The sequence below is a fragment of the Crassostrea angulata genome, chromosome 8 (genome assembly GCF_025612915.1).
Source record: "Crassostrea angulata isolate pt1a10 chromosome 8, ASM2561291v2, whole genome shotgun sequence".
Lineage (NCBI taxonomy): Eukaryota > Metazoa > Mollusca > Bivalvia > Ostreida > Ostreidae > Magallana > Magallana angulata.
The window spans coordinates 15,253,599-15,314,546 of NC_069118.1; the positions used below are offsets into that span (position 1 = coordinate 15,253,599).

Consider the following 60,948-nt stretch of genomic DNA (forward strand, 5'->3'; position numbering starts at 1 on the left):
TTCTCAATCTCTCTAAACGGTCGTTTGTGAGCTGTATATTTAAGCTCATTGTACGTGTCTTTTTGTATTTTAAGAGAATTCGATGTTAATCTTTTTTCAATGCAACGTTTCGGATAAAGCAATGAATATTTGTATGTTGAAACTTAATATCTATATCATCAATTTTAGTAGAGTTCTAATTAAATGAATTGTTAAATGATAACACTGAATATGTGACCGATTTCTTACTTTTTAGGGAAAACCTCATTTGATGTAAAAATCCGCCTCTTTGAAACAAAAATAAATTAACATGACCAATTAGAGCTAGACAATTTCTCGCTGCAAAAAAATTGGATGGACGACTGGAACCCAGATCGTCCAACCGCCTTTCTTTAATATTGCCTTTTCTTTCTAACGCGTACGTCAGGTTGCTCGCATACTATAAGAGACTAACTGGTTCGTAATTAAACTTTTAGCGCTGCATGAAAAAGCATTCCGATATTTTTGAAAATGACTTATTTAAATCATAATTTTTAAAGTCGCTCAATCGAAAACAGACTTCGGTCCTCCCCCCACCCGAAAAACAAAACTATTCCTCAGAACCCACTGTGAGAGCTTTCATGATCTCCGTATTACCTGTATTTTTTAAAAAGATTCAGTGTCTTTTGTAAATAAAGTCGTCATTCATGTAATTCTGTTTATATTTAGACAATTATGATGGTTGAAAAAAAAACTTCCCCACATGTAAAAAACAACATGCCAAGAATCAAACTATAGCCAACTTTTAAAGATCTCTACTTGCTCATATAGTATGGTATACATGTATATGTATGGCCGGCGGAAAAGGTTAATAAAAGGCGTTTATACAAAACGAACACTTTTTTTAAAACATGGTAAAATACGAAACAGACCAGTTAAAACAAACGATCATCGATGCAAAATCAACAGTCATGCACCGAATTAACGCTAGATTACGTGCAAAGAGGTATAAGGAGAAAAATCGTACCCTGAAGAAAATGTAACCTAAAGAAAATGTTCCCATGAATTACAGGGGCCGTATTCATGGGAATCCAGAATTTTTTTTTCAGGAAGAAAGGGGGGAGTGCGAGGGATATTTGAGTTTACCAGGTGTAGGGTTATGGTAGTAAGGTTGGGGTGATGGGGTTTTCAGGATAAGACTCGGTAATTTTAAGATACATGTACATGTATAAATTTAAAGGAATTTGATCTTGAGTGTTGGAGAAAAGGGGGTCCGGACATTAGCTTATCTACATAAGAAAGGCCGGTGTAATGAAGAATAATGACCCCCGTAGAATAATGACCGGGGGTCATTTTTCTACGTAGAATAATGACCCCCCCCCCCCCTAGCTGAAGAATTACTGGATTTTTCTGAAGAAAAAAAGACCCAGGGGTTATTTTTCTTCATGTTAAACATGACGAAAAATGACCCCCATAAAAAAATGACCCCCCCCCCCCTCACCTGTAAACATGAATAGAAATTGGTTACCCCGTCTCCAAGATTTGACTTTGAAATTGCTTAATTTTTCACTCTGTTCAACTTATTTTTAAGTTATAAACACCGAACTTGTAAATAAATCGCTGTATATAGTTTTTCATATCCGTAGCAAGCACACGCAAAACACTCTGACATTGCCACAAATTGATTGTTAACAGTTACGTTACTTCTCTCGTCGACATACGGTGGAAAATGACGCAAATAAAGACAAATTCATATTCAATGAGGATATTGTGTGATAATTAACGAACAATAATCATGAAAGAATAATTGTTGTAATGATATGATATTCATTGATGAATGATTTGTCAATCGAATAATGATACATGTATATATCTTTATGGAAAAAGACTAAGGGGGCAGGTAACGCAGGAATATGAATACTTCGTATTTACATTTCTTGGGGAAAGTGATTTTTAAAAAAAGTCATTCTGCGTTAGTTTTGTTTTCTTCTACGTAATACAAGAACATCAATATTCTAAACATTTGTTGTAATGTTGTTTTGTGATTATGAATAGACTTTATTCTTTTAGAGCAAATTTGTGAAGAGTACCTGACTATAGTAAATCTTAATAGATAATAAATACTGATCGATTATGATAAGAAAAGATTTTTTGACAACCAATTTTTTCCAGTAAAGGAAATCCACCATACACCAGAAAAACCTGTACATTATCATAATCCAATGAGTCCAAGTTTATTTGCAAAGAAAATAAAACAAGTTATTGCATTAAAGGTCGTTTATTCAATGAATTACATTTGTATTGTTTTAAAATGAAAACAACAGAGTAAATAATAAAAAAATCATTGAATAAATGACAATAATTTTGCAAAGGTGGGGTTAAAAACCGCCACCTCACAAATAAACAGTGTTCATATGAAAATATGGGGGGAAAATCTTACATACTATATCGTATGTTTAAAGGAATGTGGTTGGGTGGGTTAAACAAAGTTCATGAAAATTTCTTGCGTCCAGCAGCCAGAACAGAAAAAAAAATAATGAGATAATATTCACATCTGACATGATATATTACGACAATAATTAAATAAAGATATTCGAATGCTAGACGTGTTAATTGAACTATGGTGAAAACATACGTGACACCTAACACTCGGTGACCCTGTTGTGCGCAAATGCAAATTACAGACTTTCAAACAACCTGGGTAACTTGACAATGGGGTGTTAATGGATATACCCCCCTGCATGCGTACATCTGCTTATTATGCATTTATGATGCCAGCTTGATTTACAAGGAGATATAAAGTTGACACATACGTCCCATGAATAATTACAAAATTTGTCCCCAAAAATGTTTTTATTTACAATAAAAGTAGTTGTTTCTAAAATCGTCGATAACAGGTTAAGGCCCATGTTAGGGGTTTATATCCCGCTTGATTTTGATCACACGATTTTTATTGTATCCAAAGTTACCAATGCTCATACAAACTATTGATGCATCAATCATCTTGATATTAACTAAACTTACTAAAGTATGCCGAGGATAAAGTAAAATATACTTTCTGTACGAGTACTCTCAGTACGTTGACGATTTTCCTTATTGGCCGTTAACCTCTACTGGCGTAATGGCTGCTGTCAGTGCCTACTAACTACAGCTTGGTTATAATGCCTAACAGTGAAGTAAACTTTTCATAATTTTGGTTTCATCATTAATTCTGGGTGATGAACTTGTAAACCCAGCAGTTTGTATTGTGGAAATCATCAATGCAAGTATAATTCATGAACAATATGAAGAATATAGAAGATGCAACGGCGAAGCGCGAACATGCGAAGACGAAAGTGCTAAGTTGCGAAGGCGAAGAAGTGATACTACTATCGTTTCTTCGCCTTTGCAACTTCGAGCGCACTCTCGCCTTCGAATCTTCGCGCTTTCGCCTTTTAGCTCACCGAGACGAAGTCAATGGGAGCATATGCTATACCCCCGGCGTCGGCGTCCGGTGTCGTATAATTTAAGGTCTGGTCCGTAAAATGGTCCGGGCGGACCTTTAATGTTAGCATTTAAGGTCCGGCTTTTCCCTATAAGAAAAGGTCCTACCCGTAGTCACTTATTGCAATTTATCTCAGAGTTTTATTCTTTTTGCTCATGTGCATTTACATGTATCTAAAATATGTCTTTGTTTATATAAACCACTCGGCCATTAGCGTATGGTACATCACAGTATAGCCGTATCACTAAATTATGTTGTGGAATATTAAATATTGATAGCGGATTAGATTTTGACAAATTGTTTGCGAATCAGAGTAAAAAAATAAAAACATGAGTATTTTTACAATAATTTGAACACACTATTTACACGTAGTCCCGTTGTTTTTAAATCTCTTTCGGTGTATACGGATAAGCAGAGGATTTCACGACACGTACACACTGGTAAATGAAGCCCTGCAGGCATTCACACCTTACCTAATCAGAATAAACCCCCAATCTGAGAGAGAAAAAAGGCTCCACTGTGTTGTTCTGCACAAACAATATTGTCTTTTTTTTCTCGTGCTTTGTTTAATTTTCAATAAATCAGGAACGTTTGATAATATACTAACAATTCATACGTCTTTAGGTAGAGTCCATCATTATTTTAGGTAATTACTAAAAGGTCGCACATGTGCATTACCTGGACAGAGGGTATACATTCACAATATACTTAGTAGTGTATACGTAACTGTGGTAACTATAAGGGCGTGAAAAGAAATTAATTAGATGATACATGTACAATGTACTTATCATTAAAAAGCATCTTTTGACTGACTGAAGGTAAGGTGTTTAAAAAAGGATTAAAAGTCTGATAATTTGTTAAGTTATAATCTCTCTCTCTATCTCTCTCTCTCTCTCTCTTAAGGTTTAAAAAAAAAAGATAGAAAGTATATTATTTGTAATAGAATTGCTATGATACAAAGCATTTTGATGCAGAAATATATTTGTAAACTGTCTAGCAATTATCTTCAGATTGCTGTCTGAGCGCCATTAAGGCACCATTTTAATTTGTTTTACTACTTCACATTTCAAAGCCTCACAAAATTAGATGCATTTCTTTACATGAGACATTAAAGATTGATTTAGTTTAAAGGGAAAGGTGGAGAAAAATTATGACATTCTTTGATCGGAGCTAGTGATCAAAGAAAAAAAAATTATCAGTCAAATAATCTCTACATCATTCGAGCTTAACGTTAAATGAGACATTAATTTAAATTCGGAGACATTTACACTGAAATGACATTCTTTGATGAATTGAATTGAACATATTTTATTGAATAAATCAAAAGGATAAGACACAAGTTCTAAAACTTAGATATTCCTCTCCTAGTAATGAAATTTTATGAATATTGCCATACATTGAATATATTGAAATATTGAATATATTGAATACACATAAATATACATGAATAAACAATCTACTGCATATATAATATCACCTTATCAATTCAAACATTTTTCGAAAAACGACCACATTCACTCAAAAAAATTTGTACCGTCTTGAAAATTTCAGTGTTTTGTATATTTGTCAACGAATCATCCCCCATAATAATCAATGTGCATCTTTTATGTGTACGTAACGTAATGTCAATAGCTCATTCTTTGATCGAAGCTACTGATCACAGAAAAACATTTTTTATCAGTCAAATAATCTCTACATCATTCGAGCTTAACGTTAAATGAGACATGAATAACATTCGGAGACATTTACACTTTTCAGATCATCAAATACACAACACAGTGGGATTGATACGAGGGTTGCTCCAAAAGTAGTGTCACAGTTGCAATAAAATCATGAAAACTCGCTGTAATGACAAAATTTCGAAGTGTATTATATTTACATATATGTCTTTAGATTTGAAAATTTTAGTGCAAAACTATATTTGTTTGCGAAGACAACGTATATAGAGCGTTAAGTAAGGACAGTCGCCGCACGCCTGCGACGTTGTTTATGCATTTTTATCTGTAAAATCCAGTCGTCCCGGGTACTAAACACAATTCTATGTTCTATCATTGTAATTTTCAATAGAATTTTCCAGATTGTTTTCAAAATATTACACAGTGTTGAAATGGCAAATACTTTAAAAGTGCATTTCTTCTGTTGAGATATTTCAGATCTTATTGTGATCTTAATTTTCTGAGTTTGTTCGCGCGAGATCTCAATAAAGTCTAGTGACTGAACAACCAATCATTGCTATAAAAATAGACCTTAACATGTAAATGTGCAGAATAGATACATTGTATCAGTTATTGTTATACTTTCATGTTAAATACTGAAATCTGATTGGTTAAGACGCAGTTCATAATCCGTTGTATTACCCTCAGCGCTAGCAACGCACTTAGCAACGGGTAACATTATAAATTGTTACATGCGCAAAAATTATGCGCGCACGGTTCGCTGTAGAATTCACGTTATTTCTATCTATAAAAGCAGTAAAATTTTCTTAAAAATTAGACATTTAGTATAACAAAATAAATAGTGCCTGTTTGGGAAGATAACAGTTGAAACTGACACCCCTCGAAAACCATTGTCAACCTCCGCTTCGCGTCGGTTGACAATGGTTTTCTCGGGTGTCAATTTCAACTGTTACCCTCCCAAACAGGCACTATTTATATATTAGTCCATCACTTCAGTAGTCGCCGAAGGTGACACCAAAAATCGGCTTTTTTAATGAAAAATTCTATCTATTTTAGATCCTTTCAAATGAAATATACGTTATCCTCATTTGAGATATTTCAGAAATCTATTTGATATGTTTCTTTTCTGATTTTGTACGCGCGATATATCAAAAACAGTAAGTGATTGAGCAACCAATATTTGCTTTATGATAGACCTTTTCAGTAATATGTGCAGAATACGTATCAATAACCTGTCTGTCAGTTCTGGTCGTAACCAGAAGCAAGCAAAATTGTACTTTTTGCTTTTATAATTTTCGAAAGAATTTTCCAGACTTTTTTTTCAGCGCATTATTGTAATGGTAAATACATGAGTATTGCTTTTTTCTACTGAGGTATCTCAGATATTTTAAGAATCTTTTCTGATTTTGACTGTGCAAGACTCAATAACGGAAAGTGATTGAGTAACCAAGATTTGCTATATGATAGACCTAAACATGTAGATGTGCAGCAAAGGTATCAATGATTTATACGGCATGTCCAGTCGTCACCGGAGCCAAACAAAATTGTATTTTTAAAACTTTCTAATTAATGATAGTATATATTTAAAATTTTTTTCAAAAATTCTACCCAGGATTAAAATCTCATGGCAAATCATCGAGATGATTATTGCGTTTCTTATGTTGAGATATCTCGGATATATCATTGAGATGTCTCTTTTTTTTGTTATTTTCATGTATGTTCATTTATGGTTTTCCGCTTTGCAATTGCAAATGCAACGAAGTGTTTAATGACAACTTTTGTAGTTTAGAGTTTAGGATTTTAAAATTCGTCTGGAAGACCTATTCGTTGCTCGCAACAAGATCGCATCTAGTTATATTTACTTTTCAGTTATAGAAGTGGGGCCCATTGCATGTACATGCATTGTATCCCCAAAAATACAGAAAAATTAGTGTTATTTAATTTTTTTTTAAAAAGAAGTAAAACATATTTGTAACTAAGTTTCATCCGACGTTTTTTTTTTTAAATTGTGACAAACCCCTGGATTTAATTTTCAAACGATTGTCTGTCTCCTTGAAATAATCTTAAAATAAGGTAAATTTGTGTGACGGTTTTGATTTTCATCTAATGACCTTCTTATCTTTTTTATTATGGAGGGGCCGGAAAGAAATGCATGTTATGATATTTGTGAAAACAAAATTAATGATACACGTATATGTGAGTGTAGAAGATTAGACAATAGATAATTAAGGGGTCCTCTAAGGGGCACAGGTATAGGGTATACCTATGTTCACCTGAAAAGTACAAGAGTTGATTATTCATTATTACTTTCGTCATATGTTGAATTCATTTTATTTCATTGTAAAAAGTTAAAAGGAATGAGCACGATTTCTTAAACTAAGATGTCACTCTCCTTGTTGAGGTAGAATAACACACCTGGAAAAAGTCACTCAAATTAAAAGGAATTTTTTTGATAATGAAAGATATAATGATAAATAAACTGTATAAATGTCAAATAAGCGAAAAAATTGCAGTTTGGGGATAAAAAATGAATATATAAAATAATTATTCCAGTAAGTAACAAAAAAAACCTCTGCGGGATGCGAACTCGGGATATACGGATCACAAGTCCGACACTTTATCCACTCGGCCATTGATTAAGTTACATGTTTCAGTCCATAAAATCGTTTTGATAAAACGAAATGTCGTTTCGATCAGCGGTCAGCCATTTTGTGATGATGTGTTATTCAACCTTAAAAGCATTATATGTTAAATTAAGTTATTGACTTATTAATCATATAGTTAATGCTACATACAAAAAAATAGATACTTACTCCAAAATTTCCTTAATGTTTGTATTAGAAGCAAACACATTTTTATAAGAAAGATTAGATAAAAATATGAAATTACTTAATTGTAAAACTTTGAATATTTTCAAAATTAGGGATATCGTTTTTATTTTGCTCATATTAATGAAATGTAATCTATCCTTAATTAAGGATAGATTACATTTTATCTTTGTTTTTGTTTTGACAATTTTATCATGATAAAATTATCCAAACAAAAACAAAGATAAAATTTAAAACAAACGACAAGCAAAACAAATGGTTTGGCTCAAATCCTAATGTAAGAGATAGAAATGCATGGAATTCCCTTGAGAAGATATTTCTTTTAACAACAATAATTTGTAAGATCTCTTTATGGTTTTTTATCTATACCTGTAATTCTTAACTTCCCTCTCAATTTTCTTTGACAATATTAAATGGTTAAATATTAGAAACTTTTTTTTGTTAAAATGAATATTAAGAAGATAGAATAAGCCATACTTATCCCGTAAAGTTGCTTTTTAGTGCTGACATTAATCAAATATTACACATGAATATTTAGTTAAGAAGAGAGACACATCATCTGATGGAAATACCAGGAGAGAGAGAGAGAGAGAGAGAGAGAGAGAGAGAGAGAGAGAGAGAGAGAGAGAAAGAGAGCATATAATGTAATGGTTCAGGCTGGGTGGTTGGGTTGATTATGGGTGTTGATTCTAATGTGTTACATGTAATATGTTAATCAAAGTAACAGAAATTATAAAAATACATGTATACATGGATAATTAAAAAGATAATTGATTAATATCCTTCACTTTGGGACTTAAAATTGAATTAAAATTAAAACTCTCGAAATTAAAAAGATAGAAATGAAATGTATACCCCGGACCTTTTATGTTAGGCGGACCTCTTCTTATACGGGCCGGACCCTTTTATAGCAAAGGCGGACCTTAAATATTAAATTTAAAATTGAAAGTCCGGCCGGACCCTTTTACGGGACGGACCTTTAATTATACGACACCGGAGCTGGTTAAAGTTTTAGTTGCAGCTCCTTCACTAAGCTATTACTTGTCCTCTCTTCACCAAAATTACATGGATGATGCATCTGGACCTACTGAATCTGGTTCCTAACTTTCAGATGCTGGAGTAGGTTAAGGTTTTCGTAACAGATTAAAGTTTTTGTTGCAGGTGCCCTTTAATAGCAATATCTAAATTACTGCTGGTCTGTATTTCACCAAACTTGCATGGATGGTGTGTCTTATGATACTAATGCACCAGACACGCTGAATCTGGGGTATAGGTTTCGGATCCTGGAGGAGGTTAATGTTTTATGAGCTGGATAAAGTTTTTGAAACAGGCGCCCTCTGATGATGATATCTTAGTTATTACTTGTCCTAACTTCACCAGACTTCCATGGATGGTGCGTCTTGTGATACTGATGCACCTGACAGGCTTGAATGCTGAATCTGGGCCATAGGTTTCGGATGCTGGATAATGTTAAGGTTTTTTGGAACAGGTAACATGTTTAATAGATAATAGTACTATTTCAAACTTGCATAGCTGATTAAACTGTAATATGAATGAATCGCATAGGTAACTTCGGATGCAGAGCTTGATCTCGATTATAAAGGCTGCTCAAAATATATATCTTAGTTATTGCATGTCCTAACTTCACCTAACCTGAATGGATGGTGCGTCTTATGATACAGATGCACCTGGCAGGCTTGAATGCTGAATCAGAGCCGTATGTTGGAGATACTGAGGGAGGTAAACGTTTTAATTGCTTGTGTCCTCTGATGATGATATCCTAGTTATAACTGGCCCTAACTTCACCAGTCGTGCATGGATGGTGCGTCTTATGATACTGATGCACCTGACAGGCTTGAATGCTGAATCAGAGCCATAGGTTTATGATTCTTGATGAGGTTTAGTTTTTTGAAACAGGTCACATGTTTTATAGATGATAGCTTGCATAGTTGATTTAACTATATTATAAATAAAACGTAGAGGTTGCTTTGGGAGCAGAGCCTGATCTACAATATCAAGGATGCCAAAGAAATCTCCTACCTCACTCAGACGTGCTTGATAGATAGATGTGGTTGTTTTTAAATGATGTAACATGATTCCTATGATAAAGTATTGTATGATTTGAAACACTATTGTTTAATAGGATACAATATATTACTATATGTTATATTGTAAAGCGTTATATGATACGATAAAATATTGTATCAATTTTTTGAGATTTTATGATATGATATTGTATCATAATATTGTTGTGTATAGTATTGATTATTATAATACAGTATTGTATAATATTAAATTGTATTATTCATTATTTAATCACATGATACTATTACATATGATATTGCAATATATTATATTGCATCCTATGATATTAAATTGTTTATTCTATGATATTGTATCATACACTATAGTATAATATGATATTGGTTTATATGATATAATATCATAACGCATGAAAATGTATTTTAAAATATTTTAAAATATATTATTGTATCATATGATACAATGTATATACTGTAAATTCCTTATATTACGCGAGTACTTAATTCCGCGATCCCGCGGTTTTGTATCAAATGGCGAAAATATAAAATCGCGAACGCGGAACATTTATCCATATTTCTTATAGTTATCAACTCTCAGAAAATAATTGCGAGGTTTTAAAATCCGCTCGGGATGCTTCTCGCGATTTTACACAGATATAAATTCCTCGCTTTTAATTAGGAATTTACAGTAATATGCTTGTATTTTATAATATTTTACTTTATCCCATGATATTGTATCATTTGATATGATACAATGTTGTATCAAATTATATTCTATCATAGAGTACAATATCATGCTATAATATTTACATTCACTTTCTTTCCCTCTATTAAATTGCATTGGTTGATTTGAGTGATATTTACGCACAAAACAGAAGACCCAATCACCAAATCTGGTGCGTATGAATACAGTTAGTATTCCTTCAGTATTTCTCAAAGAACAAGAACTGACTGTTCTCGCGACTTCAAATAGGATAACTACCTGATATTATACTTACGCTGATAAATATTTCATTGATGTAAATATATTTTGACAGTTAAATGAATTCAATTGATTAATTTCTTAGTTTACCAAGAGTAAATTCATTAAATTACAGAAAGAAAAATAAAATTGTGTTATTAGAATTTAAAAAGCTGTGCACTATTTTTGTCAGTATATTTCGGCTGTTCCAGTTGCCATTTCGTTAATTACGCACTACTCGTTGAATAAGGCAGAGCTTTTTAAAAAAATCACATTTGCGGGAAGGAAATACATGTTTAAAAAACGTAAATACAAGCATTGATTCATTATTTGAAACGATGAGTGCAAACAAATTTTCATAACGCGCTAGAGCGCGTTATAGAATTTGTATCCACATACCGTTGCAGTTATGAGACCACATCTTTCAAAAAATAATGATTCAATGCTTAATATATCTCACAATTTGTTAAGGTATTTTATGGTATTATATTATATATATTGTAAGTATGATAGGATGCAATTTTAATTTTGTATTATTGTATTGATTAACATATGAACATATGATTATCATACAATTTTTTAACAGATGATATACGATATTGTGTCAAAACAGAATCCATGAATATCCATGATCATAAAGGATGGTTTTCATATAATATGATACAGGTGGTCTCATAAAAGTGATGCCTCATAAAGGTGATGCCTCGTCTCGGTGAGCTTTGTAATCTGTTATTACCTATGTTTTATAATTGCGGAGCTCTCCATCGTTTAAAGGGTTCCGAGGCATATTTTGGATTTTTTTTATAAAATAAATAAAATTAAATTATCCAGCGGGATAGGGTCCGGACTCCTATCCCCTTTTACTGCGTAAATTTATTAATATTGAATTTTCCGGGAGCGGACCCCCTCTCCCCCTCTAGATCCATGCATGAGCAAAAAGTGTCGCATAATGAAATTAGAATGTTACTGTGATTGGTCCACGGTAAACAGACGGCTGGTAAGTGACAGGAGTCTAGAAGTGCAAATGTACACATTATGGCGGACATTAAATTGTGTGTGGAGTAGATAATGATTAGGCATAGCCAGCACTGGTAAACATATATGTTACATGTACACATTCAAATATTTATAAACATTCGTACCTGTATTAAATTCTATGTAATCGACCGAGACTGAATGCAATCAAAAAATTAAAGGCGAAGGCGAAAGTGCGAAGATGCGAAGGCCAGAGTGCAAAGTTGGGAAGGAGCGATAGTAGAATCGCTCCTTCGCCTTCGCACCTTCGCACTTTAGGCATCACATCTTCGCGCTTCGTCGTCGCATCTTCGCACTTTTGCTCATTCGCCTTCGCACTATCGCCTTTGCAACTTAGGTCGAAGTGGCCCTATCGGAACAACATAGATATATGTAAGTGTACTTGTTAAGATGACAACCATATCCCGATGCAATACGTCAATATCTTGTTAATAAACGGAAGGATTTTTATTTTCTAAGACATACCCCTTCTTTCACTTTAAGTTTATTTGAATATGAATTATAATTTCTGTTACTTTCTGTAAACTGCAGCAGTAAAAATAACAATAGTGTAAAGACTATTTCACAAAAAATAAAAAAATATACTGAAAAACTTTAATCTACAAGGGGGTCATTATTCTACAGGGGTCACTTTTCTTCATGTGGAGTGTGTTCATTTTTATGAAAATGACACTTATTCTTCAGGCAAAGGGGTCATTTTTCTACGTAAAATAATGACTGGGGGGTCATAATTCTACGTAGAAAAATGACCCCCGGTCATTATTCTACGGGGGTCATTATTCTTCATTACACCGGCTTTTAAAACCTTAGATAATAATATTTCAAGTTTTGGGCTCAAATCGTGTACAATTTTAAGTCACTTTAAGAAATTGATTCTGAATATATATTTGCAACGAAATTATTTTCCTGCATGCTGTCATATTCAAAGGTGTTTTTAATATTTATGGTAAATTCTTGAGACATTGGAATACTAGCACCAATGAAAAAAACCCAAAACGCATCATCCTCTTCTTATTGTAACGGGACTGTCTAGGGGTAAGTCCCGCAGATAATGCAAGTTCGGAAGGCTAAGAAGAATACCAAATGTAAAAGATATGAGACAATGCCATATAAAATCCAAGAATGTGATAATTACGATTATTGTGAATAGAAAAGGCCCCAACCACTACCCTCGTAATACATCTAGTAGATAATCAATAATATTTCCAACTACTGTTAATTGAAAAAAAATGTACATAGTATATAATAAAACTAAATGCCACTATAGTGAAATTAACAGTAAAATTGTACCTATAGGTAAACGCATTCTCCTTTCCCACAACAAATTAGGATTTTCATGAATTGTCCGATGCATTTTATTGCAGGGGTGGGGATGGTGGTTTGGGGTTTGGGGTTGGGCTTAGTTTGTCAAGGTTTTTTTCAGGTGAGTCTGTATCATCCCCTCTCTACATGAAAACCGATACTTCGTGTCTGTATTGTGTAATTATTTAAATAACAATGGTATAAGCAAAAATGAACAAATATTTATTGAATTCTAGACAATCCCCAAGCAATAAACAAAAATGACTAACAAAGCCCTAAGACTCTTATGCCCAAGCCATTATTTTCATCCAATCTAAGACTAAATCTACATGTATTAGCCTAATTAGGCCTTATGCATCATTAGAAATAAAAAAAATATTATGGTATATCAATTAAATTTTAATGTACATGTATATGGCTCCAGAGCAATTGTATTTCACAAACAAATCATCATGAAACAAAATCTCATGTTTATCGAAAGCATTTGTCTATTTTACTAAGGATTTATACATCTAGCATTGTACAGTAAAATATATTCATAACGAAGTGCCAGGGACATTTCAAACGTAATTCGTTAAATTCGTCAAGTTTTCAACATGTTCTAAAGTCACAGGGAATAAAAATCACTTCGCTGTAAGAGCCACCTCATTATAAACCTGTTCGCTCTAACCATGTTTTATTTTTTAAGTTTAAATGCTATCACATCTTGGCCAGTTACCAATTTTGTATTCTGTCACACGAATGACGCAGCAGCGACGGAAGACTTATTCGTTTGCTTTGAAACGAGCTTGTTTCTACATTACGGTGTTAAACATTTGACACCCCCCCCCCCATTTAGGCCCCACCCTACCCCCGGGAATCATGCTTTGAGCAAATGTTTTCACACAAGTTTCAGGTTTTCTAGCTAAATGGTTTTTGAAAAGATTTTTTAAAATAGCTTATTATCTTTCCTTGAAAGAGGGTGTAACCCTTCATTTTAACAAACTTAAATGATGCTTTGTGCCACGTTTGTTTGAAATTGACCAAGTGGTTTTGGAGAAAAAGTTGTAAAACGTTTAGAGACGGACAGAAAGACAAGCAGACAGACAGACGGACAAAGAGTGGTCAGAAAAACTCACTTGATCTTTTAGCTCAGGTAAATAAAAAGTAGGAGATCTTGAATAATCTTCTTTCTTACTCTCATACACGTTCGTGAAAATCTTAATGCATGACTATGATATTAACGAACTCCTCTACCTAAATTGTTCAAATCATGGTTCCTGGGACAGGGGTTCAGGTCCTAAGGTGGGACCAATATGGACATTGATTCATTTTCAAAAAAATCTTAAGTTTTACTCTCAAATATCTTTGAGAAAAAATAAATGCATAGTTATAATTTATGGTCCCTGGGTCAGGGTTCAAAGACTATGGCTGCGCCAGTATGGCCACATAGTGAATATGTATTGATTGATTAATCTTTTCCGTAATATTAGTCGTGGCAGATCAATTCATACATTGTTATTATATGTTCATTATATTCTGATAATTAATTGTGCAATTCACTGACCAGACTATTAGACAGACGTTGGTTGAGGCTTTCTATCGGGGGATGGGGACGGGTGAATAATAAATATGACCATATATTGAACATGTATATTTTACTAAGTGTAGCTGTTTTTCGCCCATTGATTATTGTAAATTCATCTTGAAAACTACATGATACATATTAGTACTACACTCAGCAATATTGAATTTAATGGGGTTTTTTTTATTTTAGGAATTGTACTTAATATCCTGTGTATACGTGAAGAATAAGCTGTATATAATTTCATTGTTAATAAAACTGTGAATGTCACGAAAGACCAACTTTTAAAGGGTTTTTAGGCCTGTAAGTCTCCTATTACAAAAAGTTTAAAATATTGGCCCCCGGAAGTAAAATTAAGATGATCATGGATTTCTTCTACTCTTGTAACACCCCCCCCCCCTGTCACACAAAAATTTTCCTAAATATATAAATGTTAATCAAACATCAAAGTTAAAAAAGGGTAACAGTCAGACGAGTCTGGAATTAGGGTTAAAGCTTCAAAATGAAGCTTAAAATGCAAAGATGAGACTCTTATATATTAAAATAAGAGCCATGGTACTCATGTGACCATTAAGGCTGTCGGCCTCTTGTTTTATACTGCATCTCATATTAGCCTTAGAATAATGTATATCAAGCATTACGTCTCTCGGGCAAATATACACCCACCTCGGGCTAATATAGGATGCAATAAAAATGCTATGTAATAATCTATACAGGTTCATACCTTTTTATCTTTTTATCTTGGTACTGTATTTCAATCAATACTTTAAGATGTTAAGTGAATATTTATACTGTGAGATTTTACGTTTGCTTTATCCAACGATTTGAAATGATGAGTACCTTTTTTGCGAGTCTTGCCAAAAGAATATAAACACCGTTACAACGAGTTTGATAAATCAACTATAGAACACACACTTATATATTTTCTACTTATCTCATATACATGTAGTATTCCTAGTTTTTGATATGTTCCTCAAATAAACACCATTCTTTTTTACCGGCATTTGATGATGCAACGGGGAATTAAGCAGTTGTTGTAACCTTGCACAATCCAAAAATGTATGTATCTAAATCAAAAAATGTTCTTATTAAACAGTGAATCTTCACTGAAATGAACTTTCCTTTGAATTTTTATTAGGACCTGGCTCTGCGGGCGCCTTATAGTGATTAGTCCGTCCGTCCGTCCACCCGTCCTTCTGTCCTTATGTCCGTCTGTCCGTCCGAGAGCTCTTGTCCGGAGCATATCTTCTCTTCCCTTGGCCCAATCTGGCTCATACTTCACCCACAGAGAGCCTTTAATAACTTAGAAACATGCTTCTAAGTTGAAGCTAAAGTTTATAGTAGTTTTATATGAAAAATCCTTGTCCGGAGTATATCTTCCCTCTCCTTGGTCCAATCTGGCTCAAACTTCACTCAAAGAGTACCAATTGTCAAGATGTGTGCAGTGACCTTGAAAGAAAGCTGTTGGTCAAGGGTCGAGGTCATATTTGATTATGCCAAAATTCTATTTTTCAGAGTATATTTATTCTCCACTTAACCTTATTTGGCTCATGGACCTTGGACAATGAAAAAACGACAATAACAAACTGTCATTCATCACAAAAATCCATTAAACGAATTACATTACAAAACGTTACGTAAAGTGTAGTTATTGCAACTTTGGATTAGTTGATATAACTAACTTGTTGTGCCTTTTGACTTGCATGCTGGCGCTTAACTGTTTTTTCTCAAGATGATAACACCATGTCTCCTTGTCCGTGTGTTTCTGAGGCGCTTTACAAATGATGCAAGTTTTTACACATTTCTCAATCATTTCTCATCCAATTTACTTCCCCGAAACCTAGCACTAGTACTGTCCGCTACGCAGAAAAAACATTTGCCAACTTATGCATAAACTTAGCACGCTCAATACGTATATATAAAAATATAAATTTCTTTTATACATGAAAAATAATCATGGATTTTATTTCTAAATGAGAAAATTTTCAGGAAAAAATGAAAACAAAGTGAATTTTAGAGATTTAACACAGAAAATCATATGGTAATAATCACATTGTGATCAAAACTTGTCCTACTTACGACATGTACAGTGTATCATTGAAAGAAAACACAATAGTTGATTAAACAACACAAACTGAAATTGATGAAATTCAATTTATGTATGAGAAAATCAGAGTAACACAAGTTGATCAAACGTTAAGCCCGTTGACAACAACTTCCTCAAGCACCAATACATTGTTGCCATTATTAGCATTCGAGTCATCTGTGATATAGCTCCGTAGAACTATCTTCAGAGTGACGTATCTTCCATAACGCGATGGTCTGCATTCAACGGTAAATATAGCTCCTGTTTCACTGGGTTCAGGATATGTGCCACAAGTAGTCATCTCTGTCCAGACAAAAGAGTTTCCTACTCTTATCTCTAGGTTATGAATCCAATCACCTATGTATATACATGACAGAAATAAATTCCAGAATGTGATTCAACAAACAATATGTTCTAGGACCATTTGATGAATATGCATGCGGCTTAAAAATACTTCCCAAAATTGTTTATCGCAACAGTTTATCAAAATTGAACTTATGGGCACACCAATGATTGAAAAATACTTTTTATACCATGATCGTCTACACGGTTGAAAATAATCACGTTCTTGATTATACTATATCTCGCAAGGTCGATTGTGGCCCAGGGATACGGTTCGAACCACGTTGCAAATTTCCCGTGTGCAAATGTTATCCCATCTACAAGGTAGCTCCATTTGAAATCCACGTGGTACGAATAGTGATCCATGAAGTTGGAACTGGCCGTGACAGATTTATTTAAAGACAAGTTTTCTGTTGATGTAAAGAATAAAAGACAATGGTTAATCTTATGTTAAGAAATATGACACTTTAATTTCTATTGTAATTTTAAATTGTAAAAGCAAATATTTTACTACTGTTAATTGTATTTTTATATATTCATTTATAGAAAAAATATCATAACTGTTTTGCTTATTTAAAGAATTATTTTTAACGAAAATTCCGAAGGAATAATATTTATCCGTGTAGAAGTCATATAAGATAAAGCAAATGATTCACAAAACTGATCTGCTTCGATATTCCCAATCGCCTCCAATATAACTTCCATTTCTATCAATATGTGTCAAAAAAGTCCTCAATAACTTACAAGATGAATGCTGAGAGCTAAACAGATATCCAGAACATACAGAAACGCTTTGAAAACACGCCAGTGTACACGAAGCAAAGCTTAGATTAGGGATAGAGTTTATATAATACCATGCAGGCATCGGAACGACTCCGTCAAAGGCCGCGTCTCTCTCGTAACCTACGTTTACATTACAAGAACCATCTATGTAATTCCAAAAATCGGTGGTCAGAACAAACACAGTCCAGAAAGCAGTATACGGTAAACGGACTGGTATCTTCATGTTTAAGTCAAAGCAAAATAAGATTTTTACGTATCTAATTCTTTTCTAGAATCTTACAGGTATGTAATGTTTTCAAGCTAATGACCTCTTCATGTTTTGTAGGAGAAGCTGATAAATCAAAACTCATTTAGCTTTTTACTGCGTCTTCGCAAATCAAACAATTTTCACTTAAAGTATTTGATCATTAATGATAAAGGATTTTAAATTTTGCTTTCGTAAAAACGAACTGTTCTGTAGTTCATCAATGAAATGTGTGTTTTGATATCTTAAGTGCTTTCTTTAAATATTTTTTACAGTATCGATTCGCAATAACTTATCTATATAAGTATTTCTAAACCATTCATTCAAAGATTAAAGCTTTAGAATGAATGCAAATGGTACCGATGTATTATTTACCAAAGCAACCGGTCTTTGAAAACAAAAGCAAACAAATCTTTAAAAATCAGCACGTAGAACTTATTTGTAAGGGGATGATTGTGTGTCGTTTTTCTATTTATGATATGATATAACTGGTACTTTATTTCCAAAACCAAAAGGTTACTTATATGATCAGAATCTCAATACTTAGTAAAATCCTTCTTAAATCCCACCATTTTATACCGAAGTATTTTTTGTGATTCTTTCAATAATATAAAGGCTAAAAAAGTATATTAAAGCTAGCGCTCCATTTAAAATGATTAACAATTGATCTCGTAAATACGTGGATTCACGCGCAGGGATGGGAAAAACATTCAATAATTTTTATTTGCATTTTATTTAAGTGCTGAATTGTGTTAATCAGCTAAAGTAAAACTTAGAACAGGAACAAAACGAAAAAAAATATACATCAAAATAAATAAGCAGATAACAAGAAAAAATCAAGCCTGGTTTTTCGTGGTTGTAAAAGAAAAGTTAATGTTGATAAAATCAACAAAACTTAGATATTTCTTTTTTCTATTTGCTTGGTATTTGTTTTGTTTTTTGCTAAATTGAAATGATATATGAACAAATTGCATGTTATTTAATCTCTTGAAAATTCCTTGTCTCTTGCATGATATTCTCAGTAATTATTAGCAATTCACAGTATTACCATTGCATTTTAGTAAATATCAGTAATTATTAGATCTCACAGGAAAAACGTCAATAAATAACAGTCAATATTAGAACCAGCAGCAATTATCAGTAACAACAGTAAAATTATCAGTAAATATTAGCAATATTCAGCAATAACACTACAATATCCGTACACGCAGTACAGTTAAAGCGGCTAATAAAAATATCGGCAAATGTTTGTGATGAAAACACGTATACTATAGTTAAACTGGTAATGCATATGTTGAATAATTTAGAAGGTCACAAGGTTAAAAAAAATAATTAAGTTGTAAGATTTTACAAGGATCGTAGAAGTTATTAAGTTACAAAGCATATTTCAAATTCACATATAGAAGTTTGTCTGGATCAGTTAAGCGTATGTCCTTGCAATTATGTGATTTATTTAGGTACTCTGCTATATAATATATTACACAAAACTGAGGTTGCCTTTATACGATGCATGCTTATAACAAAATGAAAATAAGACTATTTAGGTAGCAGTCGACTTTTAATAATGTTAAACAAAATATTCATTTATTAATTTCTGTTAATCGATAACATTTATTTTTCTTTGCTAAAAAATACTGCTTGATAGCCTTCAATGACTTATCTTAATGCGTCATTTTGAAGCATATGACGTCATATTTTATAATACAGCAAGAACGACATCTTGCTTATTTTTCAGTGTGTACGATATAACGGACATCAAAATTGTAAGTAATACCATTTGTTGTTTTCGATTAAAAGATTAGCATAAATTAATTTTGCTAATAAATAAATAAATAAGATTTATTTAGAATATAAAATAAATCAAATTATTATAGTGATATTATATTTTGGCTTGACTCATGTTTATCGCCATAATTTTTTGTGCGTAATGGCATACCATACATGCCGTCGATCTTGAGCAATAAAACTGCAAATGCGTGAAACAGGGGGAGACCAAATTAAATTGAGTGTATATAACAGCCTGTATTGCTCAAAACTTCTTACACTAGTTGATGAGTAAGAATTTTTTGTGTTTGTGTGTGCTATTGAATTATGCGTTTAGTGTAAAATCTTCTAGAATCTGGATCGGATGTGGCCTGGATTTTGGTACAAGAGCTCGAAATCTGGTCCACTGTTTGCGTGAAATAGAATCGGCAATAGCATTGTTATAACCAGCAATGTGAGAAGCTTTAAAGTAGATATTGTGAATCATGGAATGTAAAACTAAATGCTGAACCAATTCCATAACCCTAACTGACTTTAACGATTTTTTGTTCAAAATGGAAACTAAAGCTTTGTTGTCGGTGTGAAATTAAAATCTTTTTGTCACAAAATTGTGTCTTAAACAAATCAACTGCAAGAACAATTGGCACTAATTCCAAAAAAGTTATATCCGACATAATGTCGAGGTCTTTCCAGTACATTCAAAATAAGCCCACTGACCATTGAAGTAGACACCACAACCCAACTGATAATTGCCTGCACTATACGTATAAAGGTGTAGTTAGTCGTTTGATAACCAATTGGCATTCATGAAATTTAAGCTACCGTTGTACTTGTGTATAAAATCTAGCCACACACAAAGATCTGATCTCATCCCAGACGTTACTCTAACGAAATGACTGGAGTGCTTAATTCCGCACATAGCATCACAAAATCTTCTATTGAATGCTCTAGCTAATGGAATTGCTTTTGTGCAAAAGTTAAGAGAACCTACTAGTGATTGTAACTTTCCAAGAGAAACTTTTTTGTAACATTTTTAAGATTGCTGTTTCTAAAGTCAATAATTTGTCATTAGGAATTCTAATAATCAAATTATCGGTATCTATTACAAATCCTAGAAACGTAATAACAGTTTAAGGACCCTCTGTTTTACCTTCCGCTAAGGGAATACCAAATTCAAAACATGTTTTCCTAAATGAAGACATCAACAATTCACATATTTCAGAGATGTCTCCTGCATATATAAAATCGTCTAGGTAATGATTCAAAGTGTGAACTCCAGTTTTCACTTCAACTACCCACTGAACAAAATGTGCAAATTTTTCACACAGGGCGCAGCTTATTGACCATCCCATTGGTAGGCACATATCATAGTAGTAAAAATTATTGAATTTAAAACCAAGTAATTGGTGATCTGAAGGGTGAACTGGTAGCAATCTAAATGCTGACTTAACATCCATTTTCCTAATACAGCACCCTTACCTAGTGACCCTACCATTTCTAATACCTCATCAAAAGAAGTATAATGTACAGAACATGCTTCCGGATCTATAAAATTACACTGAAATCAGCAGGATGTGAAAGATGATGGATTAAACGCCAATCACCATCGTTTTTTACAACCACCCCAATAGGTGATAACCTTAAATTAAACAATGGTTCAGTATCAAAGGGACCTGCTATCCGACCCAGTGAAATTTCTTTGCCAATCTTTTCTTTCACTTCATTAGGATGATCATGTACAGAAACTAAATTATTACAGGCTGTTGACATTCGCGGACCTTGATGTTGTAGAAAAAACTGTAGTTGAACCGGTTTTAGCCATGAAAAGAGTTAGGTTGGTGCCTATAGCATGATAAGTGTGTTTTAGGGAAAAAATATATTAACTAGTTTGACTTTGCTTGGGGCCACACCTACATAAGTATATATACATATATATGTTAAGCGTCTCTCATTTTACCACACCTTGTTGGCGGTGGTTGTAGAAAACCATTTGGCGCTTATTCAAGACGCATTTTATCTAATTTAGATAGCTTACAACTTCTGCTGAGTATCTGCTCACCCAGTACCAGTATGAATGTTATCATAGTTTATAAGTATTATAAAACTTCTATAAGGATAAGGTTATAAGGATAAGGTTTATAAGGTTATAAGGATGATGTTTATAAGGTTATAAGGATAAGGTTATAGGGATAAGGATTGTAAGGGTCAATATGTTATAAGGATAAGGATTATAAGGGTAGATATGTTGTAACATTATATACAAAAATACATGTGAATTTTATATAGATTATGTTATGAAGGTCGTGGCCATAATCGCCAAAATATATAGAATAAAACAATACATGAAATTTACACTTGTCTTCATTGTCTATAATAATAAGTACTTTTGAGGTTTGTTGTTTTCAATTAAAAAATTAGCATAAATTAATTTTGCTAATAAATAAATTAATAAGTACTTTTGAGGTTATATATTTTACTTTTGAGCTTACTTTTGAGGTAATATACTGTGATGTCAAAATGCGCATTGTCCGTACTTTTTGTCTGAACGGAATTTATTGACAGCCTGAACTGTGCTGCGCAATAACAGTAAATGACACTTTCAGTACTTTTGGAGCCAAAAGGGATAGATACTGGTTTTTTGTTTTAAATCGGGCTTAAAGTTCTCTTCAAACTAATGTTGTCAAGCTTTTACTGTCAACGTCTTACGTTTTTATTACTTTTTGCAAAAACTGTAAGTCTCTTAGGTTAAATATATATTTCTTTTTTTCTATCTGTGAGATTTATTAAAGAATATGATACAAATAAACACAACAATACAAATTGCAAGCGAACTATATAACAAATTCTTTTAAAGGTCAATTTTGATTGCACATCATGCACAGTGCTGTTTTATTACCATATTGTTCACATATTCATGAATATACAAAAATGTTACCGTATTTAGATATTATTTTTTATACTTTAATAGCCATTCTTTCGTTATTTAAACGTTGAATTGTGTACAAAAAAGTCATTAAACTTTTTGCTGCGTATTCACAAATCAAACATTTTTGTTCAAAAGTATCTGATCATGAATAATCAAAGATGTTGAAAATTGCTTTTGGAAAGATGAATTGTTCATCTATTAAATATGTGTTCCTATAACTTTTGAAAACTATGCGTGACGGTATTTCGTTTTGCCAGAATAGGTTTAGATCTATATTTTTTGCACTAGTAATTTAAGGAAATACCTGGTATTTTGTCAAATATACACTGACAAAAACGATTCTTTCACAATAGGTCACAATAGGATACAACGCTCACCTTAGCAACAGTGACTTCGATTCCAGCCTCTATATCAAGCATAATAAAATATATCTGGAACACCATAAAGAGTATATCTTGCTTAAAAAGCTTACTATTGTTTATATACAATACGTACAGATCGCACCAAGATCATGACAACTCGTCCTCAAAACAAGTCATCCCAGTAACCCAAACACAAGTCGCTCTAACTGAGGAGTACTCATCCCCAACTGAAGACAACTAGCTCATTATATTTTTTCTATCTGTAATACTACACACGTTTTCCCCTTTTTATCATTTCGAAGAACAATTTGTATTTTTAGGGGTTCTTTTTCTTTTTTATATTTTTCAAATTTACAAAAAAAAATGATTTTTTTTTTCATTTCATTTGTATTCCGCATATGTAGAGAGCGTATTGTGATTGATAAGTCCGGCGTCAGTCTGCCTGTCTGTTTTTCCGTCTGTCAACTTTTTATATTTTTGACTTTTTTTCAAGAACCACTTAGCCAATTTCAACCAAACCTTGCACAAAGCATCCTTAGATGAAATAAGTTCAAAGTTCCAGTTTTATTAGATTTGAAGGGTCACACCCCTGTTCAAAGGGAAATAATTAAGAATTATAAAACATGTGTTGATATCTATAAATAAAGCTTGTCCTCAAAATCCAATCAGCCAGAAAATCTGTCTCTTGTGTGAAAACATCCTCAGATAGTGTAGATTCCACTTCGCACAAGATCCCCGGAGGTAGGGTGGAGCCACCATGGGTGTCGAATTTTTACATAGAGGTATATAGCGAAAAAAATCTTTAAACATCTTCTTCTGTTGATACAATTTCTGATATTCAGGGTTGGCAAAAAGCAAGAAATACTTATATTTCCTATGATAATCAGAAATTCTGGAATTTCTCGGAAATTGCTGCTATTTTCTAGTATATACTGGAAAATAAAGTACAACTTCATGTAAGCACTGTGATTTCATCAATATTCATTGAATACCAAATTTCATGGATTTTCTTGTCATCTTTATCCACAGAATTAATATTGAAAGGATAATTTACCACAAATTACCGAATCGTTGAAACTGCAATTTTCACTTTATCCATGAAAATTGATGCCCACGAATAATTATGAAACCACATAATACGTCATAGTAATATTTATTAAATCTGAATATCAATAAATACTACTCTTTGTTAGCTATGACATTTTTATCACTCGTTAGGTATGTATGGATCCATACAGTTGTAAGAATTGAATAAAAGGATTCAATATCTGGTTTCTTTTATGTACGAATATGAAAAATGGCCAACAATAGTGTGAAAAATAAAGCTTGACTGTGTCACTTGCCCATTATGCAAAATACATAGAAGAAGCTAATTGTAATAGAGATATCATAACAGGATTTAAGCTTATTTAGTGTTTAAGTAATAGGTTATCTGCATAAATCAAAACTTCGGGTTGACAACGCTGGGCAGAAACTTGTGTTCTAGCTGCTATAAAGGAATCTTTTGGGAATATATAGCAAGGTGAATTTAAGATTCATAAAACAGACAATGAAATGACAAAACATGCTGAATTGTGTTTTTATGCTTACTGTTTTTATCTTATTTTCTTAATACAAGCCTAACATTGAACAAATCAAACAAATAAAAAAACTATTTTTTTCTTTTCCGATATTTCCAAAATTAGTAAAAATCAGTAGCATTTAACGGGAAGGGAAATTCTGGTTTGTGCTACTGGTGATTCCCAACACTGGTATTTCCATGGCTACCCTGCTCATATTGGGCTCTAATAGTTGATCAGTGGGGTTTTTGCTAATCTTACCAAAGGTTACGTACTGTCATTTCCATCTCTTTTCCGAAATTCCATTTTGTTCCCTATTTTCTTGATTTGGTCATTAATCAAAATCAAAAATATTTTAAACCCTCCGTTATTTGATTTCTATCTTATTCTAAATTGAACTAACCTGTAATATCAAAAATCGTAGCAATATTTCTTCTTCTTTTTTCAAAAATAAAGTCCGTTGACAACAAGTTCTTCAAACCCTAATGCATTGTTGCCATTATTAGCATTCGAGTCGTCTGTGATGTAGTTCAGTTGAACTATCTTCAGAGTGACGTATCTTCCATAACAAGATGGTCTGCATTCAACGACAATTATATCCCCCGTCTCACTGGGTCCTGGGTATGTGCCACAAGTAGTCATCTCTGACCAGACAGAAGAGTTTCCCACCCTTATCTCCACACTGTGAAGCCACCGACCTGTAACATGTGTAGACGTTTCATATCCGACATTGAGCCATTTTGCTAGGTTACAATTTACAATAAACTCAAGTTTCAAAGAAGTTAATATTTTGTTTTGCTTTAAGAAGTTATTTCTATAACCTTCCATGGACATTTGTTTTTCATTGTGATTTTACAATTGACATGTATTAAAGGATATACTAAATGAAAGCTTATATAACTGGAAAAAACCTACCATGGTCATCGGCGCGGTTATACATAACCACATCCCTAATGATACTAAAATTTTCAAGGTCGATCGTCACCCAGGGATACGGTTCATAATATGTGTGAAATTTTCCAGGTGCATTTTTTATCCCATCTACAAGGTAAATGAGCTTGTGGCCAGCATTTGGATAGTAATCTTCATAATTTGAACTGGCAGTGACGGGCTTATTCAAAGACAGGATTTCTGCTAATATATAATGATACAAAAAACAATAATATTTTGCATAACTCGTAATAATACCTGAAAATGAAAAATAAATGTATTCATTCATTAATCAAAATGACCCCCAATGTGGAATGATTTAAAAGAGACCAAAAATATCCATCAATGCATGACATTCGATTAAACTTATTGAATATTCATGATGATATTCTTTTTTGTTTGTAATTCGCTATTTCATTGGCTAAAAATTTCAATATTGATGTTTACATATAAAGTCTTAACGTCTTATTATTGCTAGTTCATAGTGTTATTCTTAACGAAAATTATATAAAAGAAGTATTTATTTCTTTTTCATATAAAAGTTAAAACACGAAAACAAATATGCTACATTAAATGAATCATGACTAACCTGCTCTGCTACGATATTCCCAATCGCCTCCAATATAACTTCCATTTCTATCAATTTGTGTCAAAAAAGTCCTCAATAACTTACAAGATGAATGCTGAGAGCTAAACAGATATCCAGAACATACAGAAACGCTTTGAAAACACGCCAGTGTACACGAAGCAAAGCTTAGATTAGGGATAGAGTTTATATAATACCATGCAGGCGTCGGAACAACTCCGTCGAAGGCCGCGTCTCTCTCATAACGTACGTTTACATTACAAGAACCATCTATGTAATTCCAAAAATCGGTGGTCAGAACAAACACAATCCACAAAGCCGTATATTGTAAAAGGACTGGTATATTCATGTTAATGTCAAAGTAAAAGAAGATTTTTACGTATATAATTCTTTTCTAGAAACTTACAAATAAGTAATGTTTTCAAGCTGATGACCTCTTCATGTTTTGTAGGAGAAGTTGATCAATCAAAAGTCATTTAGCTTTTTACTGCGTCTTCGCAAATCATGAATTATTCTTCAAAAGTATCTGATCATGAATAATAAAAGATGTTGAGCATTGCTTTCGTAAAAATGAATTGTGCTGTAGTTAATCTATCAAAGATTGGTTTTTATAACTTTTAAAGACTATGCGTGACGGTAATTCGTTTTGCCGGAATAGGTTTAGATCGTTATTTTATACACTAGTAATTTAAGGAAATATCTGGTGTTTTGTCAAATATAAACTAACAAACGCGATTCTTTTACAATAGGTAACAATAAGGTTACAAGGCTAACCTTAGCTACAAAAACTTCGACTACAGCCTCTATATTAAGTGTAATAAAATATATCTGGAAAACTATAAAGAGTAAATCTTGTTTAAAAAGCTTACTATTGTTTATATACAATAGGTACAGATCGCACCAAGATCATGACAACTTGTCCTCAAAACAAATTATCCCAAGTCGCTCCAATTGAGAACAACTTACCCCCAACTGAAGACAACTAGCCCCATATATTCTTTTTCTATCTGTATTACTACATACGTTTTCTCCTTTTATTATTTAGAAAAACGATTTTTTAAAGGTTTTTTGTCAATGTAATATATCTTTTTATATTCTTCACATTAACAAAAAATTAGTATTTTTTAAAATTTTATTTGTATTCAGCAAATGTAGAGAGCGTACTATGATCGATAAGTCTGGCGTTCTTCTGCCTATTTACCCGTCTGTAAACGTTTTATATTTTGGACTTTTTTTAAGAACCACTCAGCCAATTTCAACCAAACTTTGCACAAAGCATCCTTAGATAAAAAAAAGGTCAAAGTTTAATTTTTTTTTTTTTTTAGATTTAAAGGGTCACACCCCTTTCAAAGGAAAATTATTAAGAGTTATTAAAAATATCTTGATATCTTAATATGATAAAGAAATCTTATCCTCAAAAACCAATCGGCCAGAAATGATGTAATTTGTTTGAAAACTACCTCAGGTAGTGTGGATTCCACTTTGTTCAAAACAAGAACCGCAGAGGTAGGGTGGGCCACCATGGGTGTCGAATTTTGACATAAAAGTATATAGCAAAACAATTACTTAAAAATTTTCTTCTAAAAAACTGATTGGTAACAAAAGCTGTAACATGTAGAAGCATTCTAAAGTATTAAAAAATCTAGATTGATTAAATCATGATCCCAGGTGGTACGGTGGGACCACAATACAAGTAGAATATTTACATAGGAAGATAAAGAGGTAATTCTTCAAAAGTATTCTTCTAAAGAACCAATTAGCAAGAAAAGCTGTCAGTTGTTCAGAACCATTCTCAGGTATTGTATATTCTAGTTTGTTCAAACCATGATCCCCGGGTTTACGGTTGGGCCACAATGGAGGTCACAAATTTAGAAAGAAATAAATTTGGTCTTTCTTTAAAAAAAAAAATGGTAAAACGTGTTACTAACATGCAAGCATATTGACGTTTGATGATTCTCAGTTGTTTATTCTTTGGCCCTGGATAATTCTTGGGTAACATAAGAGGTTCAAAGTTTGATGAAGGTGTATATCTATATGAAAAATTGTTTAAGAAGTTTGAGAATACAATTTTCAATTCGTTATATACATTACCGAGCAGACTCAACATAACAGAAAGTAGAAACCAACTTAACGCTTGGTTTACATTCGGGGTCTCCTATGGGTATACTCTGGGTTAACTAGACCCAGAGTTAAACCTGCGTAAACACAAAGTAAATCCAAAGTGAACACATAGAGTAGACACCGATCAGATATAACTTCTGAAAGCAGATGCTACTTGTGTATTTGGAATAAACAAAGGGAGGTGTTTACAGATGGTAAGATAATAAGATAAAAGACGGTCTGCTTTGCACTTAATTGCAAAAATTGATTCCCAAAAGCAAACCCCAAGTAAACCCGTAAATGTTCAAAAAGCAGTCCCAGAGTAAACCCCGAGTAAACCCCAAAAGTAAAAACCCGGGATTAACTTGAGTCTGCTGTTGAGTTAGTTTGGGTCTGAACTGTACTATATTTATTTACTCTGCAAAAATATCAAATTGAAGTGTATAAAAAAGTCCAACTTAATTTTCATTCTTCAAGTTAGATGATCTGCAATTTTCGAGATGTTTATTTCTCAATTGTTTTGCTGAAAACTCGTAAAGGATTTTAATCTGAGGAGGAGTTGTACTGCTCTGGATTTTAAAGAGACCTGGCCCCGGGACCATACAATTTAGACAAGCTCATTTTTTATCTCAGTCTCACTTTTACAAAGGAGTATGTAGTGGAAAAGTGAGACTGAGATCAAAAGTAAGCTCGTCTAAGTTTAATGGTACCAGGCCCTGGACTGAACTGATACCTTTCTTGTTGCTACATTTGAGATATGGGTATCCGCTTCTTACCTCTGTATGGAATATTTAAGAAAGGTGGGACAATTATCGAAATCCTTTAGTAAGCATGAATCATCCGTGGTTGTTTTTTACATTGCTGCTATCGCTACCCTGATGCCGTACCATACTCTACTTTCAAAGCATTCTTTGATTCAAATACTGATATTCAGGGTTGGCAGAAAGCAGGAAATGATTATATTTCCTATGATAATTTTTCAGAAACTGCTGGTATTTTCTAGTGAATACTGGAAAATAAAGTACAACTTCGTGTAAAAACTGTGTTTCGTCAATATTCATTGAATACCAAATTTTTTTTGAATTTTGTTGCAATGTTTATCCGTGAGTTAATATTGATAAGATAATTTACCACAAATTAACGTATCCTTGAGACTGCAATTTTCACTTTATCCATGACAATTGATGCTAACGAATAATAATGAAACCACAGTATACGTCAAAGAAATATTTATTAAATCTGAATGTAAATAAATACTAACCTTTGTTAGCTATGAGATTCGTATCACTCGTTAGGTATGGATGGATCCATACAATTGTAAAATTTGAATGATAGGATTCAATTTCTGGTTTCTTTTATGTACGAATATGAAAATGGCCAACAAAAGTGTGAAAAATAAAGTGTGACTTTGTCACTTGCCCATTATGCAAAATACATAGAAGAAGTTAATTATAGTAGAATAATCTTAACAGTATTTATCCATCATTGATAATGTTAAAAAAAGACCATTCCTGCAAAAAACATTACTCCATGTTTATTCCCATGAAATAATTAACCTATATCTGCTCGAAATTTAACCACCTGAGCCCTTCATCCCTGTACAGTAAAAATCACAAACCAAATAGGTATGTTGTACTCTGCTACTTATGTGACTTTATCATTTAACCAAATTTGGTTTGAAATAATCAGAAAAATAACAATAGATGATTATTTAACAATAATTCATAAGTTTACAAAATTAATCATAAAATTTTGAATATTTGATTCTCTATGCCATAATATTTTACAACTAGAATAATCCATAACTCCCATTCACTACTGAATTCAAAATCAACTGATATTCCCAAATATTGACTGACATTGTCTGACATCCACTGTACATTGACTGTACCTCACTGTACATTTCACTGACTTACACTGTACCCCACTGTACCCCACTGTACATTTCTACTGAACAGCACTGTATCCCACTGTACACCACTGTACAGTCCTACTGACTTCCACTGTACCCCACTGTACGCCACTGTACAGGGCACTGACCAGCACTGTACCCCACTGTACGCCACTGTACCGGGCACTGACCATCACTGTACCCTCACTGTACGGCACTGTACTACATTTTTGTATTAATTTGAGAAAAAAATCAGATTTTTAAATCTTCAGTATATTTTTTTATCTTCGATATTTATTTTTATTATGCTGTATAAAGCATTATTATTATGTATACAGATAACTTGACAGAAGAATGCAACAGGTCGTACAATTTATTTAATACGTTTTCTTTATTAATAAATGTCTATTGTTATTGAATGTTACGATCATAAAAGTATGATAATTCCCCTAGCTATAAGGTGAAAGTATTGAATTTTACATGTTGAATCTGATTATTAAAAAAGTGCATGTCATTATGTTCACTCTGCCAGTCATTTGAAAATACCCCCCCCCCCCCCCCAAAAAAAAAACCAGCAAGGTTACATAATCATTTCTTATTCATGATACATGACAAGCCCGCGTTTAAATGATCGGGTTGTTAATTCTCTGTGTCTTATAAGCTGCGTTTTAGCCACTAAAAACAGTCAAACACAGAATCCACAAAATCTATGTTGGAAGTGGCGGTTGTGATGCCGTAAGGGGATTTTAACGTGCTTATCCCTTTCTGACTCGGGGCCTCAAGTTTTAGCACTAGAAAATTCATGAATGAGAGAGAGAGAGAGAGAAAGAGAGAGATCCATTTATCAGAAATCGATTAGAATAATGACATTGATTGTCTATTAATCTGCTTCGTTTACATATCGATTATTTTTCTTTATGTCTTACGTTTATTTTTGCCAACCAACCCCGTGGTTTAAAAAAATATCTGCCAACTTTAAGTCGAAAAATGAAATGTAATAATATGGATAATATCACCCCCCCCCCCCTTTTTCTTCCCGAATCCGCTTGATACCCCTTGCAGTACTGTGTAATGTCGAAACGATTCATCTTAAAGTAATCGGTTATAAAAAATTAATGCATTTTTTTTAAATTTTGACCTCGGTGTGTAATCACAATTAAATAGATATAATAAATCCCACTTTTGTGCAAACATTACGTGAAACTAGTCCTACATGTAAGTAAATTATAATAATCTTATAAGACAGATTTTAAATGATTATGATCCCAATGCACCCGGCAACCATAATGATTTTTTTTAATCAAAAGTGAAAATTCAGATTTTTTGTTTTAACAGTGTATTTCCCCGACGTTTACATCTATTTATTCCTAGGCCCCAACACATATACACAGGTGGTCAGTTTTCACACCTTGACACAGTCACCCGGCCGTGTGTATAGTCTGAGCCTTTGTTAGTTCCGGGTTTTTCGTTGTTCCCAGACAGACAAAAGATTTTTTTCTGTAGACATACACAAAGAAGGAGACAGTACACTGTCGATATAAAATATTACTTTTAGCGTTGACTTTCAATCAGTAAGAATTTTTAAGACAATCATTGAATAACGAACTTCAAATCATTTGAATCCATGGACATTATCCCGAAATTAAAGATAAATACATACTTTAATTTTTTCAATGCCAATATGTAGATTTAGCCGCTGTCAACATTACTACATGTTACCGGTAGTACTTAATTTAAATACTAAAAATATTCGTACGTTAGCATGGAGAGAGAGAGAGCGAGAGAGAAAGAGCGAGAGAGAGAGAGAGAGAGAGAGAGAGAGAGAGAGATTTTATAGAAGATTCAAAATGTTTGCTATGATACAATATACCGGTTTCAGTAAATGAAGAAAAAAAACAGAAGAAAAAACGAACGATCGTTTTAAAGGCCGAACTTTTTTACCGGGTGGTAAATGTCAGGGGAAGGCGGGGCTTAATTTCTAAAGGTGTGAAAGCCTCCGGGGACGGAAGTCTACATGCGATCGTGAACGCTGCTAATCACTATACACAGGAAGCAAAAATTACACAAGATATAAATAATAAGTCAGAATTCGTCATAGTTTGAATATCTTTTTGTTTTAATGACCATACGAAGCGATTTTATACGGAAATGTCGTCCGAGCACGTGTGTAAAGCACAATTAAAAATGTCAGTAAACTAATTCTGCTTTAAAGATTTAACTCAGTTCATTGTGTTTAGCACTTGACATTGTTTAAGACGTTAATTTTAACAAAGATAATTGTATAAGAAAATCATACGATCAGTAAAAATATTCACTTGAATGTAAAGGCAGCCATTATACGATGACAACCGGTGCCGGACATCTCATCGAAAGACAACTCGCCGAATGCGACAACTCATCGAAAGTCAACTAATCGAAAATAAAACTCATCGACGTGACATGACAACAAATGGAGTTCGTTTTCCATGGAGTGACGTTTTCGTGCAACAAGTTCCAATTGAGTGTATAATCAGTAAATACAGCTTTAATAGCTCATAAGTTTGTTTTAAAAAGGAAACTTTTGTATGCATGTTTTGGGCTGCATGCTCATTTATCGTCGTGAAATTTTTTAGGTCATATACATTCAACATGAATCAAAAATAAATTGCGTATTTTCAATTACTGAATGATAAAACTATTTTTCTCATTTATCCGACCCTGACACAATTCACTTAATACGGAAAGAGAAAACAAACATGTTTGCCTATTAATTAAGGTGCGCGGGGGGGGGGAAGAATAGTTGCAACATGAGAGAGAGAGAGAGAGAGAGAGAGAGAGAGAGAGAGAGAGAGAGAGAGAGAGAGAAGGGAAGGAGGGGGTATATTTGCATTTTTAATTTAACACAAAACTTATTGTGATATCAGCGACTGGGGGGGGGGGGGGTGAGGATTTATAAATGTTTAACATGTTTAATATCCGACTTGATTTAAATAATAAAAAACGCATCTAAAATGATTAATATAAAGAGTATTTCGTTTGTTCATACATGTTATGTTTTTTAAAAACATATATTTCAAATGGATTTAATAATCTAAAGACCACAAATACCCTTATAAGGGAATTACATAATATCTTGAACAAGGTGTCAGACTGACAATTTACAAGGTTGAATATTGGGACATTCACACCTTTTGATCTACTGAAAGTATGTATACTATACACAGATACTGACTCGCTGATCGCCCTGTGAAGTAAAACTTCAAAGACATTTTATAGTCCAGACCAGTTATCTTCTCTCTTTTGAAAAAAAAGTCAGTATGTTGAGCAATATGGTGGAATTTTTTTTTATCGTTGAAAAAGTTGTCCCTCCTCCACATATATGTTACATTAAAGTTTTAAAATTCAGATAATTTAAAACTATCTATAGATTGTAATTCATAGTTTTAAATTCTCTTAATTTTAAAACTTTAATGTAACATATATACTAATATTTATGTGACAATATTGATTAAATGAAATTAATTGTAAAGAAAAATCAACTAGATATTTAGGAACTGTTACTAAAACATTGATTTTGAAATATACAAAAATATTTTCCCCCTTTTATTGAATAAGTTGCTATATTTTGTATAATAATTGGATTCCAAGTTTTAAGATAAATACATGCGTGGATCGGAGGATGGAGGGTGGGGGTCAGAGGATAATTTAATTTTTTTAAACTTACATAGTACAACTATCCAAAATATGTCTAAGCTCCCCAAGAAAACAAGTATCCCTGCCCTTTCCCTGGAAAGAATTCTGACCGCGCATGTAATTATATACGAACTTGGAGAAATAGAAGCCCATTTTCTCTCTTGTAAGCAATAGGAAAGAATCATAACAAATCCAGATTTTGGTCTCAAATAAAGTAAATATTCAATTCATTGTTTAAACATAATAACTTATAAAAACTAGGTACAGTGGGTTACAGTGGTGTACAGTATTTGTCAGTACCCTGTACAGTGGGGTACAGTGGGGAACAGTGCTGGTCAGTGCCCCGTACAGTGGTGTACAGTGAGGTACAGTGCTGGTCAGTGGGTAGGTACTGTGCTGTCCAGTGGAGTACAGTGGAGTACAGTGGCTCTGTACTGTGGGGTACAGTGGGATACAGTGTGGTACAGTAGCTCTGTACAGTGGGTGTACAGTGGATTTACAGTAGGGTACAGTGGTTATACAGTAGATGTCAGACAATGTCAGTCAATTTTTGGGAATATCAGTGGATTTTGAATTCAGTAGTGATTACTCATGTATTCAATGATGTGATTGATTAGATAATTTATGCAAAACATAAGCCTTGTAGTGTGAAAGCGACATGCTTAATAAGAAATAAAAATACACAATAATTTTTTTTTTATATACATGTTCTTGAAAAAGGAAGTGGAGAGGTGGAAGTGGTTTAAAGATCGGTTTGAAAATTTTTAATGCTTCGCTATTGGCGCCCTGAAAGAAACTGGGAACTCACTTTTTTTATAATGACGCTTCCAAAATTTTACCGCGAAATAATTCATTGGTTACATCCAGTGACGTTGATTTGGTGTCCATTTATGCAGATACTGTATAACTTTGACAATACCGCAGGAAAGATAAGTCTCGGAAACTTAACAGAAATTTTAAATATGCATACAATATTTTAAGAAATCTTAAAATTCTTTTAAGATTGTTTTGTTTTTAAATAATAAGTAATCTGAAAAAACACAAAACTTCGGGGTGAGAAAGCTGGACGGAGCCCTGTATTCTAGTTGCTATATAGGAATCTTTTGGGAAGAGATAACAAGTTGAATTTAAAATTGATAAACCAGACAATGCAATAACAAAACATGCTGAATTGTGTTTTAATGCTAACTGTTTATAACTTATTTTCCAAATATATGTTTAACATTGAACAAATCAAACAAATAAAGAATGAATTTATTCTCTTCCCCGGTATCTCCAAGTTCAGTAAAAATCAGTAGCATTTACCGGAACGGGAAATTCTCGTTATAACTACTGATGATTCCTAACACCGGTGTTTCCAGGCTACCCTGCTCATATTTGGCTCTAATAATTGATCATTGAGCTTTCTGCTAATCTCACCAAAGCCTATGTACTGTTATTTTCATCTTTTGAGTTTTTAAGGTCTTCCACTTTCGAGCGGAAAACTTTAATATTATTCTAAAAATATTCAGATTTCTTCTTATTTTTTTTCTTCTAGACGCCAACTTTGATCCTTAATATCTCACTGGTTTGTTCACCGATTGTTTTGAAATTTTTAGGTCCGATAACATGCCGCACAGTGTTGTCATTTCATGTTTTACTTGATGAAAATCCTTATCCGGATTTGAACTATTCTAAAATTTCACGACTTCTTTTGTCAAATGGTTTTAGCTTTAACGATGACTGGCAGAGTCTCAAAGATGGGGAATCAGATACATTGAAATGGGTCAAGACATATTTTATTTTTTATTTAAATGCAAATAAAAGGAGAGGTATATGTGTTAAAACAGATGTTAGAAAAAATTGCAAAAAAATCACGTATTTTTCGTTTTAGTTTTCTACCTGATAATAATTTGATATAAGATGTTTATCAAAAATTGTAGGAGTTACCGAGACCTTGATTCGGTATGAAGAAAAAGGGGCTGGCCTCTATAATTAAGGAGTTATAGGCTTAAAAATTTGTTTGTTAATAACTTGTAAAGGAATAACAATTTCTAAAGCATTATTGAAGCAAAGTTGTAAAAAAAAGTTTCTGTCAGTTTGGTTTATTTTCATGAGGTTGTGTACATTTAAGAAGTTATGAAAGGGCTTCTTGTAATGTACAAACTGATACATGCAGCGAGTACAGATGATTCCACATTAAATTCCCAAATGATTTTTTATTCATATGTACATTTTCATTTCATAAAGATGAACTTCTTTGACCTTATTTTTCTTGTTTGTTTCAAAACTGTGCTTCTCTCTATATATAGATGCATAATTGTTTCAGTACTGGGAGATGTGTTAATAAAATTGTTCCAATGTATATTAATTAAACTCAACTTTCATACAAAACACGGCCGTTATATAAACGATATTTGTATTACTGACATTACAAATGAACGCTGGCAATTTAAACAAGCACGGGATTGATTCCGATAGAACGCTTTCTTTTAATTAAAATAATAACAGAATACTGATTAGCGATAAAGATACTATTATCATCGTAGAGATGATTTTAAAATGTGAACTTTATATTCGACTACGAGGGTTGTTCGGAAATTATTGAGACATTTACTCTTATTTCCTTGGGGGAAAAGATAAACCCTTGAAATTTCACCAAAATGTACATCAAGATAGAGTTTATCAATGTAAAAAATTTATTGTCCATAGCATGATAAGATCATTCCTGGTAAGCAGACCAAGTTGCCATCGCCCAGTGACCCGGAGCAACCGCAAACTTACCGCAACGTCATTTTAACGCTTCTAATTGATCCTATGTTTTAAACAGCTAACAAACAAAGGGAAATTAGAATTAATTCTTCATTTCTCATTTTTTGTTTACATTTCAAGATGTCAACATTCGCATATTCCCTCCATTCTTGAATTTTGTGGGGAAAAATCTGGTCATTTCTAACCAAAGGTCAAATTACTGTGAACCTACTCCTACCGTGATTCTGTGTACATATTTTTGAACTGTTGACATCAGTTAGTGTGTAAAAAGTACTTGTTATTTAGTCACTTTGTCTGTATTCTAGCTAAACAATTAGTGAAAAAAGACGATAAACTGAAGTTCTTTTATCCCTTGTCATCGTATAGTTTTTGTTAAAGCAACTGTGTGGCATTAAAAGGTCTTTTTCAGAATATTTCCATCAATGATGTATATTTGCTGCGCCGCCTTGACGTCAAATTTCTATATACCGTCGTTTTCAAATTCCTATTGCTTGGTAAATATATCTGTACTATATCCGTATTTCATCTCAAACACTAGTGAAACTTGATCAAACGTTAGTCACAATGAATAGCAAAATGGACATATATAATCTGATTTCTTTTAGTATAAGCTGCAAGTTTGCAGACACTTAGATAAACGATGTTTTAGTTTTCTTATTCTCCGAGTTTATGCTTGCGCCGGGTACCCCGACCACCGATTTGTTTATCTTCTGTTGTAAACAAAATATTGAACATTTTTTTAAATATTACTGTCTTTAATTATTTGTAAAGGTTTCTTCAATGTTCATGCCAATTTTCACCCTAATTCGTCACTTAGAAATGGAAATATCCGTGTTGTCTCAATAATTTCCGAACAACCCTCGTATATTACTATTTGAATCCAAAGCCGCTAATTTTAAGTTACGGTTTTTAGGGATATTTATTATGACTCGCCCCGCGTTTCGCGTTTTTTAACTATTTGCAAAACATCTATAAACGAAATTATCAAATAGCCTTCATCAGCAATTTGTAAATCATGTAGTAATACACAATTTTAATGAGGTAATTAAAATTGTGATTTACAAATGTACTCGCTATCTACCGTGGAAAAAAGACATGCTTGGAAAAAAAATGTTGTTTAATGTTCGTCAAATACACAGCATATTTGATGCACATTTAACATTTTCGATTGCTTCTACAGCCGTAGCAATCGAAAATAATTAACAGATTGTATATTGATAAATTGACTTCTTAACAAACATTCAGACCTGCAATGTGTTTTTTACAAATTTTAGAAAATGTAGATTCAATGATTGAATTCTTTACCATCTTCCGTTCTGTGTATTTTGAACAACGATCTCCATATAGCCATATTAATAAACACTTTAAGTGTTGAATTTTTAAAAGATTCTGTGTACATGCAAAGCAATGCAATGCTAGGGCTATTTAAAGGGATATTTAAATCGAACAATGTATATGGTGAGGGCCAGCCGGCTACAGACTTGCAGCTAACACTACCTTTAAAAATACATTTAAGAATTTGCCACTGTTTATAAATCACTGGATGAAAAATAAAGTTTCAGCAAAACTGAAACTATATGGAAACCTTGCTGAAACTTGAAGTTGAAGTTTCATGTATAGTTTCCGCAATGCGGAAACCATTATATCGATTCAGCAAGTATCCGTTAGGTTTCAGTCAGCAGAAACTTTAGTCTAAGATTCCTGATGGTTTCCGCAATGCGGAAACTAAATTTGAATCGTGTGAAAAGTTGTGTAAATTATTATGGAAATACCAATCAGTTTCAGAACATTTCCGCTAGGTTTCAGTATGCTGAAACTTTAAGTTAAGATTCCAAATGGTTTACGCATTGCTGAAACTATTACTAAAATTGATTTTCAACAGGTTTAAGTTTAAGTCTAGCCTAATGATAATGAATCCGTATAGTAAGGTTTCAGCGCGACTGAAACTATATGTATACATGTAACTATCTTCAAATGTGCCAAATAAGGCGATTAAGAACCTTACTAAGTAATTAATTGAATTTGAAAAGAAAAACTGATGTCTGATCTTGTTTAATGCATATGATGAAATCATTAAACTTAGGTACTCGGGCACGTGTATACATGTGTATACATTCTTTGTCCAGGTGACCTCCTCTGTGATTTTCCTGTATATTCTGTGTGGATTGCAAGGTTTTTTCTGTCAGGAGTGAACAAAAGACTGTTACATAACATATACACAGTACGAAGCGTGAGTTTATATCTGGAGCCGGCGGGAATTTTTTTTCAATTTGTGTGCACCTGAGTTAGTAAAACTGATAAGTAAATTATAATTATTTAGTAAAAGAATCTAGCTAGTTGTATATCGCAAACAGTGTATGAAGAAGTATTTTACTTAATACACTCAATAAATTAATATACCTATTTTGTAAGACTCCTTCTTAAATCATTTAGTTATCATTTGAATGAACCTTGCGGTACAGTAACTAATTAAGCAAACAAATTAAGGTAAAGTCGTTGTAAATTTTTACAAATCGTACAAAATATTCGTACAACCTGAAGTTTAGAGCTAATTCATTTCTTTTTTAATACCACGCCAACAGATGTACACAGGAATTATTTTTTACAAATTCTACAGTTGATAATAACAAGTAAAACCCACTTGGAGTTTGAGTCTAATATAATAATTGTTTAATTATTTACATGCATTTCAGACTTTACTACATGTATGACTGTATCATGATTCACTGGCGTCGGAAGCAAATTGAAAGGTGGGGGGGGGGGGGCTAGACTAATCCTCAGAAATATTGAGGAAAAACCCTAAAAAAAAAAAACTAATTCCCAAAATCATGAAAATCCTTATCCGTGGGGGGGGGGGGGGGGGTATACCTATACTATATACTTCCGAAAATAAATAATAAATTTCCCTACCCAAATTTTTTTCCCCCAAATCATGAAATTCCTAATCCGTGTCGGGGGGGGGGGGGGGGGGGGCTAGTTTATCTATTACTCCAACTTCGCAATCTTTCAAGGTAAATTTAGGAACAATTACATTTCCGGCGAGAAAAAGTGGGGGGGGGGGGGGGCTATGTGCTTATTGGTTAAGTCTAACTTTGCACTAAGCCCCCCCCCCCCCCCCTAGCCCCCCCCCCCCCCCCCCGGTTCGACGCCTATGTGATTCGTGCATTTCTATACTTTGTATTTACTTTCTGTACTGTAAACACAGATATTGATACATGTTTATGAAACATGCACATGTTTCTGTTATAAGATATAATAAGCATTATTCATAATTTTACTGAAGTTATACGTTATATTACAAAATCAGTTTAAAATCCAGCACTAGCCATGTGGTGCACGTGATTTTAATCCCATTTTTAAAATTTGATTATACATTCGTATACATTTGATGTAGAAAGTATACCAAATAATTAAAATTTTATTTTGTTTATATATCAGTCCGACGTGTACGTCTTACTTCCCGGCTTGTTTAACGCGTTTGTATTTTAATTTCATAAGTATTCTTAACGTACTGTTCATCGTATGACCAATCAGTGCACATGTGTAACTGTAAAATAATTGCCATCAATTCATCGTAGTTGTAAATTCACCGTAAGGGGGGAAAAACTGTTAACCGGACCCCGTTAATTGATCGGCATCTAATTATATTTGTGATTTCTGTGTGTTCATGCAGAACCTGCTCTGTGATGAACATAATATTTTCACACCTCTATATTTTGAATAAGAATATGACCGTGCTTAGAATCGCGGTGAAAATTGGACAAGTCAAGACTAACTTGTCAGTAAACTATATATGGCTCTATTATAATCATCAGTACATGTAAATAAAATATAGTTAAAGACAAAATCTGCTACATATGTCTCAGTAAAACATGTTTAATTTCATAAGACATTTGTAAACAAACGGTCGGCCATTTTTTTTTTGGTTAATCACGTGTTACAAATACAATTGTAACAAACACACGCCAATGCTTTGTCGTATTTAACCAGGAAATACTGACTCCGACAGTTCTTATCTAAAATAAATATACATGTAAAAAGTATACTATTCGGTAAAAAATGATAATTTTGATTAAACATTATTCATTTTAAACTATCCCAAGATGCACTTTTCCAAGATTTAGGGGGTTCTGATTGGTCAGTATTGGCGCACTTTATGATTCCGAGCGAAGGTTAAAATGGACAAGAAGGTGCTGTTGTAAAATGGAGAATTGAGAAGCATTAATAGCCTCTACAACAAGGAGATAATGCAGGAACGACGAACTCATGTCAAGGTAACTTAATTCATAATATAGATACTCCCAATAACATTTTCAAGGCTCTAATTTATCTCTCATTTGTAAACGAGATCTCGCGCCATCAAATCAAGATGGCGTCATTTTTTCAAACTTGGTTCGGCGTTTTATTTTTTATTACCGTATCTCTTTTAAATATACGTTTTGACCAAGTTAACCATTAACCAACTTATGCATGATAATCATGATTATCCAGGGTATACACATATATAATTATATAAACGTCCCTAATATATATGAATGCTTGGTTGGTAAACAAGACGAACAATGAATCTTTCGCACATTATACAATTTACAAACTCTAAATGTAACGGAAAAAAATTATTAATTAAATCCGGAAAATGAAATCTTTCACGTTTTTCTTTTTCAGCATTGACAACATACAAATTCAATGTTTCCGGTGATTAGTTGCTCCTCTGTTCGGTGATTCGGGTGAATCTTTTGACCAGCTGGACGATGTGAACGCAAGGTATTGCTTTGAAATTGATTATTTTCACCATTAACTTATACATGTGTTGGATGTTTATAATTTACTGAAGTAATTTTTGGGAAATCCAGGTCTAAGTTCTTGAAAAGGAGGTTGATGGGGGGGGGGGGGGGGGGGTGGTGGTGAAGCACACTTATTGTTGATAAGTTTTTCCATTGTTCAACAAACAATAATTGAATCAAAATGAAAATAACATAGCTTCAAACTTAAAATGAAACATTTTAGACCAGATACTACTGTAGCCATTATATGACATAGTTTAAACAGCAACTGACAACTGCATAGTAGCTTCTGTATTCAAAATTTTATTCAGAATGCTTTTATTACATGTTAGGCTGAATGTTTATTGTTTAAAAATCTAAATGAAACTTTATTATTCTTGTTAAAGATAAATAGAACAGACATAAAGTACAGCCCAGTGAAAGGAACAAGTTCATCGCAAGAAGCTACCACTGTCCAGAACTATTAAGTCTGCTGTAACCATGATGTGATCATATGAGTGCTTCACCGGTCTGGACAATGCTCGAAAATCCCCCAAAAAGGCCTATTTCCATAAACTACGACTCGGGTTACATCAACAACAGCCAAGGACACTCCTTATTGATTCGAATGGACACATCTCTACGACCCGACTAAACCTCTGCAGAACAAGACTTTTTAACTGTAAAGTATTCTCATTTCAAAAAACCTATAAACTATGAAAGTACTTTTTTTATATGATCAAATACCAGTATATTACAATGTCTGTCTGTAAGCTAGAATCTTAGAAAATCACATGGTTTTGACTTATTAAATAATTGATTAGATATTAACTTTCATTTTCTTAAATAATTTGTTATATTTGCAAATATTGCATGAAATATTAGACTCCATGTAACATTTATCCTCATACCTCCAAGTTGATAAGTGTTAACTACTTTTTTTTTCCATTTTCTTTGTTTAAACATTTATTGATAACTTAGTTTTTATTTGCAGCAATATATGAAAAATTAAGAAACCAATCTTAAATGTAAAAACACTGCATTAGGAGATGAATGCATGGGTCATAGAAATGATAAAATACACCAAACAATATTCAATTATGTCATATATGAAAATATATAAAGACAACAAATACCCCATGTATTACAATTTTTATTACTTGGATGGAAAGTTGTTTCCATGTGGGTTTTATTTTAATCTGTGTTATGTAACTAATATTGGAATTAGCTTTTATATCATAAGTAAAATGCTGGTATTGATGAGAATTGTAAGGTGAATGATCTGTGTGATACTTTGTATTTTATACATTCATGCTACAAAAAGCAAGTACATGTACATGTAGTAATACTTGTCATATATAAACAATGTATATTTTACTTCATGTCTTGGATTTAAAAATATTAATGTAGGTAAAGTAGTGAAATGTAGGAAGGTAAACCGTGTGTAAAGAAGAATATTCATCAGGAATGAAGTGTGTTGCAATCAGCATAATTAATTAAATGTGTACATCATATTTTTGCACATGATTTGACAGACTGCTCCATTGTTAGCTTTTTATTGGCCAACAAGCTTTTCATATCTCCCTCTGGGTCATCTATTAAATACTGACAGGCTTATGATATTAAAATCTGATCAGTTGGTACATCATGGGTGGAAATAAAAAGTTCACTTTGGACTTAATGGATTATCAAAAAATGATATCAAATCCTGTTCTATTGTAAAACATTAGATTATATTACTAACAAAGAAAAGGTTTATCCCAACTTGTAAGTGGGTCACTTTGACCTCATTTTGGAATTTATTGACATATTCAAATCAAATCTGGGTCATACCTCTATAGTCAACTACTATCTTGTAGTGTATTTTTTTTTTTTTTTTAAAAGATGGATACTATAGACTTTTCAAAAATATTTTATGGTGTACATATTCATTGTAGTTCAAAACAAATTGAGACAAGTGTATCATGTTCATGTAACAGTGAAGTTTTCTTTGTTTATTCATGTACGTGCAGTTATTTTGTAAATTGCATTCATATTTTTAAAAAAGTAAGATCTTTGTTTCATTTTTAAAGGGAGATTTGATAGGCATTTAATCGAGATGAAAAAAAATACAAATGTAAAGATTTCTATGGGAATTTTTTTCTTGTGCAATTTCATCATTTTTTAGATAAAAGTCCCTAATAAGGGAATTGCCATATGGATGTTTTTCCATTATTGTATCTTGGCTGTATTTTATTTATTATTGGAAACAATTTCAGATTTTTGAACAAAATAAATGGAACTGTTTTAAATTGTTTTGTTTTTACATAAAGTAGAAACCTTGCTCAGCTTTTGTGAAAGCAAAAATATAAAAAGTTTCAGTAAGTTTCAGTTGCGGAAACCCTTTGTAAACAATATGTATCCCAATTGTATATGGAGGTTGAAACTATGCAGAAACTTCAAGTTTCAGCAAGTTTCCGTCGCGGAAACCATTTGTAAACAATATGTATCCCAAACGTATATGGAGATTGAAACTATGCAGAAACTTCAAGTTTCAGTAAGTTTCCGTTGCGGAAACCATTTGGATTCATGGACAGCCTAAGTTTCAGCACTGCGGAAACTTAATGAAACTTGAAGTTTCCGTGCTGAAACCTGTCGGAAACTGAAAGTAACCTTAAGTTTCCGCAGAGTTTCCAAAGGGTTTCCGCAGCGCTGAAACCAGATATTTCATCCAGTGAATTCATTAAAGAGACGCGCAGAATAAGGTGGTAATATGTCGTTAGATATGGGATTTATGACGTCAATTTATTTTGTTTTCATTAAAACTATTTCATAATTTCAAGCTAATGTGTGAAATGAAAACAGTTTCACGTGTTCTATTACATTTAGATAACAATATTCAAAGCCTTTACGTCATTTTCAAGCAAATTTAAAAAAGGGCTCTCAAAATATGAAAATAGACCCAAATTAAACTGTATACACGGTACATGTATGTCCCAGTGTAGATGTGTCTCTCAAAAGTTCCTATTTTGGACTCCACTATAACTGCGTAAAAATTAATTAAAGTCTTGTACAATGTATTACCTTTCGTATTAATGAAAATTCCAGCGGCGAGATTCTTCATTGGGAATTGGGGTAGATATGAATACCAAATTAATCGTTCAAAGTTTTGAATTGTTAACAACGATATATCAAATGAAATGTTTTAGAACGATTTATAATAAATCCAAAATACAGTCATTTTTAATCGGTTGACTTGTGAACATGTGAATTCAGTAGGCGAGCATCCTTACACCTTATCAATTAAAGACGAATGAAATCGTCCAGCATATAGAGAAAAACAAAATTCCCTGGCAGTTTAGTTTTTCCTGTAAACTTTCCAAACTGCATGTTAAACTAAATTTATAATTTTATTTATTAATAATAATTCAACATCAACTATAGATTTAACATTGTACACTCTACCACGCTAGTACACAATCTTGTTGCAATGACCCCCTCCCCCCCCCCCCCCCACTCCATCCCCGGGCCATGATAACTATTTTTAAATCAGGATTACACACATGCTTGCATGTGGCAGAAGACAAGCCGGAACTTAACTGTTAACTATAAGTTACCGATATCATTTCTTTGGAAATGTATTTCTCCTTGAGTAGTTACGTATAGGAACTGATAATTGTAAAAGCTATAGAGGAATGCATGATCTTTATGGTCATCGCATAGTAACTGCTTGATACAATATTTCTTTTTTCCAACATGTTTTTAGTCTATGATAATACGAAAATATGCTTGACTTCATTTCGAAAATTACTAGTACGCATTTTCTTTATTCCCCTTTTCAATAAACAAAAAAAAAACTAACAAAATTGATCCAGATAAATATAATTTTAAAAAATAAACCTGCATAACAAACTACACAATCATTCCTTCTCCCACAACATTGCCTTTTCGATATTTGTCATTGTTGTAGATTCAGTAGATTCATGATCTTACATTTATTATGATTAGAATATAATAACGGTATATTTTGTATATTTTCACAATTGATGCTGAAACTTCAACATACGCATGTATACGCCAGTCTTGTACACATTTAGTCTTGCCTGACAACTTGTCGTATGTGATGTTTGAGCATTTTGAATTCATCACGAGAGAGAGAGAGAGAGAGAGAGAGAGAGAGAGATTCTCTGTCCTTATTACATTGATATCATAGTATCGATAACTCTGTTTGTGTACAAAATCGTATACATTATTGGTAGAGAATATTAAAAGGGGAAAAAAACAAGAGCCCTCCCCCCCCCGCAAATTCAAATGTCTTTAAATTACATGAACATTATAAAATTACCAAAAATATGCCTCGGACATCCCCTGGCCAATTAAATAACGTTAACCGTCAGACCCTAACCCCCGGAATTATTTTATGATCCACGCATAATCGGAAAACAATATTATACCTCAAAACCCTCTGTATCTAGGATCTCCGCATCTATTTTTTAAGATTCACTGGCGCTTGTCGCGTTCGATATAAAATGCGTGTAAAATGTTTGGTCTTTTTACCTTCATACCGGCCATGCCGACTGTGTGAATAAAATCGTCGTCCATATTCTGTCTATATTTTGTCAACTATGATGATTAAATAAGTTTCTCAATATAAAATGCGCTCGCAAAAAACATTATGCGGCGAATCAAACAATAGATAAATTTTAAAGATCTGTATTTGTTTATATAGTATAGTACAACTAGCAGACATATTCTTTTTATCAATGACGCGCAAAAAAGGTAGAATGTTGTTCGAAGAAAACTTAGAAGGGGGGGGGGGTCCACAAGTAAGAAAACAGATGTTTATACTATAGTATTATTATTATTATTTTTATAGGAAAAAGGCATAACAACAATTGTGATTAGATTTAATCAAGTGATGCAGTTTTAGAAATAATCGAAATGGTACTGGTATGTTTACACATTCAATACGATTAACACGATGAATTACATTTCCGAGCATGCATTGCTAAAGAGTTAACAATAAAGTTGTGCGATTAAAAACGGATCGCAACCTTTTTTTCATATTAGTTCCAAACAATCCCCGAACAATTGATAAAAAATGACTAATTAAGCCCTAAGCGAAAAAAGCCTACGACAAAGATATTTTCATCCAATCTAAGACTATAAAATGCATGACTGTATTAGCCTAATACGGTTTTAAGCATTATAAGGACTATAATAACACAACATATCGGAGGTATATCAATAACGTTGCATGTATATGGCTTGAAGGCAATTGCCTTTTACAATGAAATCATCATGAAACAAACTCTTACGTATATCGAAAGCATTTGTCTCTTTTACTCAGTTTTTATACATCTAGTATTGTAGCATGGTCAGGTATCAATTTTGTGTTACGTCACAAATATAACGCAGCTACAGCGAAAGACTTAATCGTTGCTTGCAACGAGCTCGTCTCTAGTTTTTCCTACATTCCTAATTTTCTTCCATATTATCTTGATTTGATCGTTAATCGCAATGAGTTTTTCTTTATTTAAGAAAAATATTATAAACCCTTCGTTATTAATTCATTTTTTTCCTATTCTAAATTGAACTAACTTGTAATATCAATAATTGAAACAATATTTCTTCTTTTTTCACAAATAAAGTTTGTTGACAACAACTTCCTCAAGCACTAATGCATTGTTGCCATTTCTAGCATTCCAGTCATCTGTGATGTAGTTAGGTTGAACTGTCTTCAGAGTGACATATCTTCCATAACGTGATAGTCTGCATTCAATGGTAATTATAGCACCCGTCTCACTGTGTCCTGGGTAAGTGCCACAAGTAGCCATCTCTGACCAGACAGAAGAGTTTCCCACCCTTATCTCCATGCTGTGAAGCCATCGACCTGTAACATTTGCAGCATTTCATATCAGATATTGAGTCATATTGCTATGTTACATGTAACAATAAACTTTCAAAGATGTTAATGAATATTTTGTTTTGCTTCAATAAGTCATTTCTATAACCTTCCATGGACATATGTTAATCATTGTGATTTTACAATTGACATGTATTAAAGGATGTACTAAATGTAAGCTTATATCACTGGAAAAATCTACCATGATCATCGGCGCGGTTATACATAACCACATCCCTAATGATACTATATTTTTCAAGGTCGATCGTCACCCAGGGATACGGTTCATAATACGTGTGAAATTTTCCAGGTGCATTTGTTATCCCATCTACGAGGTAAATGAGTTTGTGGCCAGCATTTGGATAGTAATCTTCATAATTTGAACTGGCAGTGACAGGCTTGTTTAAAGACAGGATTTTATGTTAATATATAATGATAGAAAAAAAACAGTAATATTTTGTCTTAACTCGTAATAATACCTGAAAATGAAAAAAACAAATGTCTTCATAAACAATACTCTCAATAAGAAGTGAGTTAAAAGAGACCAAAAATATCCATTAATGAATGACATTTGATAAAACAAAATGAATATACATGATAATATTCATTTTTGTTTGTAATTCCCTACCTCATCAATTCAAATCTTAATGAACTTTCTCTGGAAAGGTAATTAAGGTTTGTCCCACGTAACCTTACCTTTAGGATTATGGTCTAATTTATCATTATAAATACCTCGAAATTTTTTTATTGAATTTTCGAGATGAAATTTTTCAAATGAAATATAGTTTTTCTATTTTAGAAAGGAGGTTGTTTTATCATCGTGGTTTAATGATAAACAGTCCTATAGTAAATTAAGATTGAAAGTTAAGCTTCAAGACGTCTAAGTCTTAACCATTTTGAGTACTGCAAGCATTCAACCTATATATAACACACAGTTTTAAAACTTTCTTTCTAGAATCTATTGTTAAAATACCTTAGCAAACATTTTTTTGATCATGATACGATTAAAAATTCTGATTAATGACTTATATTAAGCTTTTAATTTTTTGATATTTTTAAAACATACGTGACACGCCAAGCAATCTCAATTATGACGTACCGTCAAAATACGTGTCTACATAATTATTCTTATCTGCCAAGTGTTTCACTTCTGTGTTAAAGAATCAATTACATAGTTATGAAAGAAATTCTATATGGCTTAATAAAGTTTTGCATCATTAATGATTTTCTTTAATAAAAAAAAACCCCAGCGTTATTCAGTAATAAATAAATAAGGGCTAAACAAGTGTTGAACTATTTGTCCTTTTTAAAAAATCACTCGCAAGATACACGTGTTACGGTATACAGAAGCTAATCATAATCATAAAGTCATCTTTTCTGAAATATTCAATGTATATGCATCTTTAACACTCAAAAGACCGCGTCTCGGGACTAAATCCCAAATTTCGATTTTTAGAAAAAATACAGGTATTCATAGCATGGAAAATTTAAATTCTTTTTTCCTGTTATGATAAAGTTAAATTGTTGGTTTTAGGTAGCAAGGGACAGTTTCGAATAAAGTACCCGTCAATATTTTTGTAAAATTGAGAGTTGCTGTACTTGAAGGCTTATGAGTGTTGCTAAAATTCATGAAATGATTTTTAATGATTATCATTAGTTAGAGGGGTGTCTGTTGTTGAAATTGATATGCAATATGTAGGCCCCTTATGTTAGGTACATGAGAATCAGAAGTAAAATTCGAAACCTGCGGCTATGACTGGTGTGCTGACTTTACACAGTGAAATTGCAAGTTACAGACGGGAGGTAAAATAACACGAAAAGTAGGTGGATGGGACATTGCAAACTATACACCGGTAAGTTTCTGACATGTGATAGTGCAACATGCACGCGGTACGGAAGGTCAACCCTCTGCAGGAAATTAGCTGGGGGAGGTCTAAAAAGCTGAAAAATCATGAAAAATTAGCAAAATATGAAAGGGTCAAAATCTCATAAAAACCAGTATGTAGAGGATTTTACAGGTTTTGACTAATAATTTTCTTCAGAAATGGATGATTGGCCTTATAAAGAGTGAATTAAAGGTGTTTGTGCTGAATGGGAACTGAGGAAATTCTAGTTACAGAGTTCCGAAGACATGCATCCCTTGGCTACAAAGAATTTTATCAAAAAAACTGTCCCCTGCCACCTTCAAGACTACATGGAATTTTCATGTTTCTCGTTTAACTGTAATTTTGAGTGGATTTTGTACCATAAGTAATACATTTTGTGAAAATGGATGATTTTCTTGGCTATAGATGTCATTACATGATTTATTAGCTAAAATATTCAAGGGGAGTAACTCCCTCTTAAATGTGTAGAATGACCACCACTAGAGTAAATTGGCTAAGAGAGTAGGTATTTCCTATCCTGATGACAATTAATAGGCTTAAGTTAATTCCTGAGATAAGAATAAATACTTTAAAACAGTTTTTATCAATTAAATCATTAAATTTATGAATTTTCAGCCATTTTGCTGTCTGATTTTATGAAATAACATTAAGCCACCTGACTTATATCACCCATTTTTTTAAAACAGCATATTTTTATTTCAAATGAACTTTACATGTAGACAAATGCAGTTATCAAAGTATACAATATGTCAAAAAACTCAAGTTTTTGCTCCTTCCTATCAAAAAATGGTATTTTAGATGTATTGACAGAATTGAAAAAGCCACCCCCTCTTTCCAATGGACTCCATTATCATTACATGTAGGATATGTAACTGTACATTTGACCTTGAAATAACATCTGCTATGATAATTACTCTTGAAATGAATAAAAAACAACATATTTTTACCCTTTTATTGTTTATATGCATCAAAAATGTAGAAAAACATGTAAAATTTGAACATTTTTCATGGAATTCTCATCCGTCCCCAGGTACCCGGGTGTGTTTGAATTTTATTTTAATTAAACGCACACATTACACTTGTAGGTCTTACTAATTTAGCAAAGTTAAAAGGAGACTAGAAACCAGAATATGTAAGATATCCACTAAATATGATTATAGGCTTAGTTTTTCATGAAAACAAGAACTCACATGTAGGGCGACATGACCTTTTGTGAATAAAAATGCTACAAATCATCCATTTACCAAAAAAGATCAATTTTAAATATCAGTGATGGTTGTTTTCAAATATGTGTAAGAAATGACTCAAGGAAACTGCCAAAAGTTTCATAATATTAGGTTAAAGTGTTCAAACTTATCCTTTTTGTGAAAATCAAAAGATAGGGGGAGGGTATACATGTAGAGGGATTTCTAAGTGATGTGATGCTTTTATCATGATAATATCAAGCAAATGTATGTAGTATTGAATAAGGTTTCTTATTTAAGGAGGCTGAACAACAGTTGACCTCTCAAAGATTAGGTAAAGATGCTTTATTTATGGAGAGCCCTATGAATCTGTGTTAAATAGAGGGAAGTGGAAATAGTGGGTTCACTTAAATGGCCATATTTTTCTTAAACCTCAATGGAATTGTCAAAATGTGGTGTACTTTTTCTCAGAATAGCATAAGCCTTTTAATTTTAAGACAAGATGACTTTTCAAAGAATGTTAGTGTATGTTAAAGGTAGCAAGGGACAGTTTCGAATAAAGTACCCGTCAATATTTTTGTAAAATTGAGAGTTGCTGTACTTGAAGGCTTATGAGTGTTGCTAAAATTCATGAAATGATTTTTAATGATTATCATTAGTTAGAGGGGTGTCTGTTGTTGAAATTGATATGCAATATGTAGGCCCCTTATGTTAGGTACATGAGAATCAGAAGTAAAATTCGAAACCTGCGGCTATGACTGGTGTGCTGACTTTACACAGTGAAATTGCAGGTTACAGACGGGAGGTAAAATAACACGAAAAGTAGGTGGATGGGACATTGCAAACTATACACCGGTAAGTTTCTGACATGTGATAGTGCAGCATGCACGTGGTACGGAAGGTCAACCCTCTGCAGGAAATTAGCTGGGGGAGGTCTAAAAAGCTGAAAAATCATGAAAAATTAGCAAAATATGAAAGGGTCAAAATCTCATAAAAACCAGTATGTAGAGGATTTTACAGGTTTTGACTAATAATTTTCTTCAGAAATGGATGATTGGCCTTATAAAGAGTGAATTAAAGGTGTTTGTGCTGAATGGGAACTGAGGAAATTCTAGTTACAGAGTTCCGAAGACATGCATCCCTTGGCTACAATGAATTGTATCAAAAAACTGTCCCCTGCCACCTTATGGTCATATTCTTTATTAAAAATACTTTCGCTTATTTAGTAGAATGAAAATGAAACATATTTCTCTTTGAGAATAAATTGTTCTGTCCTTTGTCTTGGCAGATGCACATGCAAATAAACTACTCTCAATTATTTCTACTTCCATTGTTAAGATTTGTTTTGAAACTAATGCTTATCCACATGCAAATAAACCAATTTTAACTTATTTATATTCCTATTGTTTTAATAAAACTAATGTTTAATCGATATTCATTCAGACGATTGTGCATTCCTTTCACTTAGGAAAATGCATTATATTATCTCTATAAACCTCCTCCATTTCCATTCTCCTGTTTCATGGAAATGGAACCCATGAAAATTGTTTTTGAAATTGTTTAATAAGTTCTGCAATTATTTTACCGACGTAGGAGATAAACTAAATGCATTTTGTTATAACAAAAAGTTTTTTTTTTTTTTTCCTATTAAGTTTCATTTCTATAATCAATGTGAAAAACGCAGTTAATATTTCCATGTATTTCCGTCGATGTCATCCAGCATAAAAAATATTTACAGAAAAATATTAAATAAGAGAGAGAGAGAGAGAGAGAGAGAGAGAGAGAGAGAGAGAGAGAGCTATAAAAATGAAGATACGTACAACATAAATATGTACATCGAAATTTTAAATATGCATTACAGAAAGAATATAGTTTTTAAAATTACACAATATATTAAATTGTATTCTTTTTTAGAAGTATAATTGTTTTCACCTCAAGGTTATAAAATGTAAACCATTTGTTAGCAAATGCAATATTTTTTTCCAGCCAGAAGTGATTTCTTTGCTGGAAATATGCATGGTCTGTCAAAATCATAAGTATAGAAAATTTAGAAAGGGTGAAATGAGATCTGGTATGCAGCCGTTCTCTAAATGATGATCTCAGCTTCATTCTGCCTTTTTTCTGCCACATGGTGTAGGATTATTATGTTTTAACAAAAAAATCAATTCAGCATTGTAGGACAACTTTTTATAACAATTCATTCATATAGTTATGATCTTGCTAGGTATTGTCACGTTTTATTTTGGTTTCGAAAACATTTAAAACAAGGATGGTATTTAAACAATGAAAATCAAAAACTAAAAATTGTCCCCTAACTTTTTTTTACTTGTTTTATTTGTTCGTATACAAAACTGGCAAGTTATAAAGCGATCAGAGATTATCTAGAGTACTAAGGCAGAATAGGTTGTTCTTCAGGACAGATATAGGTGCCGAACAATATTGCACGAACAGATCGGCAGACTACGTGATTTTTAAGGTTTTTTTAAAATTCATATCCAACATTCCAAAAGCATTTTTACTTACAAATTGAAAACACATTTATTCATGACTGCATACCATATCATACCTTGTACATTTAATATAATGCAGTTCAGTTCTATGTATTCCAAGTAATAATTTTGCCGATATGAAATGATAAATCGGAAACAGATCTAGACACTTTAACGTGTACAAATGTATCCAGGTAATATGCAACATTAGGCTGAAAAAAAAAATCAATTTTAAACCTGACTGGCTGTCTAGAAATATTATTCTAAAACCTTTAATTAAGGGGGCTGGGGGTGGCTGCCATTTTAGACAATAATAATCTCCTTTAAAAGTAGAGCTCAATATAAAGATAATGGAAAAGATAAAATTTTATATTAAAATATATGAAATTTTTCTTTATCAGATTGTAATTGATAGCTTCAGAAATCGCATATAAAATTTTCAAATAAATCTGATGGTTTTATATTATATCATAGTTTGACCCCCAGCCTCCTTAAAGCGTTGGGAGAAAGCCTACTACATAATGTAGTTTTTCCCCAGCTGCTGGTCGGGCGACAGAAAACAATCATGTATTTCATCTTGACTTCATAATAAATTTAAGTGATGGTAAGGCGGTTTCCATGAATTTTAGAATCTGTTGTGCGACACTTTGAACATTATGTGCGACCTTGAGAGATTTAACCAGGCGGTTTTACACGTATACGGCAGACGTATGCTTTTATAGCCGAATCCTATCGCTTGTTACCAATTTGTGCAAAGATGTTACTATTGTAGTAATCCTTTGGATCAGAACGAATAATGAAACTTCTCGTGTTTTTTATACATGTACTATTACATCACACTTCAAGAAAAATGGAGAGATTTACATCGTAAATTATATATCATGGGACTTTTTAATCATTTATAAGATTCCATATCTCAAAAATTAAATACACTGAATCAAAATAAGATAGATATACTGTGATTAAAATATCTATATTTAATAATATAGCAACAATTATATAGCCTATATTTGAGAAATCGACGTCAAAGCATATTCTTTATTTTAATGCATTCTTGCAACACCCTGAAAATGAGAAACATATGTAATGCTGTATATTGCTGGAACAAGAAGGAAAAACTTTATTAGAATCAGAATGAAATTATCATAATTTTCAGTTAAGGGAGGTTTTTGCTTGGCGCGTCACATATGTGTTTACAATCGTGCGATATCAATAACATAAGTAACATAAGGTGGATTTAGTTAAATTCTAAGAATGAAGGATGCTTAAATGTGTGGCTGATGAATCTTATATGCAACCTTATATTCAATATTGCATTGAAAACACAAAGATTTAAGGATAAATTTAACAACAAGATTCACGGAAATACAGGCATATTTTCAACGAATATTGATGAAGTCATAATATGAGGAAGACATGCAATTGAATACTTACTTGATCTTTTTTGATATTCCCGTTTGAGAGGAATTTGAGTAGATAAAATACGACTCAGATTTATGAACAATTCCATCGAAATTTCTGTCCGTTCCATAATATATTCTTTCCCCACATGAGCTGTGTAAGAACTTCTAATAACAAACTGAGAGAACGTATAACATCTGAAAAGTCGTATATGACTTATTCGACAATAGGACGTTGAGATTCATTTTGAATCATATTAGGATTTGTATGGTGGATTTAAAGAAAATACACGGTTCAAATTAAAATAAAATATTACTGTGTGTTTCAATTTTAATACGAATTTTAAATAAATTGGGTGATTTTATAAAATCACCAGACGGCATTTACAGCTCTTAGAAATTGGTAAAGCATACATTCATTATTAAACATGCTTGTATAATGTTTGGTCTTTTCACCTTCATACCGGGCATACCCACTTTGTGAATAAAATCGTCGTCCATATTCCGTCTACATTTAATCAACTATGATGATTAAATAAGTTTCTCAAAATAAAATGCACGTACAATAAACAACACGCGGCGAATCAAACAATAAACAAGTTTTGTTTAAATAGTATAGTACAACTAGTAGACATGTTCTTTTTATCAATCGCCTTGACATGATGCGCAAAAATAAGTAGAATGTTGTTCGAACAAAACTGAGAGGGGGAGGTCCAGAGTTAAGAGAACAGATGTCTATACTATATTCTTATTATTATAAGAAAAAGGCAAAACAGCAATTGTGATTTAGATTTAATCAAGTGACGCTGCTTTAGAAATAATGGAAATGAGACTGATATGCTTACATATTTTATACGATGAACGCGATGAATTATATTTCTGAGCATGCATTGTTAAAGAGTTTACAATAGAGTTGTACGATAAAAAACAATCCATACCAACTTTTTATATTAGTTCCAAACAATCCACGATCAATTGACAAAAAATGACTAATTAAGCCCCAAGAGCCAAAAGCCTACGACCAAGATATTTTTATCCAATCTAAGACTAAAAATGCATGACTGTTTTAGCCTAATAAGGCTTTAAGCATTACAAGGACTATAATAACACATCATATCTATAGCATATCAATAAAGTTGCATGTATATGGCTTGAAGGCAATTGAAATCATCATGAAACTCTTACGTATATCGAAAGCATTTGTCTCTTTTACTCAGTTTTTATACATCTAGTATTGTAGCATGGTCAGGTATCAATTTTGTATCACGTCACAAGTATAACGCAGCTACAGCGAAAGATCTAATCGTTGCTTGCAACGAGCTCGTCTCTAGTTTTTCCTACATTCGTAACTTTGTTCTATATTATCTTGACTTCATCATTAATCGCAAGGGTTTTTTTTTTTCATTGAAGAAAAAAAATATATACCATCCGTTATTTATTTTTATCCTATTCTAAATTCAACTAACTTGTAATATCAATAATTGAAGAAATATTTCTTCTTTTTTTCACAAATAAAGTCCGTTGATAACAACTTCCTCAAGCACTAATGCATTGTTGCCATTTTTAGCATTCGAGTCATCTGTGATATAGTTCAGTTGAACTATCTTCAGAGTGACGTATCTTCCATAACGTGATGGTCTGCATTCAACGACAATTATATCCCCCGTCTCACTGGGCCCTGGGTAAGTGCCACAAGTAGTCATCTCTGACCAGACAGAAGAGTTTCCCACCCTTATCTCCACACTGTGAAGCCACCGACCTGTAACATGTGTAGACGTTTCATATCCGACATTGAGTCATTTTGCTATGTTACATGTAACAGTAAACTCAACTTTCAAAGAAAAAATGAATATTTTGTTTTGCTTTAATAAGTCATATTTATAACCTCCCATGGACATCTGTTTTTCATTGTGATTTTACAATTGACATGTATTAAAGGATATACTAAATGAAAGCTTATATCACTGGAAAAAACCTACCATGGTTATCGGCGCGGTTATACATAACCACATCCCTAATGATACTGTATTTTTCAAGGTCGATTGTCACCCAGGGATACGGTTCATAATATGTGTGAAATTTTCCAGGTGCATTTTTTATCCCATCTACAAGGTAAATGAGCTTGTGGCCAGCATTTGGATAGTAATCTTCAAAATTTGAACTGGCAGTGACGGGCTTATTCAAAGACAGGATTTCTGCTAATATATAATGATACAAAAAACAGTAATATTTTGCTTTACTCGTAATAATACCTGAAATGAAAAATTAATGTATTCATTCATCAATCAAAATGATCCCCAATGTGGAGTGAGTTAAAAGAGACCAAAAACATCCATCAATGCATGACATTCGATTAAACTTAATGAATATACATGATGATATTCTTTCTGAATGATTTTCTCAGCTTTATTCTGATTTTTTTCTGCCACATGGTGTAGAGTTATTATGTTTTAACAAGAAAAAAATCAATTCAGCATTGTAAGACAACTTTTTATAACAATTCATACATATGGTTACGATCTTGCTAGGTAAAGTCACGTATTATTATGGTTTTGAAAACATTTAAAACAAGGATGATATTTAATCAATGAAAATCAATTTACATCATCTTCAAGAAAAATGCAGAGATTTACATTGTAATTTATATATCTTAGGACTTTTAAATTATTTGTAAGATTCCATATCTCAAAAATTATAATAACATTGTTTGAAATACACTGAATCAAAATAAGATAGATGTATTGTGATCAAAATATCTATAGTTAATAATATAGCAACAATTATGTAGCCTATATTTGTTCAATCGACGTCAAAGCATATTCTTAATTTTAATTAAATTTAATTCAATTATTCTTGCAACGCTCTAAACGTATGTAATGTTGTGTATTGCTGGAACAAGAAGGAAAAGCTTTATTAGAATCAATAAAGAATGACATTATCATTATTTTCAGTTAAAGGAGGTTTTTGCTTGACGCGTCACATCTGTGTTTACAACCGTGCGATATCAATGACATAAGTAACATAAGGTGGATTTAGTTAAATTTTGAGTATGAAGGATGCTTAAATGTGTGGCTGATGAATCTTATATGCAACCTTTTATTCAATATTGCATTGGAAAAAAGAATATTGATGAAGTCATACCATAATGAAGACATGCAATTGAATACTTACTTGGTCTTTTTCGATATTCCCAGTCCTCTCCAACAAAATTACCGTTTTTGTTAGCATCAGTCAAATATGTCTTCAACAACTTACAGGACGCATTTTGAGAGCTGAACAGAAAGCCAATGCAAAAAACTACACTTTGAAAACATTTCAACGCGCAATTACATAGCGTTTGAGGGGAAGTGGAGTTGATAAAATACGACTCAGATTTTGGAACAGTTCCATCGAAATTTCTGTCCGTTCCATAATATATTCTTTCCCCACATGAGCAGTGTATGAACTCCAAATAACAAACTGACAGAACGTATAACATCTGCAAAGTCTTATATGACTTATTCGACAGTAGGACGTTAAGATTCTTTTGAATCATATTAGGATTTGTATGGTGGATTTAAAGAAATACACGTTTGTAACCCTTTGATTTTGAAGCAAATCGCCTCCTAAAAAGTTTGCTACAGACATTCAAATAAAGAAAATATTACTGTGTGTTTCAATTTTTATACGAATTTTAAATATATTGGGTGATTTTATAAAATCCCAAGACGACCTTTACAGCTCTTACAAATTGGAAAGCATTTCATTATTAAACATGTTTTATGGGATTTTACCCTTGGCACCTCAGCCTTGATTATTTTTTAATCGCGAAAATAGCGATTCAAATTTTATCTCAGCTGCAAATTTCACGTAACTCTTTCGAATTTTGATATTTTCAATGAAAGAGTAATTAGGTCTTCAAAATCATGCTACATACATTCGTCAACGAAATACAATGTACTATTAATTACAGATAAAAATTTCATCGAATTAACAAAATTGGTTTCTATATAAAGCAGTATTGCGAGTTAACCATTTAGGTTTAAATCCGTTTTTAGAAGGGCCGATAAGCTTGTTTCAAGTTTCAAATGGGTCTTGTTCTGACTTTAGCGTTATCATTGTCCTCAAACTCCTTAGCCTTTCGGATATTACTTTAACACAACAAAATCCGAGAGGTCATACACAAGTTCCTCAGACTTTTCCTAAAAATACATATATTTTGGCGAGGCAAGGGGGGAATGGGGATGGAAAAATTTGTTTGAAAGTTAGAACACAACTCAACATTCAAATTGCATCCCATATATCGATCACCTACAGCGGGGGTTTCAACATCCCCGCTTAAAAGGGGGCCGAAATTGGTAACATGCGCACCAAATCAGCTGGCCTAGGCGCCAAATAAAAAGGCGGGTTAGAAAAACTAGCTGCATTATTACCTTCCACCATAATCAAACGGTCAGTTTCTGTCACGTCTTCATTCAAGGGGTGTCAATTAGCCTGCTTTGAAGAGGACCAGAGTGCGGGTAAAAGGTTACGTTGCTTCTCTTTTAATCAGTTTTGGGGGGAAATACATCAGGAACATCAGGTACTTTGAATTACATAAAGACTACACATGCATGTTTTTGCAAAATTAAGGTTCAACGAAATAGTGTTCTGTTGTATAGACTGCAACATGTAACGTTGCAAAAATGTTTGATCCATTCAAGTATCAAAAAAGTGGAATGATTAGAATTCGTGGTGGCTCAATTTTCGTGGTATTCGTGGGTAGCCCTCCCCCACGAATTTAAATCCTCAACGAAAACAATTTTAGAAAGAGTTATCTTTGTTGCTGAAACGGTAACCGACGCTTCCACGAAATAACATCCCCAAGAATGAGCAAAACAGTCATAATCCACGAAAATTAGTCCCACGTATTTAAATGATTCCACAGTATTTCCTTATGAACTATTGAGGGTAAATGCTATTGAATTGACACACCTAGGATACTTTTGTTGTATTTTCTTAGTCACATGATAAGACCAGGTAATTTATTTTACATCTAATTTACTTTTATTTTGGCAAAACTGCCTTCTGATTTTTGAACAACTCGTTAGTTATACATGTAAAATACCTTCATGTTTTAAGCATGTTGAAGTTGTGTTATATATTTTTAATAAACTTGGCTGTAAAGCGTTAGAATTCTGTTAAATCAATGATTTTTGAAGTGGGGGTTGATGGGTGAACTGAAACAATTGGTAAATTTTATTGGCAAAAAAGTTTTAAGCACTAAAACAGTGTAAATCACTAAATACAAAGATTGCTCTGTCTAAATTTCAGTTGCTAAGTTTTTTTTTTTTTAATTTGTAAGGTTCATAAAGACCACACCATAGTTCATCCATTTCATTTTGCAGGAAGGTGCATATCTGCAGTATCCCTCAGCTTTAAAAGATTCAAAGAAGTACTTGAGTGTGGCCACATTCAAATTTGGGAAATACTACAGTACAATCTACAACTTTCAACTTAGGACACCGTATATTTGATGTGCGCATGTGCTATACGGTGGGACCAAAATGAAATAAATACATATGTAGAGAAGCAAAATACTTACCCTACATAATAGCATATCACAATTTGTGTTGTTATTCTTGAATTTTAATAATTAGCTCTTGCTTTGTAACAGATTCTACAATAAATTGATTTAACAGTTACCTACCGTTATTGAACAATGAATAAATATTTCAATTGTTTATGAAATTGCTGTTTGAAACCAACCGCAGCCAACACTTTCAGTCATACGTTGGTAAAAGAAATTCATAATTTAAACAAAATTGTGGTTTAATTAAATCATTTTTTATATTTTATGTCCAATTTATAGAAAAACACTTTAAAGCATTATGGTTTTTTGGTTTTATGGGCTTTTTTTTTTGTTTGCTTAAAAAAAATTCGACTTGCTCCATGACCTATTTTGCAAGTTAACATTTTAAATATTCTTTAATTATTAAGGTATAAACCTTTATATATAATGTTTAATTCAGTGGTCCAAATAAATTACTAGACGGGTATCAGAAAACAAAAAAGCTAAAAAAAAAAATTGCACAAAACTGTTTAAGACATGGATAAGATAATAAAACGAGGAACCCATTCTTGGAACAACGTACAAATTATGTAATAATATGCGTTCTTGTATTTATCTTGGTGATAAAGACGCGGTCAAAGTTTTCTGAGCTATTGGTATTAAGGGGGATGTGCAGCCATTTTGAACATTTGAGGATAAGAATGTAAACATTTTTTTAACTGGCTTGTTTCTGCCCGAAACTGACCTAAAATGTTGCCAAAAGATATAAAATCAATAAATATGAGATTCTACATGTTTTTTGTATCCCGATTATGCATACAATAACATGAAAATGCCTTTTAATCACTTAAACAGCTGTCAAACTGCGCCGCAACAGACTTATTGAAGATTTAACAAGTATTCCTTTTAAAGGAATGATCGGCATGAAATGCCATTGGTCAACTCTGTTAATATAATATACGCTAC

General features: G+C 32.7%; 4 protein-coding genes across 4 annotated transcripts; all 4 read right to left on the bottom strand.

Moving 5' to 3' along the window:
* Positions 1–17,039: 17,039 nt before the first annotated feature.
* Positions 17,040–18,284, bottom strand: LOC128158665 (uncharacterized). Its single transcript, XM_052821603.1, has 3 exons — positions 17,944–18,284; positions 17,470–17,696; positions 17,040–17,293 (listed from the first exon to the last, which is right to left on the bottom strand). The coding sequence occupies exons 1-3, from the start codon at positions 18,282–18,284 to the stop codon at positions 17,040–17,042; spliced, it is 822 nt and encodes a 273-aa protein (XP_052677563.1).
* A 7,041-nt stretch (positions 18,285–25,325) lies between these two features.
* Positions 25,326–26,781, bottom strand: LOC128158296 (uncharacterized). The gene is made up of 3 exons (XM_052821071.1): positions 26,436–26,781; positions 25,832–26,050; positions 25,326–25,614 (listed from the first exon to the last, which is right to left on the bottom strand). The coding sequence occupies exons 1-3, from the start codon at positions 26,779–26,781 to the stop codon at positions 25,361–25,363; spliced, it is 819 nt and encodes a 272-aa protein (XP_052677031.1). The 3' UTR covers positions 25,326–25,360.
* A 19,702-nt stretch (positions 26,782–46,483) lies between these two features.
* LOC128160704 (uncharacterized) lies at positions 46,484–47,909 on the bottom strand (the record flags this gene model as incomplete). Its single annotated transcript, XM_052824059.1, has 2 exons — positions 46,484–47,481; positions 47,696–47,909. Coding segments are annotated over 2 exons (468 nt in total), but the record flags the coding sequence as incomplete, so codon positions are not given.
* Positions 47,910–55,665: 7,756 nt separating this feature from the next.
* On the bottom strand, positions 55,666–57,987 carry LOC128158303 (uncharacterized). Its single transcript, XM_052821085.1, has 3 exons — positions 57,624–57,987; positions 56,432–56,650; positions 55,666–56,211 (listed from the first exon to the last, which is right to left on the bottom strand). Exons 1-3 carry the CDS (start codon positions 57,985–57,987, stop codon positions 55,958–55,960), a joined length of 837 nt encoding a protein of 278 aa, XP_052677045.1. The 3' UTR covers positions 55,666–55,957.
* Between the last annotated feature and the right edge of the window lie 2,961 nt (positions 57,988–60,948).

What these genes read in the sequence shown, in the direction of transcription:
- LOC128158303 (XM_052821085.1), bottom strand. Translation starts at nt 57,987, where the DNA reads ATGATTCAAAAGAATCTTAACGTCCTACTGTCGAATAAGTCATATAAG. An exon ending in GGAATATCGAAAAAGACCAA is followed by an intron (nt 56,651 to 57,623) that starts GTAAGTATTCAA and finishes ATTATATATTAG; the next exon opens with CAGAAATCCTGTCTTTGAAT. An exon ending in TAACCGCGCCGATAACCATG is followed by an intron (nt 56,212 to 56,431) that starts GTAGGTTTTTTC and finishes CACATGTTACAG; the next exon opens with GTCGGTGGCTTCACAGTGTG.
- LOC128158296 (XM_052821071.1), bottom strand. Translation starts at nt 26,781, where the DNA reads ATGAATATACCAGTCCTTTTACAATATACGGCTTTGTGGATTGTGTTT. An exon ending in GGAATATCGTAGCAGAGCAG is followed by an intron (nt 26,051 to 26,435) that starts GTTAGTCATGAT and finishes ATTATATATTAG; the next exon opens with CAGAAATCCTGTCTTTGAAT. An exon ending in TAACCGCGCCGATGACCATG is followed by an intron (nt 25,615 to 25,831) that starts GTAGGTTTTTTC and finishes CACATGTTACAG; the next exon opens with GTCGGTGGCTTCACAGTGTG.
- LOC128158665 (XM_052821603.1), bottom strand. Translation starts at nt 18,284, where the DNA reads ATGAAGATACCAGTCCGTTTACCGTATACTGCTTTCTGGACTGTGTTT. An exon ending in GATTGGGAATATCGAAGCAG is followed by an intron (nt 17,697 to 17,943) that starts ATCAGTTTTGTG and finishes TTTATTCTTTAC; the next exon opens with ATCAACAGAAAACTTGTCTT. An exon ending in CAACCGTGTAGACGATCATG is followed by an intron (nt 17,294 to 17,469) that starts GTATAAAAAGTA and finishes GTATATACATAG; the next exon opens with GTGATTGGATTCATAACCTA.